Below are 72,089 nucleotides of genomic sequence, written 5' to 3' on the forward strand. Positions count from 1 at the left end.
CAAGTAAAAATATCCAATCTTGTTTTACCCATAACTTTTTCATTTTAAATCCATTTTGAGTGAATCCAATTGCTATGGTTTCATATTGAACTTAAGTTTATGAATCTATAAAGAAAAAGTATAAGTTTATAGTCTAAAATACAGGTTACAAGTCATTTTTGAAAAGGTAGTTATTTCAGTCGAAAGAACGACGTCTAGATGACCATTTTGGAAAGCATACTTTCACTATGAGTTTAATCGTGATTTTTGGATATAGTTTCATGTTCATAAGAAAAATCATTTTCCAGAAGAAAAACTTTTAAATCAAAGTTTATAATAGTTTTTAATTAACTAACCCAAAACAGCCCGCGGTGTTACTACGAAGGCGTATATCCAGTTTTACGGTGTTTTTCGTGTTTTCAGGTTTTAAATCATTAAGTTAGCATATCATATAGATATATAACATGTGTCTAGTTAATTTTAAAATTCAAGTTAGAAGGATTAACTTTTGTTTGCGAACAAGTTTAGAATTAACTAAACTATGTTCTAGTATTTCAAGTTTAAAACTTCGAATAAGGTAGTTTTATATATATGAATCGGATGATGTTATGAACATCATTACTGCCTCAGGGTTTGTGGATAAACCTACTGGAAATGAGAAAAATAGATCTAGCTTCAAAGGATGGCTTGAAAGTTCTTGAAGCAGAATCATGACACGAAAACAAGTTCAAGTAAGATTTCCACTCGAAATAAGATTGTTATAGTTATAGAAATGGAATCAAAGTTTGAATATGAGTATTACCTTGTATTAGAAAGATATCTTACTGTAAATAAGAAAGATTTCTTGAGGTTGGATGATTACTTTACAAGATTGGAAGTAAGCTAGCAAACTTGGAAGTATTCTTGATTTTATGATACTAGAACTTATAGAATTTATGAAGAACACTTAGAACTTGAAGATAGAACTTGAGAGAGATCACTTTGATGTAGAAAATTGAAGAATGAAAGTGTTTTTAGGTGTTTTTGGTCGTTGGTATATGGATTAGATATAAAGGATGTGTAATTTTGTTTACATGTAAATAAGTCATGAATGATTACTAATATTTTTGTAATTTTATGAGATATTTCATGCTAGTTGCCAAATGATGGTTCCCACATGTGTTAAGTGACTCACATGGGCTGCTAAGAGCTGATCATTGGAGTGTATATACCAATAGTACATACATCTAAAAGCCGTGTATTGTACGAGTACGAATACGGGTGCACACGAGTAGAATTGTTGATGAAACTGAACGAGGATGTAATTGTAAGCATTTTTGTTAAGTAGAAGTATTTTTATAAGTGTCTTGAAGTCTGTCAAAAGTGTATGAATACATATTAAAACACTACATGTATATACATTTTAACTGAGTCGTTAAGTCATCGTTAGTCGTTACATGTAAATGTTGTTTTGAAACCTTTAGGTTAACGATCTTGTTAAATGTTGTTAACCCATTGTTTATTATATCTAAAGAGATGTTAAATTATTAATATATCATAGTATGATATATATACAGTTAAATGTTGTTACAACGATAATCGTTACATGTATGTCTCGTTTCAAAATCCTTAAGTTAGTAGTCTTGTTTTTACATATGTAGTTCATTGTTAATATACTTAATGATATATTTACTTATCATTTAACATGTTAAACAAAGTGTATCAATATCTTAATATGATTCATATGTACTTAGTAAGACGTTGTTATAACAATAATCGTTATATATATCGTTTTCGAGTTTCTTAATTCAATAGTCTCATTTTTATGTATATAACTCATTGTTAAAATACTTAATGAGATACATACCTATCATAATAACATGTTAACTATATATATATATATCCATATATATGTCATTATATAGTTTTTACAAGTTTTAACGTTCGTGAATCACCGGTCAACTTGGGTGGTCAATTGTCTATATGAAACCTATTTCAATTAATCAAGTCTTAACAAGTTTGATTTCTTAACATGTTGGAAACACTTAATTATGTAAATAAAAATTTCATTTAATATATATAAACATGGAAAAGTTCGGGTCACTACAGTACCTACCCGTTAAATAAATTTCGTCCCGAAATTTTAAGCAGTTGGAGGTGTTGGCGTATCTTCTGGAAATAAGTGCGGGTATTTCTTCTTCATCTGATCTTCTCATTCCCAGGTGAACTCGAGTCCTCTATGAGCATTCCATCGAACTTTAACAATTGGTATCTTGTTTTGCTTAAGTCTTTTGACCTCTTGATCCATTATTTCGACGGGTTCTTCGATGAATTAAAGTTTTTCGTTGATTTGGATTTCGTCTAACGGAATAGTGAGATCTTCTTTAGCAAAACATTTCTTCAAATTTGAGACGTGGAAAGTGTTATGTACAGCCGCGATTTGTTGTGGTAATTCAAGTCGGTAAGCTACTGGTCTGACACGATCAATAATCTTGAATGGTCCTATATACCTTGGATTTAATTTCTCTCGTTTAACAAATCGAAAAATGCCTTTCCAAGGTGCAACCTTAAGCATGACCATCTCTCCAATTTCAAATTCTATATCTTTTCTTTTAATGTCGGCGTAGCTCTTTTGTCGACTTTGGGCGGTTTTCAACCGTTGTTGAATTTGGATGATCTTCTCGGTAGTTTCTTGTATTATCTCCGGACCTGTAATCTGTCTATCCCCCACTTCACTCCAACAAAACGGAGACCTGCACTTTCTACCATAAAGTGCTTCAAACGGCACCATCTCAATGCTTGAATGGTAGCTGTTGTTGTAGGAAAATTCTGCTAACGGTAGATGTCGATCCCAACTATTTCTGAAATCAATAACACATGCTCGTAGCATGTCTTCAAGCGTTTGTATCATCCTTTCGCTCATGTATAGACGAGTTCCTAATGCTTGCTGTAATGTCTGTCAAAATCTTGAAATAAATCTGCCGTCCCTATCAGAGATAATAGAGATTGGTATTCCATGTCTGGAGATGACTTCCTTCAAATACAGTCGTGCTAACTTCTCCATCTTGTCATCTTCTCTTATTGGCAGTAAGTGTGCTGATTTGGTGAGACGATCAACTATTACCCAAATAGTATCAAAACCACTTGCAGTCCTTGGCAATTTAGTGATGAAATCCATGGTAATGTTTTCCCATTTCCATTCCGGAATTTTGGGTTGTTGAAGTAGACCTGGTGGTTTCTGATGCTTCGCTTTGACCTTAGAACACGTCAAACATTCTCCTACGTATTTAGAAACATCGGCTTTCATACCCGGCCACCAAAAATATTTCTTGAGATCCTTGTACATCTTCCCCGTTCCAGGATGTATTAAGTATCTGGTTTTATGAGCTTCTCTAAGTACCATTTCTCTCATATCTCCAAATTTTGGTACCCAAATTCTTTCAGCCCTATACCGGGTTCCGTCTTCCCGAATATTAAGATGCTTCTCCGATCCTTTGGGTATTTCATCCTTTAAATTTCCCTCTTTTAAAATTCCTTGTTGCGCCTCCTTTATTTGAGTAGTAAGGTTAGTGTGAATCATTATATTCATAGCTTTTACTCAAATGGGTTCTCTGTCCTTTCTGCTCAAGGTGTCGGCTACCACATTTGCCTTCCCCGGGTGGTAACGAATCTCAAAGTCGTAATCATTCAACAATTCAATTCACCTGCACTGCCTCATGTTCAGTTATTTCTGATTAAATATATGTTGAAGACTTTTGTGGTCGGTATATATAATACTTTTGACCCCATATAAGTAGTGCCTCCAAGTATTTAATGCAAAAACAACCACGCCTAATTCCAAATCATGTGTCGTATAATTCTGCTCGTGAATCTTCAATTGTCTAGACGCATAAGCAATTACCTTCATTCGTTGCATTAATACACAACCGAGACCTTGCTTTGAAGCGTCACAATATATCACAAAATTATCATTTCCTTCAGGTAATGACAATATAGGTGTCGTAGTTAACTTTTTCTTTAACAATTGAAAAGCTTTCTCTTGTTCATCCTTCCATTCAAATTTCCTCCCTTTATGCGTTAATGCAGTCAAGGGTTTTGCTATTCTGGAAAAATCTTGGATGACCCTTCTGTAGTAATCAGCTAGTCCTAAAAATTAGCGTATATGCTTCGGAGTTTTTGGGGTTTCCCATTTTTCAACGGTTTCAATCTTTGCTGGATCCACCTGAATGTGATGACCCGGGAATTTCCGACCAAATTTAAACTTTAATCTTTATATGTTCCCGATACGATAAGCAAAATCTGTAATGTTGAGTCTCGAAAAGTTTGAAACTATATTCATGTAATCAATTTCCCTTTGACCATGCCTGACGATTCACGAACAACTAAATGTAAATAGATACATATATATAATAAATTGAAATATTATTTGATATAATATATGATTTAATTGTAGGAAATAAATATGTAAAATGTTATGCGATGTAATAAAAACTATTATGTAATTAAATATATATATATATAGATATTTATATTTATATATAAATATTACTTGTAAATATATAATATTATATTTTTTTTTTTAAGAAAATAATTATTATATTTATTTATTTAAATTTGTTAATTAAGATTGGATATATATATATATATATATATATATATAAATATATAGAACGTGTATATTGAAAATGAAAGATTTCGAGCCTAAATAGTAAACGTCAGCAACACTCGGTTGACGTATCGTTAGTTTTAATATAGATATATTACATGTTCATGAAAGACTAAAATAAAAGTTGAACTGTAAATCGATTACGAAGATGTTAGACTTGTTAAAAATATTTTTACCTTTCTAAGTTTAAATATTAGTACTCCGTACATATAAATTGGAACAGAAAATAAATAATTATCGAACCTTTTTGATCAGGTTTCAAACAGGTAATGAGTGAAATAATTAAATATAGTCAATCTAAAAATTTGGAATTTTTAGGGACACTTTTATACGTTAACTGTTTAGCAATGGACAGACCCCGTGGAAACTGTCGGCACAAAAATACAAATATCCGGCTGCTTAACTGTGTTGATTGATTATCCTATTTTATTACTTTTTGCTAATTGATTACTGTACCAAATTGTGACTTAGTAGTCAAATATATTATATTATGTATACACATGTGTTGATATTAAAATGAAGCATCGTATTTTTTTTCATTGCAAGATCATCTGCATTTTTTTTTCTTATCAACAACCCAAAACCAAGCAACACCATGATCACCACCGGCCACTTTCATTAGAGCTACCATGATAACCACCATTAACTATGATCCACCATGTGAGACACCATAAACCACCATGACTATCGAAACCATCAAAACTCACTTCGAGATTTTTCTGTTTTCGTGCAAAAACAACCATTATCATCACCACACTTCCATCACCGATTGCCACCACCACTTTCATCGACCTCCCTCACCACCACAGCCCAATCAATACACCATAAACAAACCTGCAATTACCTTCTTTTTCCCCCTCTCTCTCTACGTCTCTTCCTCGCTCTTTCTTTTTCTGCAAATCACGATTGCCACCACTGTTTTGTTCTGTTGCAGCTGAAAACTATCACAACCACCACCACAACCAAAACCGCTGCCACATCACCTCCCTTAAACCGCCACTATTATTTTTTTCTCTTATCTCTCTCTCTTCCTCTCTCTCATCTATCCTTGTTCGAACCCAACACTTGTGCGACGTGCAGCCATTGCAACTGCTGTGCCCGTACAGAACCATCATCCACCTTCAAACAAAGATGAAGATGATACTTCGTGTTCTGACCGAATAAACGATTGTGATTTCTGTTTCCTTTTGGTGTAAATGAAATGAAATAATGAAGGTTTACTATTGTATGATAATGATGAATAATGGAAGACGATGGTAATAAGGATGTAGAGGGTTAGTGGAGGTGATGCTGTGATAGGATAATGAAAATGAATGGTATCGATGGAGGATGATATAAAAGTGACGAAGATCATGATTACGGTGATATGAAAATAACGATGATGATGTTTGTTGAAGATGAAAAGGGTGATCGAGGTGCTTGGTGAGGATGATGATGATATATGATGAGGATGATGATGATTATAGATGATGGTAAGGATGAGATGAATTGATGATTGATTCTGTGATGAACAAAGTTATTATTAGTGAATATGAACAGAGTTCACGTGTTATTTATATTATTGAACGAGTTATATACAGAGAAATAAGATAGCTTAGATGGTTAGGCGTGTTGGTAATTTTCGAGAGGTCCTTAGTTCGAATCTTGGCGGCAGCATTTTTTTTTATTTAACAAAGAGAGACTGATGGGCTGAGTAATTGTTATTGGGCTGTGTTCCTTTATTCAGTTGGGCTATAATTACCGGGTGGATTAAATGGATTTCATTTATTGGGCCTGCTGGGCCGAATTAGTCATGGACTAAAACAAGAACTCACTATGTCTATTATTACGGTAATGGTTAAATAAAATTGACCATGGGTTTTATCAGAAAAACGAATTTGCTGGAATGGTTAAGAGTGTTATGGGCGAGCGAGAGGTCTCGAGTTCGAGTCCCATTTGAAGCATTTCTTTTTAGGAGGGTATACTCTTTTATTCCAATTTCCATTATTATTATGATTATTATTAATATCATTATATTATTGTTATTATTACTGTTATTGTATGATTATTAGTACTATTATCTTCTCTAATGAAAGTATAGTTGCCATTAATAATTATTATCGAAATCTTGATTACAATTATATATATAAATTTGTTATTAAAAAAAAATTAATATCATTACTAATATATGTATTATTATTATTAACATATTTAGGATTATTATTATTATCATTAATATGAAAACAATAAAATTATTATTATCTTTAATTTGTACCATTTTTATAATTATCATTATTAACGATGTCATTATTATTAGTATTATCATTATTAATAAAGTTATTATTAATAGAAACTCATTAATATCAAAACTATCATCTTTAACAAATAAATTTTTTGTATACAAAATGTATTTAGTACATATACTATAACGATATTAATATCTCATATAACTATATATTAACATTAAATAGATAAATATTTACATGTATCAAACTATTGATTTTCAAACATATTAATATATATATATATATATATATATATATATATATATATATATATATATATATATATATATATATATATATATATATATATAGGAATATACATATTAATATAATTAATTGAATAGATATTAATTATTTTAAAATATATATACAAAATAAATATATATAACATATAATCTGAAATATAATATAAATATTTGTTTTAAATGGAATCTAATATAAACCCTAAATAACTACAAACATATATAAATAATATATATATTAATAAATAAAATTATGTGGTTTTTATTATATATTTTAATATATATATATACACATGATATAGGTTCGTGAATCCGAGGCCAACCCTGCGTTGTTCAATATAGTCGTATGTATTTTTACTACAAAATACATTAGGTGAGTTTCATTTGCCTTTTTACCCTTTATATTTTTGGGCTGAGAATACATGCGCTACTTTTATAAATGTTTTACGAAATAGACACAAGTAATCGAAACTACATTCTATGGTTGGATTATTGAATCGAATATCACCCTTTTTAGTCTGGTAATCTAAGAATTAGGGAACAGACACCCTAATTGACGTGAATCCTAAAGATAGATCTATCGGGCCCAACAAGCCCCATCCAAAGTACCGGATGCTTTAGTACTTCGAAATTTATATCATGTCCGAAGGAGGATCCCGGAATGATGGGGATATTCTTATATGTATATTGTGAATGTCGGTTACCAGGTGTTCAATCCATATGAATGATTTGTGTCTCTATGTATGGGACGTATGTTTATGAGAAATGGAAATATGAAATCTTGTGGTCTATTAAAATTATGAAATGATTATTTATGCTAAACTTATGAACTCACCAACCTTTTGGTTGACACTTGAAAGCATGTTTATTCTCAGGTACAAAAGAAATCTTCCGCTGTGCATTTTATCATTTTAAAGATATTACTTGGAGTCATTCATGACATATTTCAAAAGACGTTGCATTCGAGTCGTTGAGTTTATCAAGATTATTATTAAGTCAATTATAGATGGATATATTATAAAATGGTATGCATGCTGTTAACTGTCGATGTAAATGAAAGTTTGTCTTTTAAAAACGAATGCAATGTTTGTAAAATGTATCATATAGAGGTCAAGTACCTCGCGATGTAATCAGCTATTGTGAATCGTTGTAATCAATATGGACTTCGTCCGGATGGATTAGGACGGGTCCTTTCAGTTGGTATCAGAGCGGTGGTCTTAGTGAACCATGTCTGCATTAGTGTGTCTAACTGATAAGTCGTTAGGATGCATTAGTGAGTCTGGACTTCGACCGTGTCTGCATGTCAAAAGTTTTGCTTATCATTTCGTGTCGAAAATTTCCTGCTTATCATTCTTAGGGAATCACTTGCTTATCATTCTTAGTCTAGACACGTTTTACTGCATTGACTGCATGAATAGTGTATAGACAAAATTCATATCTTAGCGTATCTGCTACTTCATATCTTAGCGTATCTGTTACTGTAACTTTGCCTGACAACTTCCGTAGATTCCTCCGTAACTTATGGGATTTTAGTATTATATATGCATATGTAAATTATGTATTGCAGGGTACTAATCTACATCCTATAATCTATTTCTTATCGAAAATCCTTCATCTGATCGTACGAGATGAATCTTGCAACCAGTTCGAGTCCCTCAGATTCCGATAGCTATTCCGATAGTTATTTCGACAGCTATTCCGACATAGATGTTTACCTAAGCTCTGAAAATAGTGTCATTGGCATGAATCAACCAATCAGCCATTATCAATTCATCTGATGGGTTCGTAGTTGATTTAATTAATGGAAACGCGCAGAAGGCAATCCCTTCCACCAACCGAATTCACCTCTTGACAATGAACCTGAAGCGTTTACCGGCGAACCTATTCGAGACACCATTTTCAGTCTCATTTCCAGGGTAACTCGACAAGATCATATTTTATCCACAATTCTGAACCTTATTCATCCGCTCGTTCCGACCGACAATCATCCTGGAGTAATACGTCAACGAACTTCACGTTCGAATAATAAATTCGGAGAATATGGTGCAAAATGTACCAGCTTCAGCAACATCACTGGCACCAACAGTACAATCAATAACAGCACCAGTATCATCAACAATCCATGCTTCGATATCAACATATGTACTTTGAGTATGATCTTCGTTCTACGTATCGTTCTACCTCATTTATCTTCGTTCGACATGGCGAATATGTAATCTCTAAGGTTTTAGAGATTATTTATTCTAGTTCCAACCGAAAAGCAAATGAGCTTAATATCATATTAACTCATTAAATCCATGAATACATCTGAAGAAAATATATATGTATATATGTTTTCATAATGATTGTAATTAAAAATTCTCTTGTACAAACTGTTAATGGTGAAAATATTTTAACGGGTAGGTAATACCCGAGGAATATTTAAATTTCACATTAATAAGTTACACTGTATATTCTTCAAATCTGATTCAACAGTTATTCACTATCCTATTTACAACCACCGAGATACGTATCCGTTCACCAAAGAATAACTATTTTCATTCAAATTCAATTTCATATTTGGATTTTGACCTATCAGAATCCAACAAGTGGCATAATGAAGAAATAATGGACACAATAAAAATTGATTAGAAACAGACTAATTAACAATATTAAATTTTATTAAGAAACCACGCTAACAAAATCCTAGCTAACTGTTCCTAGCTAACTGTTAATTCCGTATTACATTTTATTTGTCGCAATTTAATTTCTGTTATTTACTTTACGCACTTTAATTTATCGTCATTTAATTTCTGTTATTTATTTTACGCACTTTAAATATTGGGACACGTATACAAGGTTTTGACATATCATATCGACGCATCTATATATATATTAATTGGAATCACCATAGACACTCTATATGCAGTAATGATCGAGTTCTCTATACAGGGTTGAGGATGATTCTTAAATAATTTATATACTTTGAGTTGTGATCGAGTCTGAGACATGTACACGGTCACTATACGTATTAATTAATTAGAATATTATATATTAATCTATATATGAATTATCGGATTGTTAATTGTGGACTATCGACTGTGGACTAATAAAATTGGACAAGCAAAATGAATTAAAATATTGATTAAAACACATGAAACTAAACATTTCTTCAAGTTTGCCACTTGATTTCATCTTAAACCCCATTTGTATCTTGATGATTATAATCTGTGTTCAAACCTTTCATGATTCTTGAAAACACCTCAATCGATAGGATGAATCAACTGCACTTTATCTACGGAAGGAAAGATTTATGCATATAGTTATGCACCTGAGAAACTCTCGACAACTGAGTAAAAGTTTAACCCGTAGCCGCGTCAGATCCTTTGGCATTTATTATCAAAAATAACCTTGCGATCCCTTTTCAAAGTAGCCAATTTTGTCACAGCTCCAGCAGGTCAACTTCGAATTTTCATTCGAAGTAGCCTTACTATCAATCCTGATATATATGATTACCCTTTTGATACCGGAGAATTCTTTTATATTCCACCATATTACCAGCAGACGTACCAGCAACCTCGTTGCTTCTTGGCTTAAATCTCTCTGACAAATCATTATATTTATTCATTGAAACCCTATCATATACTCATCCGCATCTTGTAACGAGAACTGCCATACCAATTACCGGGAATCAGCAATCAGTACTTTGAAAACTCACAGCATATCTACATCAACAGTTATATGTATGACATTTATCTCTTAGAATTATGATCTCTCATTCTGAAATTATGAAAAACACTCAGTCACAAATCAATACTCTGAATGTTGAAAAAGCTGAATGAAGCAGCAGAAACTGTAGATAACTGTAAACGACCATAATTATCGAAAGTTTGATGATAAAGATTAGTATGTTGGAAAAGCTCAGAAAAGTTGGAACTGAAAAGCGGATTGAGCTAACCATAAAGGAAACCAAGGAGAAATACAAGTAACATACCCTAAATTCATAGAACCCAGATAAATCTAGATCTGTTGAAATCTTTAGAGAATATCATGCTCCGAAGTCATGTCCAAATCTTGCGGAAAATCTTTCTCCATCAAGCATCGAACTTAGAAATTCCAAAATATCATCATCAATATCTTCGATATTTCTGAGGATATTTTCATAAATATTCTCGTCCGAAATTATATATCTCTTCGTGCTTCCTGTGTATCATTATATTGGAAACATTCAATAGAAAATTTAGTACCGAAAGCAGATTATGCGAAACTATGAAGAACGCCGTGGACAAATCGCAAAGAATAAGTTTGACTTCAAAGAATCCAAATGATTCTGTTTCTAATGAAATCTTTAGCGAATACCTTGCTTCCGAATCTAAACCTTTACGAATAAATCTTCTTCATCATCCATCGATATTAGAAATTCCAAGATATCATCGTATCTTTCATTATAAATATCCTTCATATTTCTGAAGATATTTTCATAACTATTCTAATCTGAAATCATTAACCTCTTCGTGCTATCAGTGTTACATCATATAGAAACTGTTAGTTTCTATATTCTGTAAACTTTCGAGCTTAAAATATAAATGTTATTGAAGTAGTGTTGGGAACGGATGCATGAGTTAGTATAATATAATGACACTTGATCAACGTGATTATATTACAGTCAGTCATGCTGAGTTTCTAATAGGACGTGATGATTCACAGATCCTAACGTCACCATGTGCCATGTTACATAACTCTTTCATTCTGCTTAACTTCTGAACATATCAAGAAAATATATTCTTGATAGTTCTATTCTCAGTGATTCAGGTAATTTGACAAAACAAATCGTGCTACTATTTTTCCTTTCTACCTTGTATATTATGATAATTCGAAACTCCATACCTATGAATTCTGGACCGTTACTTGCGAAAAGTAAACAAAAGCATGAAGCTCCAAAATAGAAAGGGGTATAAATCGCAGCAAATAAGAGAGCGCATTAACTGTGGATGACAATAATTATAGGAGACATAAGCAGTGACATTGAAATATAAGGGAAGATATAAAACCCAATAACAACACAGAAGTTACAAACCGTGAATATTAATACGAATAGTAATATAAAGACACGGTATAATTAAGAATAGTATTCCCCTAAGGCAATAGTAGTAGTAAACTAATTTTCTGGTGGAAGATTGAAAGGAAGGATGATAGATACAAATATAGGAAAATATCAAGAATCAGAACTGGATGGAGCATTTCCACAATATTTTAGAAGTAGGAATAAATGAAGAAAGTATAGGAATGGTGAAAGTAATGGAACGGAAGAAGTACATTTATAGTGAAAATACCAGACAAAGAAATCAAGGCAGATTTCCGCATTAATTATAGCGATCTTAATTTCCTTACTCGCTGAAGAATCAAATCTTTCAGATTTCGAAGATTTTCTTCAAATTTCTTGAATTCCGAAATTCAACCCCTACGCCAAAAGTTAAGGCGCACCTTACTTTCTAAATTCAATCGCGACTACGTCAAAAGTTATCGAAAATCTCCATTTTTTCATTTCGATCTTTTGTGAGAGCTTCCTTCATTCATACGATTCGATTAATCTAATCATTTTATCCATATTACTCAATGATGATAAAACTTGATTTATCAACTCATATTCATCATGAAAACATTTTTATTGTTAGCCACGACCACCTCACCCAAATTTCGGGACGAAATTTCTTTAACGGGTAGGTACTGTGATGACCCGGGAATTTCCGACCAAATTTAAACTTTAATCTTTATATGTTCCTGATACGATAAGCAAAATCTGTAATGTTGAGTCTCGAAAAGTTTGAAACTATATTCATGTAATCAATTTCCCTTTGACCATGCCTGACGATTCACGAACAACTAAATGTAAATAGATACATATATATAATAAATTGAAATATTATTTGATATAATATATGATTTAATTGTAGGAAATAAATATGTAAAATGTTATGCGATGTAATAAAAACTATTATGTAATTATATATATATATATATATATATATATACATATATATATATATATATATATATATATATATATATAGATATTTATATTTATATATAAATATTACTTGTAAATATATAATATTATATATATTTTTTTAAGAAAATAATTATTATATTTATTTATTTAAATTTGTTAATTAAGATTGGATATATATATATATATATATATATATATATATATATATATATATATATATATATATATATATATATATATATATATATATAGAATGTGTATATTGAAAATGAAAGATTTCGAGCCTAAATAGTAAACGTCAGCAACACTCGGTTGACGTATCGTTAGTTTTAATATAGATATATTACATGTTCATGAAAGACTAAAATAAAAGTTGAACTGTAAATCGATTACGAAGATGTTAGACTTGTTAAAAATATTTTTACCATTCTAAGTTTAAATATTAGTACTCCGTACATATAAATTGGAACAGAAAATAAATAATTTTTGAAACTTTTTTATCAGGTTTCAAACAGGTAATGAGTGAAATAATTAAATATAGTCAATCTAAAATTTTGGAATTTTTAGGGACACTTTTATACGTTAACTGTTTAGCAATGGACACACCCCGTGGAAACTGTCGGCACAAAAATACAAATATTCGGCTGCTTAACTGTGTTGATTGATTATCCTATTATATTACTTTTTGCTAATTGATTACTGTACCAAATTGTGACTTAGTAGTCAAATATATTATATTATGTATACACATGTGTTGATATTAAAATGAAGCATCGTATTTTTTTTCATTGCAAGATCATCTACATTTTTTTTTCTTATCAACAACCCAAAGCCAAGCAACACCATGATCACCACCGGCCACTTTCATTACAGCTACCATGATAACCACCATTAACTATGATCTACCGTGTGAGACACCATAAACCACCATGACTATCGAAACCATCAAAACTCACTTCGAGATTTTTCTGTTTTCGTGCAAAAACAACCATTATCATCACCACACTTCCATCACCGATTGCCACCACCACTTTCATCGACCTCCCTCACCACCACAGCCCAATCAATACACCATAAACAAACCTGCAACTACCTTCTTTTTCTCCCTCTCTCTCTCTACGTCTCTTCCTCGCTCTTTCTTTTTCTGCAAATCACGATTGCCACCACTGTTGTGTTCTGTTGCAGCTGAAAACTATCACAACCACCACCACAACCAAAACCGCTGCCACATCACCTCCCTTAAACCGCCACTATTATTTTTTTTTCTCTTATCTCTCTCTTCCTCTCTCTCATCTATCCTTGTTCGAACCCAACACTTGTGCGACGTGCAGCCATTGCAACTACTGTGCCCGTACAGAACCATCATCCACCTTCAAACAAAGATGAAGATGATACTTCGTGTTCTGACCGAATAAACGATTGTGATTTCTGTTTCCTTTCGGTGTAAATGAAATGAAATAATGAAGGTTTACTGTTGTATGATAATGATGAATAATGGAAGACGATGGTAATAAGGATGTAGAGGGTTAGTGGAGATGATGCTGTGATAGGATAATGAAAATGATGGGTATCGATGGAGGATGATATAAAAGTGACGAAGATCATGATTATGGTGATATGAAAATAACGATGATGATGTTCGTTGAAGATGAAAAGGGTGATCGAGGTGCTTGGTGAGGATGATGATGATATATGATGAGGATGATGATGATTATAGATGATGGTAAGGATGAGATGAATTGATGATTGATTCTGTGATGAACAAAGTTATTATTAGTGAATATGAACAGAGTTCACGTGTTATTTATATTATTGAACGAGTTATATAGAGAGAAATAAGATAGCTTAGATGGTTAGGAGCGTTGGTAATTTTCGAGAGGTCCTTAGTTCGAATCTTGGCGGCAGCATTTTTTTTTTATTTAACAAAGAGAGACTGATGGGCTGAGTAATTGTTATTGGGCCATGTTCCTTTATTCAGTTGGGCTATAATTACTGGGTGGATTAAATGGATTTCATTTATTGGGCCTGCTGGGCCGAATTAGTCATGGACTAAAACAAGAACTCACTATGTCTATTATTACGGTAATGGTTAAATAAAATTGACCATGGGTTTTATCAGAAAAACGAATTTGCTGGAATGGTTAAGAGTGTTATGGGCGAGCGAGAGGTCTCGAGTTCGAGTCCCATTTGAAGCATTTCTTTTTAGGAGGGTATACTCTTTTATTCCTATTTCCATTATTATTATGATTATTATTAATATCATTATTATTATTATTGTTATTATTATTGTTATTGTATGATTATTAGTACTATTATCTTCTCTAATGAAAGTATAGTTGCCATTAATAATTATTATCGAAATCTTGATTACAATTATATATATATATTTGTTATTAAAAAAAAATTTAATATCATTACTAATATATGTATTATTATTATTAACATATTTAGGATTATTATTATTATCATTAATATGAAAACAATAAAATTATTATTATCTTTAATTTGTACCATTTTTATAATTATCATTATTAAAGATGTCATTATTATTATTAATATTATCATTATTAATAAAGTTATTATTAATAGAAACTCATTAATATCAAAACTATCATCTTTAACAAATAAATATTTTGTATACAAAATGTATTTAGTACATATACTATAACGATATTAATATCTCATATAACTATATATTAACATTAAATAGATAAATATTTACATGTATCAAACTATTGATTTTCAAACATATTAATATATATATATATATATATATATATATATATATATATATATATATATATATATATATAGGAATATACATATTAATATAACTAATTGAATAGATATTAATTATTTTAAAATATATATACAAAATAAATATATATAACATATAATCTGAAATATAAAATAAATATTTGTTTTAAATGGAATCTAATATAAACCCTAAATAACTACAAACATATATAAATAATATATATATTAATAAATAAAATTATATGATTTTTATTATATATTTTAATATATATATACAAATGATATAGGTCCGTGAATCCGAGGCCAACCCTGCGTTGTTCAATATAGTCGTATGTATTTTTACTACAAAATACATTAGGTGAGTTTCATTTGCCTTTTTACCCTTTATATTTTTGGGCTGAGAATACATGCGCTACTTTTATAAATGTTTTACGAAATAGACACAAGTAATCGAAACTACATTCTATGGTTGGATTATCGAATCGAATATCACCCTTTTTGGTCTGGTAATCTAAGAATTAGGGAACAGATACCCTAATTGACGCGAATCCTAAAGATAGATCTATCGGGACCAACAAGCCCTATCCAAAGTACCGGATGCTTTAGTACTTCGAAATTTATATCATGTCCGAAGGAGGATCCCGGAATGATGGGGATATTCTAATATGTATATTGTGAATGTCGGTTACCAGGTGTTCAATCCATATGAATGATTTGTGTCTCAATGTATGGGACGTATGTTTATGAGAAATGGAAATATGAAATCTTGTGGTCTATTAAAATTATGAAATGATTATTTATGCTAAACTTATGAACTCACCAACCTTTTGGTTGACACTTGAAAGCATATTTATTCTCAGGTACGAAAGAAATCTTCCGCTGTGCATTTGATCATTTTAAAGATATTACTTGGAGTCATTCATGACATATTTCAAAAGACGTTGCATTCGAGTCGTTGAGTTTATCAAGATTATTATTAAGTCAATTATAGATGGATATATTATAAAATGGTATGCATGCTGTTAACTGTCAATGTAAATGAAAGTTTGTCTTTTAAAAACGAATGCAATGTTTGTAAAATGTATCATATAGAGGTCAAGTACCTCGCGATGTAATTAGCTATTGTGAATCGTTTGTAATCAATATGGACTTCGTCCGGATGGATTAGGACGGGTCCTTTCACTGAATACCTTCTTTGTTTACAATGTGACCGAGGAATTGAACTTCTTCCAACCAAAATGCACACTTTAAAAACTTACCATACAATTTTTCTTTTTCTCAACAACTTTAGCACTTTTCTTAAATGTTCTTCATGCTCTTGATCATTCTTCGAGTAAATAAGTATGTCATCGATGAAAACAATGACAAACTTGTCAAGATATGGCCCACACACTTAGTTCATGAGGTCCATGAACACAGCTGGTGCGTTCGTCAATCCAAACGACATAACCATAAACTCGTAATGACTGTAACGCGTCCTAAAAGCAGTCTTTGGAATATCATCCTCCTTCACCCACATTTGATGATACCCAGAACATAAATCAATCTTCGAATAAACCGACGAGCCTTGTAGTTGATCAAATAAGTCATCGATTCTCGGTAGTGGGTAGCGGTTGTTGATGGTAAGTTTGGTCAACTCTCGGTAGTCGATACATAACCTAAATGTACCATCCTTCTTCTTGACAAACAAAACAGGAGCTCCCCACGGTGATGTGCTTGGTCGAATGAAACCACCCTCTAAAAGTTCTTTTAATTGGCTCTGAAGTTCCTTCATTTCGCTAAGTGTGAGTCTGTATGGAGCACGAGCTATTGGTGCAGCTCCCGGTACAAGGTCTATTTGAAATTCAACGGATCGGTGTGGAGGTAGTCCCGGTAATTCTTTCGGAAATACATCAGGAAATTCGTTTGCGACTGGAACATAATTGATGTTCTTTTCTTCAGAATTGACTTTCTCGACGTGTGCTAGCACAGCATAGCAACCTTTTCTTATTAGTTTTTGTGCCTTCAGGTTACTAATAAGATTTAACTTCGCGTTGCTATTTTCTCCATACACCATTAAGGGTTTTCCTTTTTCTCGTATAATGTGAATTGCATTTTTGTAACAAATGATCTCTGCTTTTACTTCTTTCAACCAGTCCATACCGATTATCACATCAAAACTCCCTAACTCCACTGGTATCAAGTCAATCTTAAATGTTTCGCTAACCAGTTTAATTTCTCGATTCTGACATATATTATCTGCTGTAATTAATTTACCGTTTGCTAATTCGAGTAAAAATTTATTATCCAAGGGCATCGGTGAACAACTTAGTTTAGCACAAAAATCTCTACTCATATAGCTTCTATCCGCACCCGAATCAAATAAAACATAAGCAGATTTATTGTCAATGAGAAACATACCCGTAACAAGCTCCGGGTCTTCCTGCGCTTCTGCCGTATTAATATTGAAAACTCTTCCTCGACCCTGCCCATTAGTATTCCCCTGATTCGGGAAATTTCTACTAAAGTGGCCCGGTTTTCCACATCCAAAGCAAACTATGGCGGTATTATTTGTTTCGACATTATTTGTTCCTTTAGTTCTGTTATGAATTGGTCCGTAGATTTTGCACTTCTTCGCACTATGACCATTTCCTTTACACCTGTTGCAAAATGTTGTGCAGAACCCCAGGTGATGCTCTTCACATCTTTGGCATGGCTATTTTTAGTTTTTGTTGCCATTGTTGTTATTGAGATTGTTGTTGGGATTGTAATTGTTGCTGTTGTTGTTGTTGTTATTATTGTTGGGCCAGTTATTGTAGTTGTTGTTGGGACGTTTGTTGAAGTTGTTGTTGCGATTGATGTTGCGGTTATTGGGATAGTTGTTGCGATTTTGGTTGTTGTTGTTGTATTGGTGACTCTTGTCATTGGTTTCTTCCCACTTTCTCTTGACTTGTTTCATGCTAGCCTCTTCGGTCGCCTACTCTTCAATCCTTCCTTCGATATGGTTCACTAATTTGTGAGCCATTCGACTTGCCTTTTGTATGGAGGCGGGCTCGTGTGAACTCACATCTTCTTGAATTCTTTCCGGTAACCCTTTTACAAATGCGTCGATCTTCTCTTCTTCGTCTTCAAACATTCTGGGACACAATAGGCACAATTCTGTGAATCTTCGTTCGTACGTGGTGATATCGAAACCTTGCGTTCGTAATCCTCTAAGCTCTACCTTGAGCTTATTGACCTCGTTCCTGGGATGATACTGCTCGTTCATCAATTGCTTGAATGCTGACCATGGTAGTGCATAAGCAGCATCTTGTCCTACCTGCTCGAGATAGGTATTCCACCATGTTAACGTCGTACCTGTGAAGGTATACGTAGCGTACTTAACTTTGTCCTCTTCAGTACACTTACTTATGGCAAACACCGATTCGACTTTCTCGGTCCACCGTTTCAATCCAATTGGTCCTTCGGTTCCATCAAATTCCAAAGGTTTACAGGCAATGAATTCTTTGTAGGAGCATCCTACACGATTTCTTTGGAATTAGTTTCACTGCTAGATCCAGAGTTATTATTATTTTGCATTGCAGCCTGCACTGCGGCTATGTTCGCAGCAAGGAAAACACGAAAGTCTTCCTCACTCATGTTCAAGTTTTGACGAGTCGCCGGTGCCATTTCCTTCAAAAATAGCTAAAAGAATTGAGTTAATCATATAGAATTTAAGAGTAGTCAATAGTATTTCGTAGCATAATATGAACTTATTTATAAAAGCTTTTTCTTCATATTAGCAATTTATAGTTTTAATTCGGGTAGTACCTACCCGTTAAGTTCATACTTAGCAGCTATTATACAATTTAACTACTACGATTCTATATGAAAAACTTATTACAACAATATTTCGCGTTCAAACTTTATACAATATTTTAAAAACTTACAATACCGCTATAATACATATAGGATGAAATATTGTAGTGACCCGAACTTTTCCATGTTTATATATATTAATTGAGATTGATATTTATATGACTAAATGTTTCCAACGTGTTAAGCAATCAAACTTGGTAAGACTTGATTAAATGAAATAAGTTTCATATAGACAATTGATCACCCAAGTTGACCGGCGATTCAGGAACGTTACAAATTTGTAAAAACTACATGTTGTGGTATATATAGACATATATATATGGTTGACATGAGATTATGATGAGTAAGTATCTCACTAAGTATATTAACAATGTGTGATATACATAAGAAATGAGATTACTAAGTTAAGAAACTCGAAATGATATATATAACGATTATCGTTATGATAACGTCTACTAAATATATATGTATCATATTAAGATATTGATACACTATATTTAACATGATAAAATGATATTTAAATATATCATTAAGTGTGTTAACAATGAACTACATATGTAAAAACAAGACTACTAACTCAAGAATAACGAAACGAGACTTATATGTAACGATTATCGTTGTAACGATATTTTAATGTATATATATCATATTAAGAGATATTCATACATCATAATATCATGATAATATAATAATTTAACGTCTCATTTGATATAATAAACATTGGGTTAACAACATTAATTGAGATCGTTAACTTAAAGGTTTCAAAACAACACTTACATGTAACGACTAACGAAGACTTAACGACTCCATTAGATTGTATATACATGTTTTGTTTTGATATGTATTCTTACACTTTTGAAAGACTTCAAGACACATATCAAAGTACTTCTACTTAACAAAAATGCTTACAATTACATCCTCGTTCAGTTTCATCGACAATTCTACTCGTTTGCACCCGTATTTGTACTCGTACAATACACAGCTTTTAGATGTATGTACTATTGGTATATACACTCCAATGATCAGCTCTTAGCAGCCCATGTGAGTCACCTAACACATGTGGGAGCCATCATTTGGCAACTAGCATGAAATATCTCATAAAATTACAAAAATATTAGTAATCATTCATGACTTATTTACATGAAAACAAAATTACATATCCTTTATATCTAATCCATATACCAACGACCAAAAACACCTACAAACACTTTCATTCTTCAATTTTCTTCATCTAATTAATCTCTCTCAAGTTCCATCTTCAAGTTCTAAGTGTTCTTCATAAATTCCATAAGTATAGTTTCATAAAAATCAAGAATACTTCCAAGTTTGCAAGTCTACTTCCAAGCTTTCTAATCCATTCCAAGTAATCATCTAAGATCAAGGAACCTTTGTTATTTACAGTAGGTTATCTTTCTAATTCAAGGTAATATTCATATTCAAACTTTGATTCAAATTCTACAACTATAACAATCTTATTTCGAGTGAAAATCTTACTTGAACTGTTTTCGTGTCATGATTATGCTTCAAGAACTTTCAAGCTATCCAAGGATCCTTTGAAGCTAGATCCATTTTTCTCATTTCCAGTAGTTTTATCCAGAAAACTTGAGGTAGTAATGATGTTCATAACATCATTCGATTCATACATATAAAGCTATCTTATTCGAAGGTTTAAACTTGTAATCACTAGAACATAGTTTAGTTAATTCTAAACTTGTTCGAAAACAAAAGTTAATCCTTCTAACTTGACTTTTAAAATCAACTAAACACATGTTCTATATCTATATGATATGATAACTTAATGATTTAAAACCTGGAAACACGATGAACACCATAAAATCGGATATACGCCGTCGTAGTGAAACCGGGGGCTGTTTTGGTTTGGATAATTAAAAACTATGATAATCTTTGATTTAAAAGTTGTTCTTCTGGAAAAATGATTTTTCATATGAACATGAAACTATATCCAAAAATCTTGGTTAAACTCAAAGTGAAAGTATGTTTTTCAAAATGGTCATCAAGATGTCGTTCTTTCGACGAAAATGACTACCTCTTTAGTAATTGACATATAACTTAAATTTCCGACAATAAACCTATACTTTTGCTGTTTGGATTCTTAAATTAGAGTTCAATATGAAACCATAGCAATTTGATTCACTCAAAACGGATTTAAAATGAAGAAGTTATGGGTAAAACAATATTGGATATTTTTGATTTTATTAGCTACGGGAAATGTTTAACAAATCTATACAAATCATATCCTAGCTAACTTATATTGTATTATACATGTATTATAATATATTATGTAATCTTGGGATACCATAGACACGTATGCAAATGTTTTGACATATCATATCGACCCATATATATATATATATATACATATATATATATATATATATATATATATATATATATATATATATATATATATATATATATATATATATATATATATTATTTGGAACAACCATAGATACTCTATATGCAGTAATGTTGGAGTTAGCTATACAGGGTTGAGGTTGATTCCAAAAATATATATACTTTGAGTTGTGATCTAGCCTGAGACGTGTATACACTGGGTCGTGGATTGATTCAAGATAATATATATCGATTTATTTCTGTACCTCTAACTGTAGACAACTAGTTGTAGGTTATTAACGAGGACAGCTGACTTAATACACTCAAATCTTTAAAACATAATAAAAATGGTTGTAATTATATTTTGATCATACTTTGATATATATGTACATATTTGTATAGGTTCTTGAATCGATCCGTGGCCAAGTCTTATTTCCGAGGAAGGAAATATCTGTGAAAGTGAGTTATAGTCCCACTTTTAAAATCTAATATTTTTGGGATAAGAATACATGCAGGTTTTATAAATGATTTACAAAATAGACACAAGTACGTGAAACTACATTCTATGGTTGAATTATCGAAATCGAATATACCCCTTTTTATTAAGTCTGGTAATCTAAGAATTAGGGAACAGACACCCTAATTGACGCGAATCCTAAAGATAGATATATTGGGCCTAACAAACCCCATCCAAAGTACCGGATGCTTTAGTACTTCAAAATTTATATCATATCCGAAGGGTGTCCCGGAATGATGGGGATATTCTTATATATGCATCTTGTTAATGTCGGGTACCAGGTGTTCACCATATGAATGATTTTTATCTCTATGTATGGGATGTGTATTGAAATATGAAATCTTGTTGTCTATTGTTACGATTTGATATATATAGGTTAAACCTATAACACACCAACATTTTTGTTGACGTTTAAAGCATGTATATTCACAGGTGAATACTAAGAGCTTCCGCTGTTGCATGCTAAAATAAGGACAAGATTTGGAGTCCATGTTTGTATGATATTGTATAAAAACTGCATTCAAGAAACATATGTCGATGTAATATATTTCTATTGTAAACCATTATGTAACGGTCATGTGTAAAAAGTATATTTTAGATTATTATTATTTGATAATCTACGTAATGCTTTTAAAACCTTTATTGATAAAATAAAGGTTATGGTTGTTTTAAAAATGAATGCAGTCTTTGAAAAACGTCTCATATAGAGGTCAAAACCTCGCAACGAAATCAATTAATATGGAACGTTTATCATCAATATGAATTGGACATTTCAGTTGGTATCAGAGCGTTGGTCTTAGAGAACCAGAAAATTTGCATTAGTGTGTCTTATTGAGTTTGTTAGGATGCATTAGTGAGTCTGGACTTCGACCGTGTTTTTCTTTAAAAATGATTGCTTAACATTTTTGTTGGAAACTATATATTATTAACATGTAAATATTATGTGATATATTAATCTCTTAACATGTTTGATATTGTGTGATAAATGTCTACCTCTAGCTCAAATCCCATTGACTCACCTAATAATAACGAAGATTCGAATATATATTGGCAAGATTCACAAGTTCTCGAAGAACCGGAAGAAGAGGAACCGGAAGAAGAGGAACCGGAAGAAGAAGAGGTTCCGGAGGGGGGAATAGTAGGAACCACAGAAAATCGGTCAAATAAAAGAAAATCCTCAACCAATGGACCAAAGTTAATAATGGTCAATGGTGTTTCTGCTAAGGAAGCAAAATATTGGAAAAATTACCAATTTTCCGATGAATCGGAACCTTATGAGGATTCCGATGATGTTATAGAAATTACCCCGACCCAATTTAATGAGGCAAAAGAAAATAATAAGGGAAAATGCATCAAAATAGAGAAATCTGATTCCGACCCCGATGAACTTTATATGTACCGTCAACACCCGTATTTTCAATATCGTGACAATAACCCGGGAACCTCTAAATCACCAGGTTTTTCTAAACCAATGTGGAAAACGATGACTCATATTAGAGGAACATCATATATCCCTAGAAAATTAGGAAAAAGAACCAAGTCCGAAGAAGAAGAAACCAGTGATTCAGATTAGAGGGGTGTGAGCATGTTGTGTAATAAATGTATTATAGTGTGCTTATACTTTTATGTTCTATGTAAAAATTTCTTGTATTGTTTGTTATTACGAATCTAATCCTTGTCTATTTTACAGTATAAAAACAAAATGGACATTTAGAAGACCTACCAGAGGATATGATTGAGGAAATCTTATCTAGAGTCGGTCAGAATTCATCAGCACATTTAGTTATGGCGAAATTAACTTGTCAAACATTTGAAAGACTTTCCAGAAATGCCTTAGTTTATAAAAGGCTTTCCTTTGATAGGTGGGGTATATCACATTGGGGAGACTTTAAGTTACGCCGTGTTTTCTTTAAAGCGTTAAATGCGGGGAACCCAAATGCAATTTTACGCTACGGGTTAAGAACCTATTTTGACTCAACATATCCCAACATAGGATTTCGTGAATTAGAAAGAGCTTCTAACATGCAACATAAAGAAGCATGTTATGCTTACGGGTTAGTGATGTTCGCTTCTTACCAAAGTGAGAAAAAGAACATCGGATTGCAGCTTTTAAATAAAATTTTCCCACAAGTGACGGATTCAGTAGTTGGGGTGAGAAACAAGGTTTTTAGATTATTAGGGGGCTGTTGGACATTACGAAACCCTCGTCCTTTTGACGACATTACAACATGCTGCCTAGCTAATGGTCATAACGGTTATTTTCCACAAGACCAAGGATGGTAAGTCATCTTAGTAAAACCAGAATGCATGACTTGTTTCTGGACTTATGAATTACGTGTCTTTATTTCCTTTGCTGAACAACTTGCGTATTAACTAGATTTATCTTCAAAACTGTCCTGTATCATAGTGTACTATATTTCATGTTATATGTAATATAGCGAAGTTGTAAGTTTAAAGAATATTTGTATGTGATATATTATTATAATCAGTTTTTCATATGGAATTGTAGTAGTTGAATTGTATATTAGCTACTAAGTATGAACTTAACGGGTAGGTAGTACCCGAATTTAAACTTATAAAATGCTAATATGAAGAAAAATCTTTTATAAATGAGTTCATATTATGCTACGAGATACTATTGACTACTCTTAATATTCTGTATGATTAACTTATTTCATTTGACTATTTTGAAGGAAATGGCACCGACTACTTGATACACCTTGAATATGAGCGAAGAGGAATTTCGTTTCTTTCTTGCTTCAAACATAACCGCAGTACAGGCCGCGCTACATACCAACAATAACTCTCAATCTAGCAATACAGCTAACGGCGCAAGAAATCATGTAGGATGCTCCTACAAGGAATTCACTGTCTACAAACCTTCAGAATTTGATGGGACCGAAGGACCAATCGGATTGAAACGGTGGACCGAGAAAGTTGAATCCGTGTTTACCATAAGTAAGTGTGCTGAAGGAGACAAAGTGAAGTACGCTACGCATACCTTCACAGGTGTTGCGTTAACATGGTGGAATACCTATCTAGAGCAAGTGGGACAAGATGCTGCTTACGCGCTACCGTGGTCAGCATTCAAGCACTTGATGAATGAGAAGTACCGTCCCAGAACCGGGGTCAATAAGCTCAAGTCATAACTTAGAGGGTTACGAACACAGGGATTCGATATTACTTCGTACGAAAGACGATTCACAGAATGGTGCCTATTGTGTCCGAGAGCGTTCGAAGATGAGGAAGAGAAGATCGACGCATTTGTGAAAGGGTTACCGGAGAGAATCCAAGAAGATATAAGTTCACACGAACCTGCCTCCATACAAAAGGCATGTAGAATGGCTCACAAACTAGTGAACCTGATTGAGGGAAGAATTAAAGAACAGGCGGACGAAGAGGCCAACGTGAAGCTAGTCAAAAGAAAGTGGGAGGAAAACGATGATAAGAGTTACCAATACAACAACAACTATCCCAACAATCGCAACATCAATCGCAACTACAACAAACGGCACAACAACAATGACAACAACTACAACAATCATCCCAACAACAATAACAACTGCAACAACAACAACAATCAAAAGCAGCTATGCCAAAGGTGTGAAAAGTATCACTCGGGGTTCTGCACCAAATTTTGCAACAAGTGTAAAATAAATGGTCATAGCGCAGCGAAGTGTGAGGTCTATGGACCAGGGGTTAACAGAACGAAAGGAACAAATGGTGTCGGAACGAGTAATGGCGGAGCAAGTAGTGTCGGAGCAAGTTATGCCAATGTAGTTTGTTATAAATGTGGAAAACTGGGCCACATTATTAGAAATTGCCCGAACCAGGAGAACACGAATGGACAAGGCCACGGAAGAGTTTACAATATTAATGCGGCAGAGGCACAGGAAAACCCGGAGCTTGTTACGGGTATGTTTCTTATTGACAATAAATATGCTTACGTTTTATTTTATTCGGGTGCGGATAGAAGCTATATGAGTAGAGATTTTTGTGCAAATTAAGTTGTCCATTGACGCCGTTGGATAGTAAATTTTTACTCGATTTAGCAAACGGTAAATTAATTTCAGCAGATTATATATGCCAGAATCGAGAAATTAAACTGGGTATCGAAATATTTAAGATTGATTTGATACCAGTAGAGTTAGGGAGTTTTGATGTAATAATTGGCATGGACTGGCTGAAGGAGATGAAAGCAGAGATCGTATGTTACAAAAATGCAATTCGCATTGTACGAGAAGAAGGAGAACCCTTAATGGTGTACGGAGAAAAGGGCAACATGAAGCTACATCTTATTAGAAATTTGAAGGCACAAAAACTAATAAGAAAAGGTAGCTATGCTGTTCTAGCACACGTCGAGAAAGTACAAACTGAAGAAAAGAGCATCAATGATGTTCCCGTCGCAAAAGAATTTCCTGATGTATTTCTGAAAGAATTACCGGGACTACCTCCACATCGATCTGTTGAATTTCAAATAGATCTTGTACCAGGAGCTGCACCAATAGCTTGTGCTCCTTACAGACTCGCACCCAGCGAGATGAAAGAACTGTAAATCCAACTGCAAGAACTATTAGAACGTGGTTTCATTCGACCAAGCACATCACCATGGGGAGCTCCTGTTTTGTTTGTCAAGAAGAAGGATGGTACATTTAGGTTGTGTATTGACTACAGAGAGTTGAATAAACTTACCATCAAAACCGGTTATCCACTGCCGAGAATTGACGACCTATTTGATCAACTACAAGGCTCGTCTGTTTATTCGAAAATTGATTTACGTTCTGGATATCATCAAATGCGACTAAAGGAGGATGATATTCCAAAAACTGCTTTTAGGAAGCGTTATGGTCATTACGAGTTTATGGTTATGCCGTTTGGATTGACTAACACACCAGCTGTGTTCATGGACCTTATGAACCGAGTGTGTGGGCCATATCTTGACAAGTTTGTCATTGTTTTCATCGATGACATACTTATTTACTCATAGAATGATCAAGAACACGAAGAACATTTGAGAAAAGTGCTAGAAGTATTGAGGAAAGAAAAACTGTATGCTAAGTTTTCAAAGTGTGCATTTTGGTTGAAAGAAGTTCAATTCCTCGGTCACATACTGAACAAAGAAGGTATCCAGGTGGACCCGGCAAAGATCGAAATCGTTGAAAAGTGGGAAACCCAAAAAACTCTGAAGTATATACGTCAATTTTTAGGATTGGCTGGTTACTACAGTAGATTCATCCAAGATTTCTCCAAAATAGCAAAACCCTTGACTGCATTAACACATAAAGTGAAGAAATTTGAATGGAAGGATGAACAAGAGAAGGCATTTCAGTTATTGAAGAAAAGGCTAACTACAGCACCTATATTGTCATTGCCTAAAGGGAATGATGATTTTGTGATTTATTGTGATGCATCAAAACAAGGTCTCGGTTGTGTATTAATGTAACGAACGAAGGTGATTGCTTATGCGACTAGACAATTGAAGATTCACGAGCAAAATTATACGACTCACGATTAGGAATTGGGTGCTGTTGTTTTTGCATTAAAGACTTGGAGGCATTATTAATATGGGGTTAAAAGTATTATATATACCGACCACAAAAGTCTCCAACATATATTTAATCAGAAGCAACTGAATATGAGACAACGCAGGTGGATTGAACTGTTGAATGATTATGATTTCGAGATTCGATACCACCCGGGGAAGGCGAATGTGGTAGCCGATGCTTTGGGTAGAAAGGATAGAGAACCTATGCCGGTAAAAGCTATGAATATAATTATTCGTACTAACCTTACTACTCAAATAAAGGAGGCGCAACAGGGGGTTGTAAAAGAAGGAAAGTTGAAGAATGAGATACCCAAAGGATTAGAGAAACATCTTAATATTCGGGAAGATGGAACCCGATATAGGGCTGATAGAATTTGGGTACCAAGGTTTGGAGATGTGAGAGAAATGGTACTTAAGGAAGCACATAAAACCAGATATTCAATACATCCCGGAGCGGGGAAGATGTATAAATATCTCAAGAAACACTTTTGGTGGCCGGGTATGAAAGCTGATATTGCTAAATATGTAGGAGAATGTTTGACGTGTTCTAAGGTCAAAGCTGAACCTCAGAAACCATCAGGTCTACTAAAACAACTTAAAATTCCGGAATGGAAATGGGAAAACATTACCATGGATTTCATTACAAAATTGCCAAGAACTGCAAGTGGTTATAATACTATTTGGGTAATAGTTGATCGTCTCACCAAGTCAGCACACTTCCTGCCAATGAGAGAAGATGACAAAATGGAGAAGTTGGCGCGAATGTATTTGAAGGAGGTTGTCTCCATACATGGAATACCCGTCTCTATTATCTCTGATAGGGATGGTAGATTTGTTTAAGGTTCTGGCAGACGTTGCAACAAGTATTGGGGACTCGTCTAGACATGAGTACTGCCTATCATCCAGAAACTGATAGGCAGAGCGAAAGGACGATACAAACGCTTAAAGACATGCTACGGGCATGTGTTATTGATTTCGGAAAGAGTTGGGATCGACACCTACCGTTAGCAGAATTTTCCTACAACAACAGTTATCATTCTAGTATTGAGATGGCACCGTTTGAGGCACCTTATGGTAGAAAGTGCAGGTCTCCGATTTGTTGGAATGAAGTGAGGGATAGACAGATTACGGGTCTGGTGATAATACAAGAAACTACCGAGAAAATCATCCAAATTCAACAACGATTGAAAACCGCCCAGAGTCGACAAAAGAGCTACGCGGATAGTAAAAGAAAAGATATAGAGTTTGAAATTGGAGAAATGGTCATGCTTAAGGTTTCACCTTGGAAAGGCGTTGTTCGATTTGGTAAACGGGGGAAACTAAATCCAAGGGACATTGGACCATTCAAGATTATAGATCGTGTCGGACCAGTAGCTTACCAATTGAAGCAACCTCAACAACTCGTGGCTATACATAACACTTTCCATGTCTCGAATTTGAAGAAATGTTTTGCTAAAGAAGATCTCACTATTCCATTGGATGAAATCTAAATCAATGAAAAACTTCAATTCATTGAAGAACCCGTCGAAATAATGGATCGTGAGGTTAAGAGACTTAAGCAAAACAAGATACCGATTGATAAGATTCAATGGAATGCTCGTAGAGGACCCGAGTTCACCTGGGAGTGTGAAGATCAGATGAAGAAGAAATACCCGCATCTATTTCCAGAAGATTCATCAACACCTTCAACAGCTTAAAATTTCGGGACGAAATTTATTTAACGGGTAGGTACTCTAGTGACCCGAACTTTTCCATATTTATATATATTAATTGAGATTGATATTTACATGACTAAATGTTTCCAACGTGTTAAGCAATCAAACTTGTTAAGACTTGATTAAATGAAATAACTTTCATATAGACAATTGATCACCCAAGTTGACCGGCGATTCACGAACGTTACAAATTTGTAAAAACTACATGTTGTGGTATATATAGACATATATATATGGTTGACATGAGAATATGATGAGTAAGTATCTCACTAAGTATATTAACAATGTGTGATATACATAAGAAATGAGATTACTAAGTTAAGAAACTCGAAATGATATATATAACGATTATCGTTATGATAACGTCTACTAAATATATATGTATCATATTAAGATATTGATACACTATATTTAACATGATAAATGATATTTAAATATATCATTAAGTGTGTTAACAATGAACTACATATGTAAAAACAAGACTACTAACTCAAGAATTACGAAACGAGACTTATATGTAACGATTATCGCTGTAACGATATTTTAATGTATATATCATATTAAGAGATATTCATACATCATAATATCATGATAATATAATAATTTAACATCTCATTTGATATAATAAACATTGGGTTAACAACATTAATTGAGATCGTTAACTTAAAGGTTTCAAAACAACACTTACATGTAACGACTAACGAAGACTTAATGACTCCATTAGATTGTATATACATGTTGTGTTTTGATATGTATTCTTACACTTTTGAAAGACTTCAAGACACATATCAAAGTACTTCTACTTAACAAAAATTCTTACAATTACATCCTCGTTCAGTTTCATCAACAATTCTACTCGTATGCACCCGTATTCGTACTCGTACAATACACAGCTTTTAGATGTATGTACTATTGGTATATATACTCTAATGATCAGCTCTTAACAGCCCATGTGAGTCACCTAACACATGTGGGAACCATCATTTAAAAATTGTTCTTCTGGGAAAATGATTTTTCATATGAACATGAAACTATATCCAAAAATCTTGGTTAAACTCAAAGTGAAAGTATGTTTTTCAAAATGGTCATCAAGATGTCGTTCTTTCGACGGAAATGACTACCTCTTTAGTAATTGACATGTAACTTAAATTTCTGACTATAAACCTATGCCTTTTCTGTTTAGATTCTTAAATTAGAGTTCAATATGAAACCATAGCAATTTGATTCACTCAAAACGGATTTAAAATGAAGAAGTTATGGGTAAAACAGGATTGGATATTTTTGATCTTTTTAGCTACGAGAAATGTTTAACAAATCTATACAAATCATATCCTAGCTAACTTGTAATATACATGTATTCTAATATATTATATAATCTTGGGATACCATAGACACGTATGCAAATGTTTTGTCATATCATATCGACCCATGTATATATATTATTTGAAACAACCACAGACACTTTATATGCAGTAATGTTGGAGTTAGCTATATGGGGTTGAGGTTGATTCCAAAAATATATACTTTGAGTTGCGATCTAGCCTGAGACGTATATACACTGGGTCGTGGATTGATTCAAGATAATATATATCGATTTATTTCTGTACCTCTAACTGTGGACAACTAGTTGTAGGTTATTAACGAGGACAGCTGACTTAATACACTCAAATCTTTAAAACATAATAAAAATGGTTGTAATTATATTTTGATCATACTTTGAAATATATGTACATATTTGTATAGGTTTGTGAATCGATCCGTGGCCAAGTCTTATTTTCGAGGAAGGAAATATCTGTGAAAGTGAGTTATAGTCCCACTTTTAAAATCTAATATTTTTATGATGAGAATACATGCAGGTTTTATAAATGATTTACAAAATAGACACAAGTACGTGAAACTACATTCTATGGTTAAATTATCGAAATCGAATATGTCCCTTTTTATTAAGTCTGGTAATCTAAGAATTAATGAACAGACACCCTAATTGACGCGAATCCTAAAGATAGATCTATTGGGCCTAACAAACCCCATCCAAAGTACCGGATGCTTTAGTACTTCGAAATTTATATCATATCTGAAGGGTGTCCCGGAATGATGGGGATATTCTTATATATGCATCTTGTTAATGTCGGGTACCAGGTGTTCACCATATGAATGATTTTTATCTCTATGTATGGGATGTGTATTGAAATATGAAATGTTGTGGTCTATTGTTACGATATGATATATATAGGTTAAACCTATAACTCACCAATATTTTTGTTGACGTTTAAAGCATGTTTATTCTCAGGTGAATACTAAAATCTTTCACTGTTGCATACTAAAATAAGGACAAGATTTGGAGTCCATATTTGTATGATATTGTGTAAAAACTGCATTCAAGAAACATATGTCGATGTAATATATTTCTATTGTAAATCATTATGTAATGGTCATGTGTAAACAGTATATTTTAGATTATCATTATTTGATAATCTACGTAATACTTTTAAAACCTTTATTGATAAAATAAAGGTTATGGTTGTTTTAAAAATGAATGCAGTCTTTGAAAAACGTCTCATATAGAGGTCAAAACCTCGCAACAAAATCAATTAATATGGAACGTTTATAATCAATATGAACGGGACATTTCAAATATAGCATATAATAACTTTGCTACTCGACAGCTATGAAGGAAATTCTAGTTAATACGTAAGTTGTTCAGCAAAAGAAATAAAGACACGTAATTCATAAGTCCAGAAACAAGTCATGCATTCAGGTTTTACTAAGACGACTTCCCATCCTTGATCTAGTGGAAAATAACCGTTATGACCATTGGCTAGGCAGCATGTTGTAATGTCGTCAAAAGGACGAGGGTTTCGTAATGTCCAATAGCCCCGTAATAATCTAAAAACCTTGTTTCTCACCCCAATTACTGAATCCGTCACTTGTGGGAAGGTTTTATTTAAAAGCTACAATCCGATGTTCTTTTTCTCACTTTGATAAGAAGCGAACATCACTAACCCGTAAGCATAAAATGCTTCTTTATGTTGCATGTTAGAAGCTCTTTCTAATTCACAAAATCCTATGTTGGGATATGTTGAGTCAAAATAGGTTCTTAACCCGTAGCGTAAAATTGCATTTGGGTTCCCCGCATTTAATGCTTTAAAGAAAACACGGCGTAACTTACGGTCTCCCCAATGTGATATACCCCACCTATCAAAGGAAAGCCTTTTATAAACTAAGGCATTTCTGGAAAGTCTTTCAAATGTTTGACAAGTTAATTTTGCCATAACTAAATGTGCTGATGAATTCTGACCGACTCTAGACAAGATTTCCTCAATCATAACCTCTGGTAGGTCTTCTAAAATATTCGGTTGTCTACCCTTAACGTCCATTTTGTTTTTATACTGTAAAATAGACAAGGATTATATTCGTAAAGGATAATTAACAAACAATACAAGCAATTTTTACATAGAACATAAAAGTACAAGCACACTACAATACATGTAATACACAACATGATTACAACCCTCTAATCTGAATCACTGGTTTTTTCTTCTTCGGACTTGGTTCATTTTCCTAATTTTCTAGAGATATATGGTGCTCCTCTAATACGAGCCGTCGTTTTCCATAATGGTTTAGAAAAACCTGGTGGTTTAGAGGTTCTCGGGTTATTATTACAATTTAGGAAATACGGATGTTGCCGATACATATAAAGTTCATCGGGGTTGGAATCAGGTTTCTCTATTTTTATACCTTTTCCCTTATTATTTTCTTTTGCTTTATTAAATTGGGTCGAGGTAATTTCTATAACATCATCGGAATCCTCATCGGGATCCGATTCATCGAAAAATTGGTAATCTTCCCAATATTTTGCTTCCTTGGCAGAAACACCATTGACCATTTTTAACTTTGGTCCGTTGGTTGATGATTTTCTTTTATTTAATCGATTTAATGTAGGTATCAATATTTCTTCCTCCGGAACCTCTTCTTCTTCTTCCGATTCCTCCTCTTTCGGTTCCTCCTCTTCTGGTTCCGCTTCTTCCGGTTCCTCTTCTTCCGGTTCCTCTTCGGAAATTTGTGAATCTTCCCAAATTATATTCGACTCTTCATTATTATTAGGTGTGTTGATGGGATTTGTACTAGTGGTAGACATCTATCACACAATATCAAACACATTAAGAGTTTAATATATCACATAATATTTACATGTTAATAATATATAGTTTCCAACAAAAGTGTTAAGCAATCCTTTTTAAAGAAAACACGTTCGAAGTCCAGACTCACTAATGTATCCTAACAAACTCGATAAGACACACTAATGCAAATTTCTGGTTCTCTAAGACCAACGCTCGGATACCAACTGAAATGTCCCGTTCATATTGATTATAAACGTTCCATATTAATTGATTTCGTCGCGAGGTTTTGACCTCTATATGAGACGTTTTTCAAAGACTGCATTCATTTTTAAAACAACCATAACCTTTATTTTATCGATAATGGTTTAAAAAGCATTACTTAGATTATCAAATAATGATAATCTAAAATATACCGTTTACACACGACCATTACATAATAGTTTACAATAAGAATATATTACATCAAAAATAAGTTTCTTGAATGCAGTTTTTACATAATATCATACAAGCATGGACTCCAAATATTTTCCTTATTTTAGTATGCAACAGCGGAAGCTCTTAATAATCACCTGAGAATAAACATGCTTAAAACGTCAACAAAAAATGTTGGTGAGTTATAGGTTTAACCTATATATTTATCAAATCGTAATAATAGACCACAAGATTTCATATTTCAATACATCTCATACATAGAGATAAAAATCATTCATACGGTGAACACCTGGTAACCGACATTAACAAGATGCATATAAGAATATCCCCATCATTCCGGGACATCCATCGGACATGATATAAAAACTCGAAGTACTAAAGCATCCGCTACAACGGATGGGGTTTGTTGGGCCCAATAGATCTATCTTTAGGATTCGCGTCAATTAGTAGACTGGTTTACTAATTCTTAGGTTACCAAGTAAAAGGGGCATATTCGGCTTCGATCGTTCAACCATAGAAAGTAGTTTCATGTACTTGTGTCTATTTTGTAAAATATTTATAAAGCTGCATGTATTCTCATCCCAAAAATATTAGATTTTAAAAGTGGGACTATAACTCACTTTCACAGATTTTTACTTCGTCGGGAAGTAAGACTTGACCACTGGTCGATTCACGAACCTATAACAAATATGTACATATATATCAAAGTATGTTCAAAATATATTTACAACATTTTTAATACGTTTTAATGTTTTAAGTTTATTAAGTCAGCTGTCCTCGTTAGTAACCTACAACTAGTTGTCCGTAGTTAGATGTACAGAAATAAATTGATATATATTATATTGACCCAATCCACGACCCAGTGTATAAACGTCTCAGGCTAGATCACAACTCAAAGTATATAGTATATTTTTTCAATCAACCTCAACCTTGTATAGCTAACTCCAACATTACTGCATATAGAGTGTCTATGGTTGTTCCAAATAATATATATAGATGGGTCGATATGATATGTCAAAACATTTGCATACGTGTCTATGGTATCCTAAGATTACATAATATATTAGAATATATGTATTATAAAATATAAGTTAGCTAGGATATGATTAATATAGATTTGTTACCAATTTTCACGTAGCTACAACACGTAAAAATATCCAATCTTGTTTTACCCATAACTTTTTTGTTTTAAATACGTTTTGAGTGAATCCAATTGCTATGGTTTCATATTGAACTTAAGTTTATGAATCTATATAGAAAAAGTATAAGTTTATAGTCGGAAATACAGGTTACAAGTCATTTTTGTAAAGGTAGTCATTTCAGTCGAAAGAACGACGTCTAGATGACCATTTCGGAAAACATACTTCCACTTTGAGTTTAATCATGATTTTTGGATATAGTTTCATGTTCAAAAGAAAAATCATTTTCCCAGAAGAAAAACTTTTAAATAAAAGTTTATCATAGATTTTAATTAACTAACCCAAAACAGCCCGCGGTGTTACTACGACGGCGTATATCCAGTTTTACGGTGTTTTTCGTATTTTCAGGTTTTAAATCATTAAGTTAGCATATCATATATATATAGAACATATGTCTAGTTGATTTTAAAAGTCAAGTTAGAAGGATTAACTTTTGTTTGCGAACAAGTTTATAATTAACTAGACTATGTTCTAGTGATTTCAAGTTTAAACCTTCGAATAAGGTAGTTTTATATATATGAATCGAATGATGTTATGAACATCATTACTACCTCAGGTTTTGTGGATAAACCTACTGAAAATGAGAAAAATAGATCTAGCTTCAAAGGATCCTTGGATGACTTGAAAGTTCTTGAAGCAGAATAATGACACGAAAACAAGTTCAAGTAAGATTTCCACTCGAAATAAGAGTGTTATAGTTATAGAAATTGAATCAAAGTTTGAATATGAGTATTATCTTGTATTAGAAAGATATCTTACTGTAAATAAGAAAGATTTCTTGAGGTTGGATGATCACTTTACAAGATTGGAAGTAAGCTAGCAAACTTGGAAGTATTCTTGATTTTATGAAACTAGAACTTATAGAATTTATGAAGAACACTTAGAACTTGAAGATAGAACTTGAGAGAGATCAATTTAATGAAGAAAATTAAAGAATGAAAGTGTATGTAGGTGTTTTTGGTCGTTGGTATATGGATTAGATATAAAGGATTTGTAATTTTGTTTACATGTAAATAAGTCATGAATGATTACTAATATTTTTATAATTTTATGAGATATTTCATGCTAGTTGCCAAATGATGGTTCCCACATGTGTTAGGTGACTCACATGGGCTGCTAAGTGCTGATCATTGGAGTGTATATACCAATAGTACATACATCTAAAAGCTGTGTATTGTACGAGTACGAATACGGGTGCATACGAGTAGAATTGTTGATGAAATTGAATGAGGATGTAATTGTAAGCATTTTTGTTAAATAGAAGTATTTTGATAAGTGTCTTGAAGTCTTTCAAAAGTGAATGAATACACATTAAAACACTACATGTATATACATTTTAACTGAGTCGTTAAGTCATCGTTAGTCGTTACATGTAAATGTTGTTTTGAAACCTTTAGGTTAACGATCTTGTTAAATGTTGTTAATCCATTGTTTATTATATCTAAAGAGATGTTAAATTATTACATTATCATAATATTATGATATATTAATATATCATAGTATGATATATATACATTTAAATGTTGTTACAACGATAATCGTTACATATATGTCTTGTTTCGAAATCCTTAAGTTAGTAGTCTTGTTTTTACATATGTAGTTCATTGTTAATACACTTAATGATATATTTACTTATCATTTAACATGTTTAACAAAGTGTATCAATATATTAATATGATTCATATGTACTTAGTAAGACGTTTTTATAACGATAATCGTTATATATATCGTTTTCGAGTTTCTTAATTCAATAGTCTCATTTTTATGTATATAACTCATTATTAAAATACTTAATGAGATACATACCTATCATAATAACATGTTAACTATATATATATATATATATATATATATATATATATATATATATATATATATATATATATATATATATATATATATATATATATATATATATATATATATATCCGTATATATGTCATCATATAGTTTTTACAAGTTTTAACGTTTGTGAATCACCGGTCAACTTGGGTGGTTAATTGTTTATATGAAACCTATTTCAATTAATCAAGTCTTAACAAGTTTGATTGCTTAACATGTTGGAAACACTTAATTATGTAAATAACAATTTCATTTAATATATATAAACATGGAAAAGTTCGGGTCACTACAACGACCCAGTGTATACAAGTCTCAGACTCGATCACAACTCAAAGTATATATATTATTTTTGAATCAACCTCAACCCTGTATAGCTAACTCGATCATTACCGCATATAGAGTGTCTATTGTTATTCCAAATAATATATATAGATGACGTCGATATGATATGTCAAAACATTGTATACGTGTCTATGGTCTATCAAGATTACATAATATATGTTAGAATACATGTATAATACAATATAAGTTAGTTAAGTTATGGTTAGTATAGATTTGTTACAAAGTTTCACGTAGCTAAAACAAGCAGAAGTATCCAATTTTGTTTTACCCATAACTTCTTCGTTTTAAATCCGTTTTGAGTGAATCCCATTGCTATGGTTTCATAATGAACCAAATATTAATAATCTAAACATAAAAAGTATAGGTTTATAGTCGAAAATATAAGTTACAAGTCATTTTTTAAAGAGATAGTCATTTCCGTCGATAGAACGACATCTTGATGACCATTTTGAAAAACATACTTCCACTTTGAGTTTAACCATGATTTTTGGATATAGTTTCATGTTCATATGAAATATCATTTTCTCATAAAAACAACTTTTTATTCAAAGTTTATCATAGTTTTTAATTATCTAACCCAAAACAGCCCCCGGTTTTACTACACCGGCGTATGTCCGATTTTACAGTGTTCTTCGTGTTTCCAGATTTTAAATCATTAAGTTAGCATATCATATAGATATATAACATGTGTTTAGTTGATTTTAAAAGTTAAGTTAGAAGGATTTAATTTATTTGCGAACAAGTTTAGAATTAACTATACTATGTTCTAGTGATTACAAGTTTAAATCTTCGAATAAGATAGTTATATATATATGAATCGAATGATGTTATGAACATAATTACTACCTCAAGTATAGTAGGTAAACCTATTGGAAATGACAAGAAATGATCTAGAGCTTCAAAGGATCTTGGATGGCTTGAAAGTTCTTGAAGTAGAATCATGACACGAAAACAAGTTCAAGTGAGTTTACTACTCGAATTAAGATTGTTATAGTTATAGAAATTGAATCAAAGTTTGAATATAAGTATTACCTTGAATTAGAAAGATAACCTACTATAAATAACAAAGATTTCTTTAGATTGGATAATCACTTGAAAAGGATTTGCAAGGTTGGAAGTAAGCTAGTAAACTTGAAAGTGTTCTTGATATGTTCTTGAGTTGTTGTTTTGTAAGTTGGTTTATGTATGGATTTATGAGCTAGATTGATGTAGATTTTGATGAAGATGATGAAGAGCACTTAGAACAATGAGAGAGAACTTGAGAGAGAGTAGTTTGATGCATGAAAATTGAAATGAGAATGTGTTTGTGGTTGGTGATCTTCACATGAATTAGAGGAGTCCATATAGGCTCCAATAGTTTGTTTTTTTGTTAGATATTTCATGCTAGTTGCCAAATGATGGTTCCCACATGTTTAGGTGACTCATTAAGGCTGCTAAGAGCTGATCATTGAAGTGTATATACCAATAGTATATACATTTAGAAGTTGTGTATTGTACGAGTACGAATACAAATTGAATACGAGTAAATAGTGTTACCGCAGTAAATAGTATTTACTGTAGCAAATAGTATTTTTACTGTAGCAAATAGTATTTTACTGTAGTATAGCGAAAATTTACTGTAGTAAATAGTATTTACTGTAGCAAATAGTGTTTTACTTGTATATCTTTGATTTAATTGTATTTCTTCTTATATATATATATATATAAAATAAAAACTTACATCATAAAAAAAATAAAACGATTATATAATTATCACAAGTTATGACTTTCGTGAATCATCAGGCAAACAGGATAGTCAATTGTCTACATAAACTCATTTTAATTAATCAAGTCTTAACAAGTTTGATTGCTTAATATATTGGAAACATTTAATCATGTAAATATAGTTTTCATTTAATGTATAAACATGGAAAAGTTCAGATCACTATATTGGAAATATTTAATCATGTAAATATAGATTTCATTTAATATATAAACATGGAAAAGTTCGGGTCACTACAGTTCCTACCCGTTAAATAAATTTCGTCCTAAAATTTTAAGCTGTTGAAGGTGTTGACGCATCTGGTGGAAATAAGTGCGGGTATTTCTTCTTCATCTGATCTTCAAGTTCCCAGGTGAACTCGGGTCCTCTACGCGCATTCCATCGAACTTTAACGATTGGTATTTTATTTTGCTTAAGTCTTTTAACCTCACGATCCATTATTTCGACGGGTTCTTCAATGAATTGAAGTTTTTCATTGATCTGGATTTCGTCTAAAGGAATAGTGAGATCTTCTTTAGCTAAGAATTTCTTCAGATTCGAGACGTGAAAGGTATTATGTACGCCGGCTAATTGTTGCGGTAATTCAAGTTGATAAGCTACCGGTACGACACGATCAATAATCTTGAATGGTCTAATGTACCTCGGGTTTAGTTTTCCCTGCTTTCCAAATTGAACAACACCTTTCCAAGGTGATACCTTAAGCATGACCATTTCTCCAATTTCAAATTCTGTATCTTTTCTTTTACTGTCTGCGTAGCTCTTTTGTCGACTCTGGGAGGTTTTCAACCGTTGTTGAATTTGGATAATTTTCTCGGTAGTTTCTTGGATAATTTCTAGACCTGTAATTTGTCTATCCCCCACTTCATTCAAACAAATCGGAGATCTATACTTTCTACCATAAAGTGCCTCAAACAGTGCCATCTCAATACTTGAGTGGTAACTGTTGTTGTAGAAAAATTCTGCTAACGGTAGATGTCGATCCCAACTGTTTCCAAAATCAATAACACATGCTCAAAGCATGTCTTCAAGTGTCTGTATCATCCTTTCACTCTGCCCATCAGTTTGTGGATGATAGGCATTACTCATGTCTATACGAGTCCCCAATGCTTGCTGTAATGTCTCCCAATATCTTGAAACAAATCTGCCATCCCTATCAGAGATAATAGAGATTGGTATTCCGTGTCTGGAGATGACTTCCTTCAAGTATAGTCGTGCTAATTTTTCCATTTTGTCATATTCTCTCATTGGCAGGAAGTGTGCTGACTTGGTAAGACGATCGACTATTACCCAAATTGTATCATAACCACTTGCAGTCCTTGGCAATTTACTAATGAAATCCATGGTAATGTTTTCCCATTTCCATTCTGGAATTTCGTTGTTGAAGTAGACCTGATGATTTTTGATGTTCAGCTTTGACTTTAGAACACGTCAAATATTCTCCTACGTATGTAGCAATATCGGCTTTCATACCCGGCAACCAAAAATGTTTCTTGAGATCTCGGTACATCTTTCCCGTTCTGGGATGTATTGAGTATCTGGTTTTATGTGCTTCACTAAGTACCATTTCTCTCACACCTCCAAACTTTGGTACCCAAATTCTTTCAGCCCTATATCGAGTTCCATCTTCTCAAATATTAATATGTTTCTCCGATCCTTTGGGTATTTCATTCTTCAGTTTTCCCTCTTTTAAAACTCCCTGTTGCGCCTCCTTTATTTGAGTAGTAATGTTAGTATGAATAATTATATTCATAGCTTTTACCCGCATAGGTTCTCTGTCCTTTCTACTCAAAGCATCAGCTACCACATTCGCCTTTCCAGGGTGGTAACGAATCTCAAAATCGTAATCATTCAACAATTCAATCCACCTACGCTGCCTCATGTTTAGCTGTTTCTGATCAAATATATGTTGGAGACTTTTGTGGTCGGTATATATAATACTTTTAACCCCATATAAGTAGTGCCTCCAAGTCTTTAATGCAAAAACAACAGCGCCCAATTCCAAATCGTTAGTCGTATAATTTTGCTATTGAATCTTCAATTGTCTGGACGCATAGGCAATTACCTTTATTCATTGCATTAATACACAACTGAGGCCTTGCTTTGAGGCGTCACAATATATCACAAAATCCTCATTCCCTTCAGGCAATGACAATATAGGTGTCGTAGTTAGCTTTTTCTTCAATAACCGAAACACTTTCTCTTGTTCATCCTTCCATTCAAATTTCTTCCCTTTATACGTCAATGCAGTCAAGGGTTTTGCTATTTTTGGAAAAATCTTGTATGAATCTTCTGTAGTAACCAGCCAATCCTAAAATTGGCGTATATGCTTTGGAGTTTTCGGGGTTTCCCACTTTTCAACTGTTTCAATTTTTGCCGGATCAACCTGAATACCTTCTTTGTTCACTATATGATCGAGGAATTGAATTTATTCTAACAAAATGCACACGTTGAAAACTTAGCATACAGTTTTTCTTTCCTCAACATCTCTAGCACTTTTCTCAAATGTTCTTCGTGCTCTTGATCATTCTTTGAGTAAATAAGTATGTCATCGATGAAGACAATGACAAAGTTGTCAAGATATGGTCCACACACGTGGTTCATGAGGTCCATGAACACAGCTGGTGCGTTAGTCAGTCCAAACGGCATAACCATAAACTCATAATGACCGTAACGCGTCATAAAAGCAGTCTTTGGAATATTATCCTCCTTCACCCGCATTTGATGATACCCAGAACGTAAATCGATCTTCGAATAAACTGACGAACCTTGTAATTGGTCAAATAAGTCGTATATTCTCGGTAGTAGATAACAGTTCTTGATGGTAAGTTTGTTCAATTCTCGGTAGTCGATACATAACCAGAATGTACCATCCTTATTTTTGACAAACAACACCGGAGATCCCCACGGTGATGTACTTGGTCGAAAGAAATCACGCTCTAAAAGTTCCTGTAATTAGCTCCGGAGTTCCTTCATTTCGTTGGGTGCGAGTCTGTATGGAGCACGAGCTATTGGTGCAGCTCCTGGTACAAGGTCTATTTGAAATTCAACAGATCAGTGTGGATGTAGTCTCGGTAATTCTTTCAAAAATACATCGGGAAATTCTTTTGCGACGGGAACATCATTGATGTTCTTTTCTTCGGTTTGTACTTTATTGACATGTGATAGAACATCATAGCAACCTTTTCTTATTAGCTTTTGCGCCTTCAAATTACTAATAAGATTTAGCTTCGCGTTGCTCTTTTCTCCGTACACCATTAAGGGTTTTTCTTTTTCTCGTACAATGCGAATTGCATTTTAATTAATCTTAAATAAATTTAGGGATTATTTAAGCTAAATTAAAGTCCAAGGTTTAAAGTGAAAAACTCCAAAACCCTCCCATGCATGCATGGGCCGAAAATGGTTTTTTAAAAAAAATAGGTGAAATGTCCAAATTACCCTCCCAATTTTCGGCCAAATCAAGCAACCATCACCTCCTCATTTACTTCCCTTGTTCCCTAAGTTTAACTTCCTCTCCAAGTCCAACTTATTCCCTAAGTAAATCTAACCCTAACCCTAATTCTAGAATTTTCCTAACCTCCCTATAAATAGACACCTAACCTAAACCTTTTCATTGTACCAAATCACAACAACAAATTCTCTCTCAAATCTCTCCTCTCTCCCTCTCTAATTTTTGGCCAAAACCGAAAATTTCACCACCACCACCATCAAAATCCACCACCACCTTCAAGGGTTTTCCAAGTGATCTGCAAGTTGTTCTTCGTGTTTTTCAAAGTTCTTCAAGAATCTTCAAGGTATTCTTGGTTGTTAGAGTGCTTTGATCTTCATCTTCAAGTGTTCATCTACTTTTCTTGTTAATCTTCATAGATCTTCATCAAGGTAAAACCCTAGATCCAAAACTCTTAAAGTTTATTTTCAATTCATGTTATATTCATAATCTTATTCATAATAGATCATATACATATATATTGTTCATGTAAAAAAAAAAAAAAATATACATATACATACATATGCGACGGTATAAAAATAGAGTTTTGTTTGATCTTTAAAACCTAGGTGATTAGATAAAAGATTTGTTTATGTTAATTAAGGAAACAAAATAAATACATATATACATATACACAAATCGATACATATATATATATACATGTAAAAAAATATATTTTATATATACATACATACATATACGGTTTTAAAATAAAAAATAAAAATACTATATATATATATACATATACACGAATTATATATATATATATATATATATATATATATATATATATATATATATATATATATATATATATACTAAACCCTAATTTACTAAACCCTAATACATTAATTAAAACCTTAAAACCCTAATACTACTTTAATTAATTAAAACCCTAATTATTACTACATTAAACCCTATACCTAAACATTTATTACAAAACCCTAATCATTAAATACTTTAATTAATTAAACCTAATTAATTAATGAAACCCTAATACTACTATTACTACTATATAATATTTATACACTATTACTATTACAAACACTTATAACCTACTACTTATATTATAACACATAAAAACATTTTTGGATATATATTGGATATATATAGATCTTCAAACTTTCTTGACGAATGGTTGCTACGAAACTCTAGGCGGAAGGGTTTGGATTTTCCGATTTAAAGGATCCTATAGCTCAAGCCCCTAGACCTGAAATGGCCATTCGAAGGGAAAGGGGTGATTGGAGGTATATCTAATATGGCAAATATCCTAAAATGGAAACACTTTTAAAATAGAAACTTTCTAATTATAAACTTACTAAAAATGGAAATTTTCTAAAAATGGAAACTTACTAGGAAGGGAAACTTAGTAAAATGAACTATACTTAAAACACTTTCATACTTAACTTAAATTTGGGCCAAACACTTAACTGCTCTTAAATGCCCTTAGGTTGACTTTCTGCTTACGTTCATCCAACTTTCTATTCCGAGAAATAACCATCTCTCTCTACTTACTAAGGTGAACTTCATAGCCCCACTTTACTTTGTGCACAACTTATTTAACTTTTTGAGGTGAGACACATGCTGCTTTTACTATTTACAATTTAGACACAAGTACCAAACTGCTAAACTATGATATACCTGTCTATGTCCGACTAAGTCCCTATAGTGATATTTTTAGTTGCTCGTTGAATGCATGCTTAATTATTGGGGGTAGGCCTATCGGGAGTAACGTCCCCGATACATTTGACCAAGTCATTGTATTACTTAATAATGAAATTAAACCGATAAGAACATACAACTTGTCATTGGGGAAAACTTTGAATGTTTAGTCTAAATATCACGAATTGGCATAACTTTTTGATCTGCGAGATCAACTTTATAAACTAAATCTTGTGGTCTAAAACAACGGTCAAACATATTTGTTAAACCTATGAACTTCACTCAACCTTTTTGGTTGACACTTTAGCATGTTTGTCTCAGGTGCCGATTGATCAAGCTTATTTACTTACTGCTTATGTGATGCTACTTGGACTTAGGATCAAGAGATATCGCATTTACTATTCTTACATTTGAAACAATTACTTTATTGTAATTTCCATTATTGTAACGACATTCATTTTCCGCTGTGTACTCAATAAAGTTTATCTTTATCATTTAGTATTGTTCTCGTATATTATAATATGTTGGTTTATTTGATATTAATGTCACATTCACCCATGCCCTAATTGGGGGTGTGATACCGGGTTTGGGCACATAGCTTTGTAATGGCCCTTCTTTCCGCATCCGAAACAACTAATGTTGGCATTTTCTGTTCTTCTATTTCGTGGTCCGTAAACTTCACACTTTGCCGCACTATGCCCCATTCTTTTACACTTGGTACATGATACTGAACAGTAAGTATTCGGATGATACCCTTCATACCTTTTGTGAAATGTCCCGTTCTTATTGATTAAAAACGTTCCATATTAATTGATTTCGTTGCGAGGTTTTGACCTCTATATGAGACGTTTTTCAAAGACTGCATTCATTTTAAAACAAACCATAACCTTTATTTCATCAATAAAGGTTTAAAAAGCTTTACGTAGATTACCAAATAATGATAATCTAAAATATCCTGTTTACACACGACCATTACATAATGGTTTACAATACAAATATGTTACAACAAAATAAGTTTCTTGAATGCAGTTTTTACACAATATCATACAAGCATGGACTCCAAATCTAGTCCTTATTTAAGTATGCGACAGCGGAAGCTCTTAATAATCACCTGAGAATAAACATGCTTAAAACGTCAACAAAAATGTTGGTGAGTTATAGGTTTAACCTATATATATCAAATCATAATAATAGACCACAAGATTTCATATTTCAATACACATCCTATACATAGAGATAAAAATCATTCATATGGTGAACACCTGGTAACCGACATTAACAAGATGCATATATAAGAATATCCCCATCATTCCGGGACACCCTTCGGATATGATATAAATTTCTAAGTACTAAAGCATCCGGTACTTTGGATGGGGTTTGTTAGGCCCAATAGATCTATCTTTAGGATTCGCGTCAATTATGGTGTCTGTTCCCTAATTCTTAGATTACCAGACTTAATAAAAAGGGGCATATTCGATTTCGATAATTCAACCATAGAATGTAGTTTCATGTACTTGTGTCTATTTTGTAAATCATTTATAAAACCTGCATGTATTCTCATCCCAAAAATATTAGATTTTAAAAGTGGGACTATAACTCACTTTCACAGATTTTTACTTCGTCGGGAAGTAAGACTTGGCCACTGGTTGATTCACGAACCTATAACAATATATACATATTTATCAAAGTATGTTCAAAATATATTTACAACACTTTTAATATATTTTGATGTTTTAAGTTTATTAAGTCAACTGTCCTCGTTAGTAACCTACAACTAGTTCTCCACAGTTAGATGTACAGAAATAAATTGATAAATATTATCTTGAATCAATCCACGACCCAGTGTATACGTATCTCAGTATTGATCACAACTCAAACTATATATATATTTTGGAATCAACCTCAACCCTGTATAGCTAACTCCAACATTCACATATAGAGTTTCTATGGTTGTTCCGAAATATATATAGATGTGTCGACATGATAGGTCAAAACATTGTATACGTGTCTATGGTATCTCAAGATTACATAATATACAATACAAGTTGATTAAGTTATGGTTGGAATAGATTTGTTACCAATTTTCACGTAGCTAAAATGAGAAAAATTATCCAATCTTGTTTTACCCATAACTTCTTCATTTTAAATCCGTTTTGAGTGAATCAAATTGCTATGGTTTCATATTGAACTCTATTTTATGAATCCAAACTGAAAAAGTATAGGTTTATAGTCGGAAAAATTAGTTATAAGTCATTTTTGTAAAGGTAGTCATTTCAGTCGAAAGAACGACGTCTAGATGACCATTTCAGAAAACATACTTCCACTTTGAGTTTAACCATAATTTTTGGATATAGTTTCATGTTCATAATAAAATTCATTTTCTCAGAATAAAAACTTTTAAATCAAAGTTTATCATAGTTTTTAATTAACTAACCCAAAACAGCCCGCGGTGTTACTACGACGGCGTAAATCCGGTTTTACGGTGTTTTTCGTGTTTTCAGGTTTTAAATCATTAAGTTAGCATATCATATAGATATAGAACATGTGTTTAGTTGATTTTAAAAGTCAAGTTAGAAGGATTAACTTTTGTTTGCGAACAAGTTTAGAATTAACTAAACTATGTTCTAGTGATTACAAGTTTAAACCTTCGAATAAGATAGCTTTATATGTATGAGTCGAATGATGTTATGAACATCATTACTACCTTAAGTTCCTTGGATAAACCTACTGGAAAAGAGAAAAATGGATCTAGCTTCAACGGATCCTTGGATGGCTCGAAGTTCTTGAAGCAGAATCATGACACAAAAACAAGTTCAAGTAAGATCATCACTTGAAATAAGATAGTTATAGTTATAGAAATTGAACAAAAGTTTGAATATGATTATTACCTTGTATTAGAATGATAACCTACTGTAATAAACAAAGATTTCTTGAGGTTGGATGATCACCTTACAAGATTGGAAGTGAGCTACCAAACTTGAAAGTATTCTTGATTTTATGTAACTAGAACTTGTAGAATTTATGAAGAACACTTAGAACTTGAAGATAGAACTTGAGAGAGATCAATTATATGAAGAAAATTGAAGAATGAAAGTGTTTGTATATGTTTTTGGTCGTTGGTGTATGGATTAGATATAAAGGATATGTAATTTTGTTTTCATGTAAATAAGTCATGAATGATTACTCATATTTTTGTAATTTTATGAGATATTTCATGCTAGTTGCCAAATGATGGTTCCCACATGTGTTAGGTGACTTACATGGGCTGCTAATAGCTGATCATTAGAGTGTATATACCAATAGTACATACATCTAAAAGCTGTGTATTGTACGAGTACGAATACGGGTGCATACGAGTAGAATTGTTGATGAAACTGAACGAGGATGTAATTGTAAGAATTTTTGTTAAGTAGAAGTATTTTGATAAGTGTATTGAAGTCTTTCAAAAGTGTATAAATACATATTAAAACACTACATGTATATACATTTTAACTGAGTCGTTAAGTCATCGTTAGTCGTTAGATGTAAGTGTTGTTTTGAAACCTTTAGGTTAACGATCTTGTTAAATGTTGTTAACCCAATGTTTATAATATCAAATGAGATTTTAAATTATTATATTATCATGATATTATCATGTATGAATATCTCTTAATATGATATATATACATTAAATGTCTTTACAACGATAATCGTTACATATATGTCTCGTTTAAAAATCATTAAGTTAGTAGTCTTGTTTTTACATATGTAGTTCATTGTTAATATACTTAATGATATTTTTACTTATCATAGTATCATATTAACTATATATATATCCATATATATGTCATCATATAGTTTTTACAAGTTTTAACGTTCGTGAATCACCGGTCAACTTGGGTGGTCAATTGTCTATATGAAACATATTTCAATTAATCAAGTCTTAACAAGTTTGATTGCTTAACATGTTGGAAACATTTAATCATGTAAATATCAATCTCAATTAATATATATAAACATGGAAAAGTTCGGGTCACTACATTTTGCACGGAATTTTATGGTTTATGTTGCCATTGTTGTTATTGAAATTGTTGTTGGGATTGTTGTTGGGATGATTGTTGTAGTTGTGGTTGTTGTTGGGATGGTTTTTGTTGCGTTTGTTGTTGCAAAAAAATGGTGCGATTGTGGTTGTGATTGTGGTATTGATTGTTGAAGCGATAGTTAATGTTGTTGGGTTGGTGACTTTTGTCAATGTTTTCTTCCCACTTCCTCTTGACTTGTTTCATTTTGGCCTCCTCGGTCGCCTGCTCTTTAATCCTTCCCTCGATCTGGTTTATAAGTTTGTGAGCCATTCGGCTTGCCTTTTGCATTGAAGTAGGCGCGCTCGCACTCACATCCTCCTGAATTCTCTCTGGTAACCCCATTACAAACGCATCGATCTGCTCTTCTTCATCTTCGAACACTCTTGGACACAATAAACACAACTTGGTGAATCGTCGTTCGTATGTGATGATATCGAATCCCTGTGTTCATAATTCTCTAAGCTCTGTCTTGAGCTTATTGACTTCATTTCTGGGACGGTACTGCTCGTTCATCAATTCTTTGAATGCTGACCACGGTAATGCGTAAGCAGCATCTTGTCCCACTTGTTCGAGATAGGTGTTCCACCATATTAACGCAGTACTTATGAAGGTATGCGTGTCATAATTTACCTTTCCTCTTCAGTACATTTGCTTATAGCAAACACAGATTCGACCTTCTCGGTCTATCATTTCAGTCCGACTAGTCCTTCAGTTCCATCGAATTCCAGAGGTTTACAGGCAGTGAAATCCTTGTAGGAGCATCCTACACGGTTTCCTGTGGAATTAACTCCACTGCTAGACCCTAAGTTATTGTTGTTGTTTTGCATTACAACCTATACTGCGGCTATATTTGCTGTAAGGAAAGCACAGAAGTCTTCCTCGCTCATGTTCAAGTTCTGACGAGTCGTTGGTGCCATTTCCTTCAAAATAGCCAAAAGAATTAAGTTAATCATATAGAATATTAAGAGTAGTCAATAGTATTTCGTAGCATAATATGAACTCATTTATAAAAGCTTTTTCTTCATATTATCGTTTTATAGGTTTTAATTCGGGTAGTACCTACCCGTTAAGTTCATACTTAGTAGCTTATATACAATTCAAATACTACAATTCTATATGAAAAACTGATTACAATAATATTTCGCTTTCAAACTTTTATACAATATTTTACAAACGTACAATGCCGCTATTTTACATATTGCATGTAATATGTGTGACGACCAGGGAATTTCCGCCCAAATTTAAACTTGATCCTTATATGATTTCGACAAGGTAAGCAAAGTCTGTAATATTAAAATCTCGACAATTTTTGAACTGTATCATATATGCATTTGACCTTCGACTGTTCTCGACGATTCACGAATCATTGTTTGTAAATAATTATGTATATATATAAATGTAAATATATGTAGTAAATTGAAATTATAAAATATAATTTAAACATTAGAATTAGATATGTAAAATAAGATACAAAATAATTAAGAACAATTTAAAGTGAATCTATATATAAAGACATATGAGATCTATGTATAATAATATATATATAATTAGATAATAAAGAATCAATAAGAGTTACTATACAAAATATTATATGATTATTAAATATTACATAATATATTATTAACAAATTAAAATATAGTTGTTATAATAAGATTATTACTACTTTCATTATTATTATTAATACTAATATTAATATTAATAATTAATATCAGTATTAGTTATACTATTATAGATAGTATATAGATATGAAATTTAATGCATTTAATTTGTTACCTTTACTAATATTATTATTACTACATTACTACTATTAGAATATGTATCTAATATTAATAACAGTGTTATTATTGTTATTTTGTATAATATATAAATATGAAAATTGGATATAATTGATTTGTTATATAACTACTATTATTATTAGTATTATTAGTATTGTTGTTATCATTATTCATATCATAATTAGTTGTAAGACTACAATTTTAATTACTACAAATGATTAGATATTATTATTATTATCTTTATCAAGATTATTATTATTAATATTATTATTATTATAACTAGTAGTAAAAATTATAATTTTGGTTATTATAATTATTATTAATATAATTACTAAAAATAATCATTTTTATTTAAAAGTTATTATTATCATCAATTATATCATTTCTTATAATTATTATCATCTTTATTATTATCTATTATTATTAAATTATTAATATTATCAACATTATATTTCTAATATTACTAGAATTCTTATTAAAATTACTAATAGAATTATATTAATAACTAATATTACGAAATTTAATAAAATAGATATATACATAAACAGAAATACAAATATAAATACAATTAAATAAAAATACAGCTATATAAATAAATATTTAAAGAGATATAAAAGAAAGTCAAATTATTTATATATAATACATATATGTACGCCATATTAATAGTTACCATATTCTGATCTTTATCTTTTTCTTTCTATTTTGCCTGTGAACCTTGGTCAACAATCAGCAACCCTACAAACAAACTTGAGAAAATTATTGTTGGCCACTTCATTCATTCAATAACCCTAATGATATCTCTGCTGTTCTTCTATTCGAAAAAAGGAAAAGAGAAAGAACAGATATATTTTTTTATTTTATCGAACCCATTTAACCTCTAAATTTATACGACACCAATTGAAGAAAAGTGGAATTGTAGAAACATCCTAATTCATTACTTGAAACTTTCTTCAAAATTACAAAAGCAAATTCAAAGAAACGAGTGAGAATTTTGAAGTCAAAGTTTATAAAATAAATGTAGTGACCCGAACTTTTCCATGTTTATATATAATAAATGAAATTGTTATTTACATGATTAAGTGTTTCCAACATGTTAAGCAATCAAACTTGTTAAGACTTGATTTATTGAAATAGGTTTCATATAGACAATTGACCACCCAAGTTGACCGGTGATTCACGAACGTTAAAACTTGTAAAAACTATATGATGACATATATATGGTTATATATATAGTTAACATGATATTATGATAAGTAAATATATCATTAAGTATATTAACAATGAACTACATATGTAAAAACAAGACTACTAACTTAATGATTTTGAAACGAGACATATATGTAACGATTATCGTTGTAACGACATTTAATGTATATATATCATATTAAGAGATATTCGTACATCATAATATCATGATAATATAATAATTTAAAAATCTCTTTTGATATTATAAACATTGGGTTAACAACATTTAACAAGATCGTTAACCTAAAGGTTTCAAAACAACACTTACATGTAACGACTAACGATGACTTAACGACTCAGTTAAAATTTATATACATGTAGTGTTTTAATATGTATTCATACACTTTTGAAAGACTTCAAGACACTTATCAAAATACTTCTACTTAACAAAAATGCTTACAATTACATCTTCGTTCAGTTTCATCAACAATTTTACTCGTATGCACCCGTATTCGTACTCGTACAATACACAGCTTTTAGATGTATGTACTATTGGTATATACACTCCAATGATCAGCTATTAGCAGCCCATGTGAGTCACCTAACACATGTGGGAACCATCATTTGGCAACTAGCATGAAATATCTCATAAAATTACAAAAATATGAGTAATCATTCATGACTTATTTACATGAAAACAAAATTACATATCCTTTATATCTGATCCATACACCAACGACCAAAAACACCTACAAACACTTTCATTATTCAATTTTCTTCATCTAATTGATCTCCCTCAAGTTCTATCTTCAAGTTCTAAGTGTTCTTCATAAATTTCAAAAGTTCTAGTTTCATAAAATCAAGAATACTTCCAAGATTGCAAGTTTACTTCCAACTTTTTTAAATCCATTCCAAGTAATCATCCAAGATCAAGAAACCTTTGTTACTTACAGTAGGTTATCTTTCTAATACAAGGTAATAATTATATTCAAACTTTAATTCAATTTCTATAACTATAACAATCTTATTTTGAGTGGAAATCTTACTTGAAATTGTTTTCGTGTCATGATTCTGCTTCAAGAACTTTCAAGCCATCCAAGGATCCTTTGAAGCTAGATCCATTTTTCTCATTTCCAGTAGGTTTATCCAAGGAACTTTAGGTAGTAATTATGTTCATAACATCATTCGATTCATACATAAAAAGCTGTCTTATTCAACATTATAAACTTGTAATCACTAGAACATAGTTTAGTTAATCCTTCTAACTAGACTTTTAAAATCAACTAAACACATGTTCTATATCTATTTGATATGCTAACTTAATGATTTAAAACCCAGAAACACGATAAACACCATAAAACTGGATATACGCCGTCGTTGTAAAACCGGGGGCTGTTTTGGTTGGGATAATTAAAAGCTAAGAAGAACTTTGATTTAAAAGCTATACTTCTGGAAAAATGATTTTTCTTATGAACATGAAACTATATCCAAAAATCATGGTTAAACTCAAAGTGAAAGTATGTTTTTAAAAATGGTCATCAAGATGTCGTTCTTTCGACGGAAATGACTACCTCTTTAAAAAATGACTTGTAACTTGTATTTCCAACTATAAACTTATACTTTTTCTGTTTATATTCATAAAGTTAAGTTTAATACGAAACCGTGGCCACTAGAATCACTCAAAACGGATTAGGATTTAAATATCCCAAAAACGCGACCGTTGGTTTGAAAACCGAAAAGATTCGCCGGATAGAAATCCGCGATACGTAGAATCGTATAAATTAAAATATGAATACAATTATTCACATAACACTTAATAATTAATATATTATTATTAATATAATAATATAGGCCATAGAAATGACGTAGCACAAATAACAGTTAACGGTCGTTAAATAATTAACGGAAAAGATAACGGAAAAAGTAGGGTCGTGACAGTACCTTCCCGTTACGGAAGAAGAAATGGCGAGTAAAACAAGATTGATAAAAACTACTCATTTTATCTACGTGAAAGTTAGTAATAAATCTATTCCAACCATAACCTAATCAACTTATATTGTATATTATGTAATCTTGAGATACCATAGACACGTATACAATGTTTCGACCTATCATGTCGACCCATCTATATATATATTGCGGAACAACCATAGACACTCTATATGTGAATGTTAGAGTTAGCTATACAGGGTTGAGGTTGATTCCAAAATATATATATAGTTTGGGTTGTGATCAATACTGAGATACGTATACACTGGGTCGTGGATTGATTCAAGATAATATTTATCAATTTATTTATGTACATCTAACTGTGGACAACTAGTTGTAGGTTACTAATGAGGACAGCTGACTTAATAAACTTAAAACATCAAAATGTATTAAAAGTTTTGTAAATATATTTTGAACATACTTTGATATATATGTATATATTGTTATAGGTTTGTGAATCAACCAGTGGCCAAGTCTTACTTCCCGACGAAGTAAAAATCTGTGAAAGTGAGTTATAGTCCCACTTTTAAAATCTAATATTTTTAGGATGAGAATACATGCAGGTTTTATAAATGATTTACAAAATAGACACAAGTACATGAAACTACATTCTATGGTTGAATTATCGAAATCGAATATGCCCCTTTTTATTAAGTCTGGTAATCTAAGAATTAGGGAACAGACACCCTAATTGACGCGAATCCTAAAGATAGATCTATTGGGCCTAACAAACCCCATCCAAAGTACCGGATGCTTTAGTACTTCGAAATTTATATCATATCCGAAGGGTGTCCCGGAATGATGGGGATATTATTAAATATGCATCTTGTTAATGTCGGTTACCAGGTGTTCACCATATGAATGATTTTTATCTCTATGTATGGGATGTGTATTGAAATATGAAATCTTGTGGTCTGTTGTTACGATTTGATATATATAGGTTAAACCTATAACTCACCAACATTTTTGTTGACGTTTAAAGCATGTTTATTCTCTGGTGAATACTAAGAGCTTCCACTGTTGCATACTAAAATAAGGACAAGATTTGGAGTCCATATTTGTATGATATTGTGTAAAAACTGCATTCAAGAAACTGATTTCGATGTAACATATTTGTGTTGTAAACCATTATGTAATGGTCGTGTGTAAACAGGATATATTAGATTATCATTATTTGATAATCTACGTAAAGCTTTTTAAACCTTTATTTATGAAATAAAGGTTATGGTTTGTTTTAAAAATGAATGCAGTCTTTGAAAAACGTCTCATATAGAGGTCAAAACCTCGCAACGAAATAAATTAATATGGAACGTTTTTAATCAATAAGAACGGGACATTTCAGTTGGTATCCGAGCGTTGGTCTTAGAGAACCAGAATTTTGCATTAGTGTGTCTTATCGAGTTTGTTAGGATGCATTAGCGAGTCTGGACTTCGACCGTGTTTACTTGAAAAAAAAAAATTTGCTTAACAAATTTTGTTGGAAACTATATATTTTTAACATGTGAATATTATGTGATATATTAATCTCTTAACGTGTTTGATATTATGTGATAGATGTCTACCTCTAGAACTAGTCCCATTGACACACCTAATAATAATGAAGAGTCAAATGTAAATTGAAATGATTCGTGGACTGATTCACAAGTTCCCGAAGAGGAACCGGAAGAAGAGTCGGAACCGGAAGAAGAATCGAAACTGGAAGAAGAATCGGAAACGGAAGAAGAACCAGTGGGGGAAATAATAAAACGGTTAAGTAGAAGAAAATCCTCAACCAACCGACCAAAGTTAATTATGGTCAACGGTGTTTCCGCCAAGGAAGCAAAATATTGGGAAGCAAAATATTGGGAGGATTACCAATTCTCCGATGAATCGGATCCCGACGAGGATTCCGATGATGTTATAGAAATTACCCCAACTAAATTTAAAAAGGCAAAAGAGAACAATAAGGGAAAGGGCATAAAAATAGAGAAATCTGATTCTAACCCCGATGAACTTTATATGTATCGTCAACACCCGTATTTCTTAAGTTGTAACAATAACCCGGGAACCTCTAAACCACCAGGTTTTTCTTGACCAATGTGGAAAACGACGGCTCGTATTAGGGGAACATCATATATCCCTAAAAACTTAGCAAAAAGAACCAAGTTCGAAAAAGAAGAAACGAGTGAGTCGGAATAAGATAGTTGTATTTGTGCGGTGTAATATGTATAATATAGTGTGCTTATGCTTTACGATATATGTAAAAATTGCTTGTATTAATAAGTATCTTTTATGAATCTAACTCTTGTCTATTTTACAGTATAAAAACATAAAATGGATAGACAACCCAATATTTTAGAAGACTTACCCGGAGACATGATTGATGAAATCTTGTCTAGAGTCGGTCAGAATTCCTCGGCACAACTATTTATGGCAAAATCAGTTTGTAAGACATTCAAAGAACGTTCCAAGAATGCCTTGGTTTATAAAAGGCTTTCATTTGAAAGATGGGGGATATCACATTGGGAAACCCATAAGTTACGATGTGTTTACTTTGACGCATATATTGCGGGGAACCCAAATGCTATTTTACGCAACGGGTTAAGAAATTATTTTGACTCAATGTATCCGAATATAGGACTTCATGATTTAGAAAAAGCGGCTAACATGCAACATAAAGAAGCATGTTATGCTTATGGGTTAGTAATGTTCGCTTCTCACCAAAGTAAGAAAAAGAACATCGGGCTACAACTATTAAACAAAAAGTTCCCACAAGTGACGGAGTCAGTAATTGGGGTAAGAAATTAGGTTTTTAGGTTATTACGAGACTGTTGGACATTACGTAACCTTCGCCCTTTTGACGACGTTACAACACGTTGTCATACTATCGGTCACAACGGTTACGTTCCGCAAGACCAAGGATGGGAAGTGGTATTAGTAAAACCAGAATGCATGACTTGTTTCTGGACGTATGAATTACGTGCCTTTGTTGCCTTTGCTGAACGCCTTATTTATTAACTAGAATTATCTTCGCAACTACTTTGTATCAACGTTTTATGTGCTATATTTCATGCTATATGTAAAATAGCGGTATTGTAAGTTTGCAAGTTATTGTATAAAGGTTTGAATATGATATATTTATTTTGTTGTGATTAGTTTTTCATATAGAATTGTAGTAGTTGAAATGGTATGTTAGCTACTAAGTATGAACTTAACGGGTAGGTACTACCCGAATTAAAGAGTATAAAACGCTAATATGAAGAAAGAGCTTTTATAAATAAGTTCATATTACGCTACGAAATACTATTGACTACTCTTGATATTCTATATGATTAACTCGTTTCATTTGACTATTTTGAAGGAAATGGCACCGACTACTCGACACACCTTGAATATGAGTGAAGAGGAATTTCGTGCCTTTCTTGCTTCAAACATAGCCGCAGTACAGGCTGCGCTACATACCAACAATAACCTTGGATCTAGCAGTACAGGAAATCGTGTAGGATGCACCTACAAAGAATTCACTGCCTGCAAACCTTTGGAATTTGATGGAACCGAAGGACCGATCGGATTGAAACGGTGGACCGAGAAGGTCGAATCGGTGTTTGCCATAAGTAAGTGTACTGAAGAGGACAAGGTGAAGTATGCTACGCATACCTTCACAGGTTCTGCGTTAACATGGTGGAATACCTATCTATAGCAAGTGGGACAAGATGATGCTTACGCACTACCGTGGTCAGCATTCAAGCACTTGATGAACGAGAAGTACCGTCCCAGAACCGAGGTCAATAAGCTCAAGACAGAACTTAGAGGGTTACGAACCCAAGGATTTGATATTACCACATACGAAAGACGATTCACAGAATTGTGCTTATTGTCTCCGGGAGCGTTCGAAGATGAGGAAGAGAAGATCGACGCGTTTGTGAAAGGATTACCGGAAAGAATCCAAGAAGATATAAGTTCACACGAGCCCGCCTCCATACAACAGGCATGTAGAATGGCTCACAAACTAGTGAACCAGATTGAAGAAAGAATTAAAGAACAGACTGCTGAAGAGGCCAATGTGAAGCAAGTCAAAAGAAAATGGGAGGAAAACGGTGATAAGAATCACCAATACAACAACAGCAATTAAAACAATAATCGCGACAACTATCCCAACATTCGCAACATCAATCGCAACTACAACAAACGGCCCAACAACAACAACAACAACAACTACAACAATCATCCCAACAACAATAATAACCGTAACAACAACAACAACAATCAGAAGCAGCTATGCCAAAGGTGTGAAAAGTATCACTCGGGGTTCTGCACCAAATTTTGCAACAAGTGTAAAAGAAATGGTCATAGCGCGGCGAAGTGTGAGGTCTACGGACCAGGGGTTAACAGAACGAAAGGAACAAATGGTGTCGGAACGAGTAATGGCGGAGCAAGTAGTGTCGGAGCAAGTTATGCCAATGTAGTTTGTTATAAATGTGTAAAACCGGGCCACATTATTAGAAATTGCCCGAACCAGGAGAACACGAATGGACAAGTCCACGAAAGAGTTTTCAATATTAATGCGGCAGAGGCACAGGAAGACCCGGAGCTTGTTACGGGTACGTTACTTATTGACAATAAATCTGCTTACGTTTTATTTGATTCGGGTACGGATAGAAGCTATATGAGTAGAGATTTTTGTGCTAAATTAAGTTGCCCATTGATGCCTTTGGATAGTAAATTTTTACTCGAATTAGCAAATGGTAAATTAATTTCAGCAGATAATATATGTCGGAATCAAGAAATTAAACTGGTTAGCGAAACATTTAAGATTGACTTGATACCAGTAGAGTTAGGGAGTTTTGATGTGATAATCGGTATGGACTGGTTGAAAGAAGTGAAAGCAGAGATCGTTTGTTACAAAAATGCAATTCGCATTATACGAGAAAAAGGAAAACCCTTAATGGTGTACGGAGAAAAGGGCAACACGACGCTACATCTTATTAGTAATTTGAAGGCACAAAAACTAATAAGAAAAGGTTGCTATGCTGTTCTAGCACACGTCGAGAAAGTACAAACTGAAGAAAAGAGCATCAATGATGTTCTCGTCGCAAAAGAATTTCCCGATGTATTTCCGAAAGAATTACCGGGATTACCCCCACATCGATCCGTTGAATTTCAAATAGATCTTGTACCAGGAGCTGCACCAATAGCTCGTGCTCCTTACAGACTCCTACCCAGCGAGATGAAAGAACTGCAAAGTCAATTACAAGAACTTTTAGAATGTGGTTTCATTCGACCAAGCACATCACCGTGGGGAGCTCCTGTTTTGTTTGTCAAGAAGAAAGATGGTACATTCAGGTTGTGTATCGACTACCGAGAGTTGAACAAACTTACCATCAAGAACCGCTACCCACTACCGAGAATCGACGACTTATTTGATCAACTACAAGGCTCGTCTGTTTATTCAAAGATTGACTTACGTTCCGGGTATCATCAAATGCGGGTGAAAGAAGATGATATTCCAAAGACTGCTTTTAGGACGTGTTATGATCATTAAGAGTTTATGGTTATGCCGTTTGGATTGACTAACGCACCAGCTATGTTCATGGACCTTATAAACCGAGTGTGTGGACCATACCTTGACAAGTTTGTCATTGTTTTCATTGATGACATACTTATTTACTCAAAGAATGACCAAGAACACGGTGAACATTTGAGAAAGGTGTTAGAAGTATTGAGGAAGGAAGAATTGTAAGCTAAGTTTTCAAAGTGTGCATTTTGGTTGGAAGAAGTTCAATTCCTCGGTCACATAGTGAACAAAGAAGGTATTAAGGTGGATCCGGCAAAGATAGAAACTGTTGAAAAGTGGGAAACCCCGAAAACTCTGAAACACATACGCCAGTTTTTAGGACTAGCTGGTTACTACAGAAGGTTCATCCAAGACTTTTCCAGAATAGCAAAACCCTTGACTGCATTAACGTATAAAGGGAAGAAATTTGAATGGAAGGATGAACAAGAGAAAGCGTTCCAGTTATTGAAGAAAAAGCTAACTACGGCACCTATATTGTCATTTCCTGAAGGGAATGATGATTTTGTGATTTATTGTGACTCATCAAAGCAAGGTCTCGGTTGTGTATTAATGCAACGAACAAAGGTGATTCCTTATGCATCTAGACAATTGAAGTTTTTACAAACAAAATTATACGACGCATGATTTGGAATTAGGCGCGGTTGTTTTTGCATTAAAGACTTGGAGGCACTACTTATATGGGGTCAAAAGTATTATATATACCGATCACAAAAGTCTTCAACACATATTTAATCAGAAACAACTGAATATGAGGCAGCGTAGGTGGATTGAATTGTTAAATGATTACGACTTTAAGATTTGTTACCACCCGGGGAAGGCAAATGTGGTAGCCGATGCCTTGAGCAGGAAGGACAGAGAACCCATTCGAGTAAAATCTATGAATATAATGATTCACAATAACCTTACTACTCAAATAAAGGAGGCGCAACAAGGAGTTTTAAAAGAGGGAAATTTAAAGGATGAAATACCCAAAGGATCGGAGAAGCATCTTAATATTCGGGAAGACGGAACCCGGTATAGGGCTGAAAGGATTTGGGTACCAAAATTTGGAGATATGAGAGAAATGGTACTTAGAGAAGCTCATAAAACCAGATATTTAATACATCCTGGAACGGGGAAGATGTACAAGGATCTCAAGAAACATTTTTGGTGGCCGGGTATGAAAGACGATGTTGCTAAATACGTAGGAGAATGTTTGACGTGTTCTAAGGTCAAAGCTGAGCATCAGAAACCATCAGGTCTACTTCAACAACCCGAAATCCCGGAATGGAAATGGGAAAACATTACCATGGATTTCATCACTAAATTGCCAAGGACTGCAAGTGGTTTTGATACTATTTGGGTAATAGTTGATCGTCTAACTAAATCAGCACACTTCCTACCAATAAGAGAAGATGACAAGATGGAGAAATTAGCACGACTGTATTTGAAGGAAGTCGTCTCCAGACATGGAATACCAATCTCTATTATCTCTGATAGGGATGGCAGATTTATTTCAAGATTCTGGCAGACATTACAGCAAGCATTAGGAACTCGTCTAGACATGAGTACTGCCTATCATCCATAAACTGATGGGCAGAGTGAAAGGACGATACAAACGCTTGAAGACATGCTACGAGCATGTGTTATTGATTTCAGAAACAGTTGGGATCGACAACTACCGTTAGCAGAATTTTCCTACAACAACAGCTACCATTCAAGCATTGAGATGGCACCGTTTGAAGCACTTTATGTTAGAAAGTGCAGGTCTCCAATTTGTTGGAGTGAAGTGGGGGATAGACAGATTACGGGTCCGGAGATGATACAAGAAACTACCGAGAAGATCATTCAAATTCAACAACGATTGAAAACCGTCCAAAGTCGACAAAAGAGCTACGCTGACATTAAAAGAAAAGAAATAGAATTTGAAATTGGAGAGATGGTCATGCTTAAAGTTGCACTTTGGAAAGGCATTGTTCGATTTGGTAAACGAGAGAAATTAAATCCAAGGTATATTGGACCATTCAAGATTATTGATCGTGTCGGACCAGTAGCTTACCGACTTGAGTTACCTCAACAACTCGCGGCTGTACATAACACTTTCCACGTCTCGAATTTGAAGAAATGTTTTGCTAAAGAAAATCTCACTATTCCGTTAATTGAAATCCAAATCAACGAAAAACTTCAATTTATCGAAGAACCCGTCGAAATACTGGATCGTGAGGTTAAAAGACTTAAGCAAAACAAGATACCAATTGTTAAGGTTTGATGGAATGCTTGTAGAGGACCCGAGTTCAACTGGGAACGAGAAGATCAGATAAAGAAGAAATACCCGCACTTATTTCCAGAAGATACGTCAACACCTCCAACTGTTTAAAATTTCAGGACGAAATTTATTTAACGGGTAGGTACTGTAGTGACCCGAACTTTTCCATGTTTATATATATTAAATGAAATTGTTATTTACATGATTAAGTATTTCCAACATGTTAAGCAATCAAACTTTTTAAGACTTGATTAATTGAAATAGGTTTCATATAGACAATTGACCACCCAAGTTGACCGGTGATTCACGAACGTTAAAACTTGTAAAAACTATATGATGACATATATATGGTTATATATATAGTTAACATGATATTATGATAATTAAACATATCATTAAGTATATTAACAATGAACTACATATGTAAAAACAAGACTACTAACTTAATGATTTTGAAGCGAGACATATATGTAACGATTATCGTTGTAATGACATTTAATGTATATATATCATATTAAGAGATATTCGTACATCATAATATCATGATAATATAATAATTTAAAATCTCTTTTGATATTATAAACATTGGGTTAACAACATTTAACAAGATCGTTAACCTAAAGGTTTCAAAACAACACTTACATGTAACGACTAACGATGACTTAACGACTCAGTTAAAATGTATGTACATGTAGTGTTTTAATATGTATTCATACACTTTTGAAAGACTTCAAGACACTTATCAAAATACTTCTACTTAACAAAAATGTTTACAATTACATCCTCGTTCAGTTTCATCAACAATTCCACTCGTATGCACCCGTATTCGTACTCGTACAATACACAACTTTTAGATGTATATAACATTGGTATATAGACTCCAATGATCAGCTCTTAGCAGCCCATGTGAGTCACCTAACACATGTGGGAACCATCATTTGGCAACTAGCATGAAATATCACATAAAATTACAAAAATATGAGTAATCATTCATGACTTATTTACATGAAAACAAAATTACATATCCATTATATCTAATCCATACACCAACGACCAAAAACACCTAAAAATACTTTCATTCTTCAATTTTCTTCATCTAATTGATCTCTCTCAAGTTCTATCTTCAAGTTCTAAGTGTTCTTCATAAATTCCAAAAGTTCTAGTTTCATAAAATAAGAATACTTCCAAGATTGCAAGTTTACTTCCAAGTTTTCTAAATCCATTCCAAGTAATCATCCAAGATCAAGAAACCTTTGTTACTTAAAGTAGGTTATCTTTATAATACAAGGTAATAATCATATTCAAACTTTAATTCAATTTCTATAACTATAACAATCTTATTTCGAGTGGAAATCTTACTTGAAATTGTTTTCGTATCATGATTCTGCTTCAAGAACTTTCAAGCCATCCAAGGATCCTTTGAAGCTAGATCTATTTTTCTCATTTCCATTAGGTTTATCCAAGGAACTTGAGGTTGTAATGATGTTCATAACATCATTCGATTCATACATAAAAAGCTGTCTTATTCAACGTTATAAACTTGTAATCACTAGAACGTAGTTTAGTTAATTCTAAACTTGTTCGCAAATAAAGTTAATCCTTCTAACTAGACTTTTAAAATCAACTAAACATATGTTATATATCTATATTATATGCTAACTTAATGATTTAAAACCCAGAAACACGATAAACACCATAAAACTGGATATACGCCATCGTAGTAAAACCGGGGGCTGTTTTGGTTGGGATAATTAAAAGCTAAGAACAACTTTGATTTAAAAGCTATACTTCTAGAAAAATGATTTTTCTTATGAACATGAAACTATATCCAAAAATCATGGTTAAACTCAAAGTGAAAGTATGTTTTTCAAAATGGTCATCAAGATGTCGTTCTTTCGACAGAAATGACTACCTCTTTCAAAAATGACTTGTAACTTGTATTTCCGACTATATACTTATACTTTTTCTGTTTAGATTTATAAAGTTAAGTTTAATGCGAAACCATGGCCACTGGAATCACTCAAAATGGATTAGAAACGAAGAAATGGCGAGTAAAACAAAATTGATAAAAACTACTCATTTTACCTACGTGAAAGTTAGTAATAAATCTATTCTAACCATAACCTAATCAACTTATATTGTATATTATGTAATCTTGAGATACCATAGACACGTATACAATGTTTTGACCTATCATGTCGACTCATCTATATATATATTGCGGAACAACCATAGACACTCTATATGTGAATGTTGGAGTTAGCTATACAGGGTTGAGGTTGATTCCAAAATATATATATAGTTTGAGTTGTGATCAATACTGAGATACGTATACACTGGGTCATGGATTGATTCAAGATAATATTTATTAATTTATTTCTGTACATCTAACTGTGGACAACTAGTTGTAGGTTACTAACGAGGACAGCTGACTTAATAAACTTAAAACATCAAAATGTATTAAAAGTTTTGTAAATATATTTTGAACATACTTTGATATATATGTATATATTGTTATAGGTTTGTGAATCAACCAGTGGCCAAGTCTTACTTCCCGACGAAGTAAAAATCTGTGAAAGTGAGTTATAGTCCCACTTTTAAAATCTAATATTTTTGGGATGAGAATACATGCAGGTTTTATAAATGATTTACAAAATAGACACAAGTACGTGAAACTACATTCTATGGTTGAATTATCGAAATCGAATATGCCCCTTTTTATTAAGTCTGGTAATCTAAGAATTAGGGAACAGATACCCTAATTGACGCGAATCCTAAAGATAGATCTATTGGGCCTAACAAACCCCATCCAAAGTACCGGATGCTTTAGTACTTCGAAATTTATATCATATCCGAAGGGTGTCCTGGAATGATGGGGATATTCTTAAATATGCATCTTGTTAATTTCGGTTACCAGGTGTTCACCATATGAATGATTTTTATCTCTATGTATGGGATGTGTATTGAAATATGAAATCTTGTGGTCTGTTGTTACGATTTGATATATATAGGTTAAACCTATAACTCACCAACATTTTTGTTGACGTTTAACGCATGTTTATTCTCAGGTGAATACTAAGAGTTTCCGCTGTTGCATACTAAAATAAGGACAAGATTTTGGAGTCCATATTTGTATGATATTGTGTAAAAACTGCATTCAAGAAACTGATTTCGATGTAACATATTTGTATTGTAAACCATTATGTAATGGTCGTGTGTAAACAGGATATTTTAGATTATCATTATTTGATAATCTACGTAAAGCTTTTTAAACCTTTATTTATGAAATAAAGGTTATGGTTTGTTTTAAAAATGAATGCAGTCTTTGAAAAACATCTCATATAGAGGTCAAAACCTCGCAACGAAATCAATTAATATGGAACGTTTTTAATCAATAAGAACGGGACATTTCAGTAAAAAGTCAAATGTGTGTTCTAAGTTCAAATTAAAGTCCTAGGTATCTTTTCTGATGAAATTAATGGCTCGTAAAGTTTTTATGAATCAATTGCAACACAATCTGTGTTGTAACAATTGTCCAAAACGGCCTTAATCTCGAAATCAATAAAATTTTCTTTAAAAACCTTTCGGTACAGCAGGTACCTGTTTATATATCTTTTTCTTATTTTTTTTTACTAACACGTAAGGATTATGTATGATTTTGGGGAGTAACCAAAGTCCTTATTCGTTATAATTGTTTAATCTTGATTCCTGGGTCTTTTAATCTTGATTGAAGAAGAAAGTAATAGAAACAGTTAGTATACGGTTTATATTTAATTAAGGGTGTATATATTCAGAAAAATAGAAATGGTTCCATGGTATTGAGTGTTAGCGAGTTTACGACGGGTCTGGGGTTCGAATCTTGCAGCAGCCAAATTTCTTTTTGAAAAGGGCTTTATGAGGTAGTTACTCACATTTATTATTATTATTATTATTATTATTATTATTATTATTATTATTATTATTATTATTATTATTATTATTATTATTATTATTATTATTATTATTATTATTATTATTATTATTGTTATTATTGTTATTAGTATTGTTTTATTATTATTAGTACTAATACTATTATTATTGTTATTATCATGATTAATGTTGATATTGTTAATATTAGTGTTATAATTATTATTATAAGTATCATAAATATTATTATATTTATTATCATAAATATGAGTATTATATCTATTATTATTATTATTATTATTAGTAAAATAATGGTTAGTATAACTATTATTACTAATATAAAGAATTATGAGCATTATTAATTATTGTTATTGTTATAACATGATTTTTATTATTATCATTTTAGTTATTTTTAAGTAATATCGTTATGAACTAAAGGTAATACTGTTATAAGTACAAAGTATTCTTATTATTATTATTACGAATATGATTATTATTATTATTGTTCCTACGAAAATAACACAAACTAATATTATTATTATCATTCCTATTAAAAATTATCATTTTCAAAAATATCATTTTTATTATCACTATTATTTTTATCATTATCATTATTATTATTATTATTATTATTATTATTATTATCAGTATTATTATCAATATTATTGTTATTATTACAAATAAATATTATTTTATAAAATACATTACAAATATATTAATATTACATATTACTAGATTTTTACTAATAAAATGACATTTAGTAAGCTATATATAAATATATTAATTAATTAATAAATATATATATATATTCTTATCACATATAAACCTTGAGATAAATTTCTATTTTTAATATATAATGATAAATGATAAATATCATATTATTAAATTACTCTTATAAGTATTTACTATATTAATAAATGTATTATATAAATAAGTATTAATTACTTAAAGCATATAGGATAAATATAACTTATTTAGTAATACGATATGTAAATTATTAATATATAAACTTGTTAGTTGTTATTATATGTTTTAATATATACAAATGATATAGGTTCGTGAATCCAAGGTCAAACCCTGCATTGTTCAATCTAGTCATATGTATTTTTACTACAAAATACAGTATGGTGAGTTTCATTTGCTCCCTTTTTAAATGCTTTTGCAATATATATTTTTGGGACTAAGAATACATGCGCTTTTATAACTGTTTTACGAAATAGACACAAGTAATTGAAACTACATTATATGGGTGAATGATCGAAGCCGAATATGCCCCTTTTGCTTGGTAACCTAAGAATTAGTAAACCGATCTACTAATTGACGCGAATCCTAAAGATAGATCTATTGGGCCTACGAACCCATCCAAAGTACCAGATGCTTTAGTACTTCGATGTTGTTTTTATCATGTTCGAAGGATTTTCCGAAATGATAGGGGATATTCTTAAATGCATCTTGTTAATGTCGGTTACCAGGTGTTCACCATATCAATGATTTTTGTCTCTATGCATGGGACGCATATTTATGAGAACTGGAAATGAAATTCTTGTGGTCTATTAAATTGATGAAAATGATTATTTATGTTAAACTAATGAACTCACCAACCTTTTGGTTGACACTTGAAAGCATGTTTATTTTCAGGTATGAAAGAAATCTTCCACTATGCATTTGCTCATATTAGAGATATTACTTGAAGTCATTCATGACATATTTCAAAAGACGTTGCATTCGAGTCGTCGAGTTCATCAAGATTATTATTAAGTCAATTATAGTTGGATATATTATGAAATGGTATGCATGTCGTCAACTTTCGATGAAATGAAAGTTTGTCTTTTAAAACGAATGCAATGTTTGTAAAATGTATCATATAGAGGTCAAGTACCTCGCGATGTAACCAAGTGTAATGTATTTGTTCTTATGGATTAGGACGGGTCATGAAAGTTGGTATCAGAGCGGTGGTCTTAGCGAACCAGGTCTTGCATTAGTGTGTCTAACTAGTAGTTGTTTAGATGCATTAGTGGATCTGGACTTCGACCGTGTCTGCATGTCAAAAGTTTTGAGTATCATTTCGTTTCGAAAATCATCTACTTATCATCCTTAGGAAATTACCTGCTTATCATTTCTAGTCTAGACACATCTTACTGCATTGATTGCATGAATAGTGTATAGACAAAAAAAAATTCATATCTTAGCGTATCTGCTAATTCGTATCTTAGCGTATCGGTTACTGTAAAGTTTGCCTGACATATTCCGTAAATTCCTCCGTAATCTACAAAACCTCTACTCTATATATATGGATATTCTATGTAATTAGAATACCATCCGATAGCTGGAAATCATTTCATATTGAAAAGTCCTTTATTTAATCGTACGAAATGGAACTCGCCACTAGTTCAAGTCCCTCGGATTCCGATATGGAGATTCACTTGAGCTCAGAAAATAGTGTGACCGGAATGGATCAACTAATCAGCCATCATCAATTCCAGATGAATTGAGGATGGGTTCGTAGTCGGCTTAATCAATGGAGACGCGAAGAAGGCGATCTCTTCCACCAACCGAATTCACCTATTGGTGAAGAACCTGAAGCACTCACTGGCGAATCAATTCGAAACACCATTTTCACCCTCATTTCCTGAATATCTCACCACGATTATATTCTATCTAAAATTGTAGACCTTATTCATCCGCTCGTTATGACCGACAAACATCCCGAAGTAATGGAAGAAGTCAACGAGCTTCGCGCTCGAGTAATCAATTTGGAAAATATGGTGCAAAGGTTACATGCACCAGCAACATCACCGGCAACAACTGTACCACCAACATCAACACCAGTACTACTAACAACCCAAGTTTCAACATCATATGCCTCAACATCTCATTCTATACCTAGAGTATAATCTTCGTTCTACATGACGTTTACATCATTTATCTTCGTTCGACATGGCGATTATGTAATCTCTAATGTTTTAGAGATTATATATTTTTGTTCTAACGGTAAATCAAATGAGATTAATATCATATTAACTCATTAAATCCATGATTACATCTGAAGAAAATATATATGTATATATGTTTTCATAAAGATTGAAATTAAAAATTCTTTTGTACAAACTGTTAATGGTAAAAATATTTTAACGGGTAGGTAATACCCGAGGAATATTTAGATTTCACATTAATAAGTTACACTATACACTCTTCGAATCTGATTCAAAAGCCATTTACTATCTTACTTACATCCATAGATATACGAATCTGTTCACCACAGAATAACCATTTTCATCCAATTTCATATTTGGATTTTGACTTAGCAGAATCCAACAAGTGGCATAATGAAGAAAACATTGGACAAAATAAAATTTGTTAGAAACAAACAATTTAACTATGAGCAGAATTTTGTTAAGAATCCACGCTAACTGTTCCTAGCTAACTGTTAATTCCTTATTACATTTTATTTATCGCAATTTATTTATCGCAATTTAATTATCGCAACTTATTTATCGCAATTTTAATTCTCGCAATTTTATTTATCGTCATTTAATTTCTGTTATTTATTTTACGCACTTTAAATATCGGGACACGTATACAAGGTTTTGACATATCATATCGACACATCTATATATATTATTTGGAATAACCATAGACACTCTATATGCAGTAATGATCGAGTTTGCTATACAGGGTTGAGGTTAATTCTACAATAATATATATACTTTGAGTTGTGATCGAGTCTGAGACATGTACATGGGTTACGATACGTATTAATTAATTCGAATATTATATATTAAACTATATATGAATTATTGGACTGTAACTGTGGACTATCGACTGTAGACTAATAACATTGGACAATTAAAATGAGTTAAAATATTGATTATAACATATGAAACTAAACAATTCTTCAAGTTTGCCACTTGATTTCATCTTAAACCTCATTTGTATCTTGACGATTACTATCTGTGTTCAAACCTTTCATGATTCTGAAAAACACCTCAAACTAGAAGATGAACCAACCGCACTTCATCTACGGAAGAAAAGATTGATACATATAGTTATGCATTTGAAAAACTCTCGGAAACTGAGTAAACGTTTAACACGTAGTTGTGTTAATTCCTTAGTGTTATTATTACCCAAAATAACTTAATAATCCCTTTTCAAAGTAGTGAATTTTATCACAGCTCCAGCAAGTCAACTTCGATTTTCGTTCGAAACAATCTTATTAACACTTTGATATATATGTGTGCTCTTTTATTGTTACCGGGGAACCTTTAATATTCCATCATATTACCATCAGCGTTTAATCATCTAAAAACACAATTCCCTTGAAACAACCTCGGATTAATAACCGATGACTCAGATATGGTAGCATTAAATGCAGAGGAAACAGCAAAATTATAGATGGTCTAAACGGCCAAAAGTTTGATAATAAAGAATGGAATGTTGGGAACGCTCGATAGAAAATTTGGTACTGATTGAGCTAACCATGAAGGAGACCAAGGACAAATACAAGGGCCAAACCATATATTCAAAGAATCCAGGAATTTCTGGATCCGATGAAATCTTTAGAGAATATCCTGCTCCGAAGTCATGTTAAAATCTTGCGGAAAATTTTTTTCTTATCAACTTTCGAACTTAGAAATTCCAAAATATCATCATAAATATCTTCGATACTTCTGAAGATATTTAAATAATTATTTTCGTCTGAAATTATATACCTCTTCGTGCTATCTGTATTACATCATATTGAAAACTGTTTTAGTTTTCAATATTCTGTAACATCTAAGTATAAAATATGAATGAATTCTGGAGAAGTGTTGGGAATTGAAGCATGGGTTAGTATAATATAATGACACTTGATCAACGTGATTATATTACAGTAAGTCATGCTAAGTTTTTAATGGGACGTGATGATTCACAAATCATAACATCATCATGTGCCATGTTACATAACTCTTTCATTCTGCTTAACTTCTGAACATACCAAGAAAATATATTCTTGATTGTTCTATTCTCAGTGATTTTGGTAATTTGACAAATCAAATCGTGCTGTTACGTTCTTTCTTTTTTAGAACATTAAGTTCATTCGAAACTCCATACCTACGAATTTTGGACCATTACATGCGGTACTTAATGGATAGAAGAGAAAACAGAGCAGGGACATCAAAATATAAGGGAAGATATAAAACCCAACAACAACGCAGAAATTACAAATTGCGGATATTAATACGAATAGCAATATAAAGACACGGTATAATTAAGAATAGTACCACCGAAAGGTAATAGTAGAAGTAAACAGATTTTTCGGGTGTAAGATTGAAAAGAAGGATGACAGAAATGATAATTAGAAAAATATCAAGGATTAGAATGGGATTAAGCATTTTCACAATCTTTTGGATGTAAGAACTAAGAAAGAAAGTATAGGAATGGTGAAAATAACGGAACGGAAAAAGTTTAATTTTTAATGGGAATATCAGACAGATTAATCGAGGTAGATCACTGTATTTAATTAGAGAGATCTTAATTTCCTTATTCGCCGAAGAATCAAATCTTTCGGATTTCGAAGATTTTCTTTAAAAATCCCTTGAACTCCGGAAATCAACCATATCTACGTCAAACGCTATGACGAAACTTTATTTTCTCATTTTGCTCTTTTGTGATAGCTTCACTTATACTCTTCGCGTAATCGAATTGTCTTTTCCATATTACTCAATGATGAAAAAACTCTATTTATCAACTCATATTCGTCATGAAAACATATTTATGGTTAACCATGACCACCGCATACAAATTTCGGGAAGAAATTTCTTTAACGGGTAGGTACTGTGACGACCTGAGAATTTCCGACCAAATTTAAACTTAATCCTTATATGATTTCGACAAGGTAAGCAAAGTTTGTAATATTGAAATCTCGACAATTTTTGAACTGTATCATATATCCATTTGACCTTCGACTGTTCTCGACGATTCACGAATCATTGTTTGTAAATAATTATGTATATATATAAATGTAAATATATGTAGTAAATTGAAATTATAAAATATAATTTAAACATTAGAATTAGATATGTAAAATAAGATACAAAATAATTAAGAACAATTTAAAGTGAATGTATATATAAAGACATATGAGATTCATGTATAATAATATATATAAATATATAAAATTAGATAATAAAGAATCAATAAGAGTTACTATACAAAATATTATATGATTATTAAATGTTACATAATATATTATTAACAAATTAAAATATAGTTGTTATAATAAGATTATTACTACTTTCATTATTATTATTATTAATACTAATATTAATATTAATATTAATAATTAATATCAGTATTAGTTATACTATTATAGATAGTATATAGATATGAAATTTAATGCATTTAATTTGTTACCTTTACTAATATTATTATTACTACATTACTACTATTAGAATATGTATCTAATATTAATAACAGTATTATTATTGTTATTTTGTATAATATATAAATATGAAAATTGGATATAATTGATTTTTTATATAACTACTATTATTATTAGTATTATTAGTATTGTTGTTATCATTATTCATATCATAATTAGTTGTAAGACTACAATTTTAATTACTACAAATGATTAGATATTATTATTATTATCTTTATCAAGATTATTATTATTAATATTATTATTATTATTATAACTAGT

This window comes from Rutidosis leptorrhynchoides, chromosome 5, assembly GCF_046630445.1.
Source record: "Rutidosis leptorrhynchoides isolate AG116_Rl617_1_P2 chromosome 5, CSIRO_AGI_Rlap_v1, whole genome shotgun sequence".
Taxonomy (NCBI): domain Eukaryota; kingdom Viridiplantae; phylum Streptophyta; class Magnoliopsida; order Asterales; family Asteraceae; genus Rutidosis; species Rutidosis leptorrhynchoides.